The 55,387-nt window shown below is 47.4% G+C and overlaps 1 protein-coding gene across 1 annotated transcript; it reads left to right on the top strand.

Moving 5' to 3' along the window:
• Positions 1-6,361: 6,361 nt before the first annotated feature.
• NDRG4 (NDRG family member 4) lies at positions 6,362-54,994 on the top strand. Its single transcript, XM_033157350.1, is given in 17 exon segments — positions 6,362-6,587; positions 16,749-16,840; positions 18,193-18,237; positions 34,538-34,643; positions 40,616-40,736; positions 41,599-41,672; positions 42,193-42,254; positions 42,905-42,991; positions 44,742-44,798; positions 46,026-46,129; positions 47,525-47,581; positions 47,676-47,727; positions 48,864-48,911; positions 49,788-49,823; positions 50,306-50,357; positions 51,914-51,952; positions 54,052-54,994. Coding segments are annotated over 17 exon segments (1,230 nt in total). The 5' UTR covers positions 6,362-6,550; the 3' UTR covers positions 54,213-54,994.
• The last annotated feature ends 393 nt before the right edge of the window (positions 54,995-55,387 follow it).

The following is a 55,387-nucleotide window of genomic DNA, read 5'->3' as shown; positions in this document are numbered from 1 at the left end:
CTTGAAGGTATTTCCTTGGGCACTTGGTATAGTCGTGTTGGGAACATGGCTCTGGCTGAGAAGCTCACAAGTCAGATTTTAAAATCATAAGGAAGCCCCAAAATGGACAGTTTCTCCTATTCTTTGGTTTCATTTTATTCAATGGATACGGAGAACCAGACAAGAGAACCATCTACCATGTATGCATGGACAGCTGTGGACATTTCAATGACAGGCTCATTGGTGATCTCATCTCTCCCTTGTCTTCATTGTATGGGAAGCAAACTTGAGTTCTTTAATTTCAGGGGCCCCTTTCATTATTGTTCTCGGGTGTTATATTGTTTGCATTGCTGCACACAATAGAAAAATATATATATATATTTGTTTTTTTTAACAAAGTGATTTTTTTTTTTAATAAAAAGTGACACACCAAAAATAATGGTTTTTAACTGTGAACCACTTGGAGGGTCTATTTGGCTCACCAAAAGTGGCAAATGGGTGACAGCACAGTAATTCTCATCTTTATCAATTGCATCTTCTTTTGACAGCTTCTGAGGTGTTGTAAAGTTAGTGAGCTGTTCATTGATGGAACATTGCTATTCAGAAGTTTTTAGCCAATTGTGGTCACAAGAGGGAATGCCAGTGCTGACAATCAGCCAACAGGACAACCCAAGTTTGAAGCCAAAAGCATTTCAGTAGCCTTTGCTTGGCAATCCTTCAATCATGGGCAGTTGTGGCGGGGGGCATTACTTCTTTTCCAACCAAGTGGTACATCTCCTCTATGTGGCACTTGGGCCGTACATTTCAATTATGAACCAACCTTAAGTCTGACATTCCTCAGCTGGACAGTCCAGCTCCCTGCTGCTACTCAATCCGTGTAACCACATGGATCTCTCCATGTGGTGAAAGAAACAAAATAAAACTGCTTATGTAATTATAGCCCTAATTAGTTTATCTTAGCTTGGCTGAGCTAAAAGCAATGTGGGGGGAAACATCCACTTATTGGGATTTTAAAAAGCATGCTGAAAAGTGGATAAATCCATAGCAGAGCACAATGGCCAGGTCACGATGTCCTTTTACAGGTGCTTCCTTATTTGCCTGAGCTCTCCTTATAACTTTCAGTCAAGTCATTGTTACATACTTCCACATAACCTGAAGAAAGCACAAGTCTTTATGACATTTAACCAGCACTGCACTAACTTCTATTTTGATTTCCAACAGAGATTCATAGAGGAGAGAGCCGATATCTTGCAGAAGCCCAGCACCTGAGTAACAATCTAGGAAGCCTCCAGTGCAAACTTTGATTCAAAGCCTCAGGTTTATGCTAGCCCAAATGTGACATGCTTGCAATGTGATGTCCTAATGCTACCCATATTTTAACTGCACGACTCTTTATTGAGTTACAGGAGTGGTGGGCAACTGCCAGCCTCAGGGGTTAATGAGGCCCGCTAGGGCTCCCCATCTGGCTAAGCCACACCCACCTGTCCTACACATGGTGTTGTATATGATGCCAGGGGTGGGGTCGGTAAGGACCTGGCTCAGCTGAAAGAGGGTTGGCAGGTTTGCTGCTGACACAAACCCTGGGCATCAGTTGACTACCAGGTCTTGCAAGATGAAACATCAGCTGATCACCTGAGCTTGCAAACCCAGGTGCATAGAGCTTTGCAAGACCTGACCACAAGGAGGCAGTGACAGCCACCAACACAAATGGCTTTAAAAGTGGATTAGATAAATTCATAGAGGATGAGGAGCATCAATGGCTACTAGTCATGATGGTTATGTAGTTGGAAGCAGCAATGCTTCTGAATGCCAGTTGCTGGAAGCTGCAGGAAGGGAGAGGGCTCTTGTGCTTGGGTCCTGCTTGCATGTTTCCTTCAGGCATCTGGTTGGCTACTATGAGAACAAGATGCTGGACTAGGTGGGCCACTGGCCTGATCCAGCAGGCTCTTCTGATGTCATTAAGTTCACAGTATTGAAATGTAAGAAGAAACTTGCTACTGGTAAAAGCTGAGTGTGGGAAAGGCTGCTTTGGGAACTGGTTGGCTTTCCTCCACTGGAAATACTGAAGCAAAGGCTTGAAGCCCAGCCTGTTTGCCAGAGATAATATAATAGCAAATCATGTATTGAAGATTTCGCATTCGGGTGACCTCCAAGGTCCCTCCCTACTCTTTGGTTCTGTGGCAGGGGAGGGCAACCCATGTCCTTTCAGATATTGCTAGACTCGGTTTCCCATCAACCTTGACCATTGGCCATGTGCGCTGGGGCTGATGGGAGTTGGACTCCAAAAATATCTGGAGGGCACTAGGTTGACAAAGGCTGCCTTAAATGTATAAAGTTGCAATCTATTGGTCTCCATCTCCCAATGCAATAGCTCCACACCCCTTTTCAGACTACCCCTGACCTCACCTAGATTTGATGAAAGGGGAAATGAACTGCTGTAAGCTTACTACCAGCACCTCTCTTTCAATTCCTAGACAATTTCCTCTAGTAGTTTCATACATGAAAGATATGAAAGGAACATTTCGTACAAAGATTACCACAATTAAGGACAAAAGTGGAAAGGACCTAACAGAAGCAGAAGACATCAAGAAGAGGTGGCAAGAATACACAGAGGAACTATACCAGAAAGATATAGAGGTCTCATACACCCCAGGTAGTGTGGTTGCTGACCTTGAGCCAGACATCCTGGAGAGTGAAGTCAAATGGGCCTTAGAAAGCCTTGCTAACAACAAGGCCAGTGGAAGTGATGATATTCCAGCTGAACTATTTAAAATCCTAAAAGATGATGCTGTTAAGGTGCTACACTCAATATGCCAACAAGTTTGGAAAACTCAGCAGTGGCCAGAGGATTGGAGAAGATCAGTTTACATCCCAATCCCAAAGAAGGGCAGTGCCAAAGAATGCTCTAACTACCGCACAATTGCACTCATTTCACACGCTAGCAAGGTTATGCTTAAAATTCTACAAGGCAGGCTTAAGCAGTACGTGGACCGAGAACTCCCAGAAGTGCAAGCTGGATTTCGAAGGGGCAGAGGAACCAGAGACCAAATTGCAAACATGCGCTGGATTATGGAGAAAGCTAGAGAGTTCCAGAAAAACATCTACTTCTGCTTCATTGACTACGCAAAAGCATTTGACTGTGTCGACCACAGCAAACTATGGCAAGTTCTTAAAGAAATGGGAGTGCCTGATCACCTCATCCGTCTCCTGAGAAATCTGTATGTGGGACAAGAAGCTACAGTTAGAACTGGATATGGAATAACTGATTGGTTCAAAATTGGGAAAGGAGTACGACAAGGCTGTATATTGTCCCCCTGCTTATTTAACTTATATGCAGAATTCATCATGCGAAAGGCTGGGCTGGATGAATCCCAAACCGGAATTAAGATTGCCGGAAAAAATATCAACAACCTCAGATATGCTGATGATACTACCTTGATGGCAGAAAGTGAGGAGGAACTAAAGAACCTTTTAATGAGGGTGAAAGAGGAAAGCGCAAAATATGGTCTGAAGCTCAACATCAAAAAAACTAAGATCATGGCCACTGGTCCCATCACCTCCTGGCAAATAGAAGGGGAAGAAATGGAGGCAGTGAGAGATTTCACTTTCTTGGGTTCCATGATCACTGCAGATGGTGACAGCAGTCACGAAATTAGAAGACGCCTGCTTCTTGGGAGAAAAGCAATGACAAACCTAGACAGCATCTTAAAAAGCAAAGACATCACCTTGCCGACAAAGGTCCGTATAGTTAAAGCTATGGTTTTCCCAGTAGTAATGTACGGAAGTGAGAGCTGGACCATCAAGAAGGCTGATCGCCGAAGAATTGATGCTTTTGAATTATGGTGCTGGAGGAGACTCTTGAGAGTCCCATGGACTGCAAGAAGATCAAACCTATCCATTCTCAAGGAAATCGGCCCTGAGTGCTCACTAGAAGGACAGATCCTGAAGTTGAGGCTCCAGTACTTTGGCCACCTCATGAGAAGAGAAGACTCCCTGGAAAAGACCCTGATGTTGGGAAAGATTGAGGGCACAAGGAGAAGGGGACGACAGAGGATGAGATGGTTGGACAGTATTCTCGAAGCTACTAACATGAGTTTGGCCAAACTGCGGGAGGCAGTGAAGGATAGGCGTGCCTGGCGTGCTCTGGTCCATGGGGTCACGAAGAGTCGGACACGACTGAACGACTGAACAACAACAACAACAACAACAACAAGTTTCATACAGCACAGGAAACACTCTGTATAACCCTTAGTAGCAGCAACACCAGCCTGGGGTGAAGCACCAGCCTCCTTGCATCTCCCTCTGCAACCAGCATGTCAGGTTTGACTGGAACCACTGGACTCCAGTGCCCCCAGTTCCCTCCCAGCCAGCTGGTCCATTAGGATATAATGGTCGATGGTATCGAAAGCCACACTGAGAGGTCCAGGGTAATCAATAGTCACACTCTCTATGTCCCTCTCCTTGCGAAGGTCGTCCACTAGGGAGACCAATGCTGCTTCAGTCCAAAAAAAAGTGACATGGGATTTGGGAACCAGATTAAAATGGATTCCAGATAATCTGCAGCACCCAGGGATGCCCAGAATTGAATACCACAACCCACCTGAGCATTTTTCTCTAACCTAAAAGGTGCAGAAGGTGGGGGGGGGGAGAGAGAGAAATGTGTCTCAAAGATGCCCAAACAATGGGAATGCTTCATTCTTAAATATGCCCAACATATTTTGGCACAATTGCCTTTATCAAAGGCTTATCAAGGTAAAAAATAATGCAGTTGCTAAACCACATAGTGAGTATGTTTGTTTGGGCTATAAGATATGGCTGATTCTAGTTAACATGGGTTTCTTACTGTTAGTTTCCCTTGAATATGAATTTTTGTAATTTATGAGTATTTTAAAAGTTTCCAAATACTTTTTATATGTGTGGTTTAACTGTTGTATTCTATTTATTATTATTTTTTGGAAACTATGCTGGAGTGGCTGTGAAGAGTCATGTCCCTACTGTTTTTCCATAAGTGGTGATCATGTGAGAAGATACAGGAATTCTGGGAGTGCGGGGGGGGGTGGAGAAATAGGAAATGAAACTAGATACTAGACTCAGATCCCAGTATGTCATCATTATCCATATTTGATGAGGTAGGTCAAAAGGTTGCAAATAACTATTAGACTGAGAAGATGTAGGAGGGAACTTGCTCTTTAGTAAAAGCAAACTTGGGCACTTGCATTTCTGCGCAAATGGACCCCAAAGGTGAAAGATGGGGAGGGGGGAAAAGGCAAAAAGGCCCATCACCCAATTCGGGGTCAGGGGTGAACTTCAGGGAACCAAGCCTTCTCAGCCAGAACCCCTCTTGGCGGCCTTGTCCTGGAGTGGGGCCTAGCACAGCGTCGGCAGGGCCAGACACGTCGTGGGGGGCAAGAGGATCTGGGGGCGGGCTGGGAATCATTGCTGCGGGCGTTCGGCCTGGAGCTGCCGATTCCTCCCTGGACCAATCCCGGGAACCCAGTTTCTCCGGCCGCCTTGCTATCTCTTTCCCGGGGGCGGCCCTCCGGACCGGAAATATAACTCCCCCGACGGCTGCTTCTACAGCTCGTAGAGAGGGAAGGAGTGCCTGGCCATGCTCGGACTGGCTTGCCTTCCCAATAGCCTCTGTCCGTCGAAGGTCCAAGCCCCCAGCCAGGCTCAGCGGCAGAGCGCCAGCCTTGCTCTCAGAAGGCTCAATCTCCGACGGCATCTCCGGAGAGGGCCCTTGCTACCAGCCAGGATAGGCAATGTTGATGTTGAACTAGATGAGCCACGGACTCCGGGGAAGGCAGCTCCCTCTGTCGCTGGGGGTGTGGTGGTGGGGAGCTCCGACGGCGCGTCCCTAGCAACCGCCGCCGCTGCGAGGGAGAGCGGGAAGGCGGGCTGCAGGCTGCAGGCCGAGGCCGCGAGACCCTCCCCCGCCCGCCTGCCTGCCTGGCTCTCCCCCTCCTCCTCCTGACGCAGCGGCGGCGCCTCCTCCCCCATTTAAACCGGGCGGCCTCCCGTCCGAGCGCAGCCGCGGCTCTGTCCTCCTGCCAGCCACCGACGCCCCGCTCCCAGGCGCTTGCAACGCGGGAGGCCGCGCCGGGACGGCCCCTCCGTAGCAGACGGAGGAGACCCCGGCCTGGCCCGGCACCGAGGGAGGGAACCAGCTGCTCTGGGCTGTAAGTAGACCCGCCTCCCCATCGTCTTGGAGACCGAAATGGGGCTTGGCCGACGGCGGAGTGGGGTGTCGAGGATGCCGCCGCCTCCCGCAGCACGACTTGGCAACGGGAATGCGGGGGGGGGTTTGCCCCCCCGCCCACGGTCCTCTTCATCCCCCCCCCCCCGCTGACGTTGCTCGGCCAACCGACGGGCTTGGCAGCTCCCCCCATTCATCCATCCTTCCTTCCCTCCCCCGCCCTCTTCCTCGCCTTCCCCGCTGGAGCGATGCCCGCTTGCTCGCTGCCTGCCCAGCCGCAGTGAGCAGTCTGGCTAGCTCGGGAGCCGCCTTTGTCTCTCGCCGCCTGCCTCCGCCAGCGCTCGCTCTCTCGCCGCCGCCGCCGCCGCCGCCACTATGAAGGTCTGGGGACATAAGATAGAATTGCTGACAGGTAATCCGACGCTCCTCTGTTCCCTGCAGGCTCTCGGAGGTCGTGGGGTGTGGGCGGTTGCTCCAGCTTTGGAGGCTCTCTCCCCCCCCCCGTGCCTCTTCTGGATTTGATGCAGCTGCGCTGGGTAGCCAGGCTGGCACAGCTGCGGTGGACACTCCCACCCCCCCCCCAGGGGAGATGAGGAGGCAGCAAGGGCTGCAGATCCAACACCCTCTCCCCAGCTCCAGAGTGTCAGGGTGGGGTAATTTGACAAGAGGGGTGCTCCCTAATGCCTCCCCCTGTACCTCATTTCCTAAATAGCTAATGCTGGCATTTGGGGGGGGGAGTTGTTGTGCCAAGGGACCCTGAGAGTGGCATTCCCTCCCCCCACCTTACTTGCCAAACTGTGAGGGTGTGAAAGGGTTAAAAGGGTTTGCAGGCAGCCCTGGAGGGAGCCTCTGCTCAAGGCAGCCTCCATAATTTCCCATGGGAGGGCTGTGACTCAGTGGTACAGCAGCAGATGCCCTGGCGGGGGTCCAAGTTTGGTCCATGGCATACTCTGCATTCTCCAACCTATGACTCTCCAGGTGTTTTTTTTTACTATAACTCCTAGCAGACCCTGCTGGCTGGGACTAGTTGGAATTGTGGTCATGGAAATCAAGCTGCCTTATCCTGAGTCAGGCCTTGGGTTCATCTAGCTTCACATTGCCCACCAACTGGCAGGATTTGACCGGGGTTCTCTCCTGGAGATGCTGGGAACTGAACCTGGGACCTTCTGAATGTAAAGAGGATGCTCTAACCATTGAGCTATGGCCCTTGAACGCTGTCATACCTGTTGATGAGGTGGGTGCACACTCTGCACATGCTCTGTGGTGTGGTTTTATTATTTCACATGTGATCAGGGTAAGCCCCCTGGCGCTGAGAATTGATTTTGGAGCAGAGACCTGCTTCAAAGCACAACTCAACCTGTGCACTTGACGCTCCTTATAGGCTGAAGCTGCCTACTCACCATATGTCCAAAGCACATTGTTTCTCCCCATAAAGATACTGGGAACTTCAGTTTCTTAAGGGTGCTGGGAACTATAGCTTGACAAGGGGTGAACTACCATTGCCAAGATTCTCTGGCGGGGGCGGTCAAAGCCATCTGGAGGGCATTGGTTGGTGTCAGAACATTGCTATGGTTACATACCACCAATTGCCATCAAGTCCTCTGCTTCCAAATGTGCAACCCTTTCTGTATAGGAGGTGCAAAGTCACAGGAGACGATTCCTTTGCAGCCGACACCATCAAGAGAACCTAGACCTGTGCTAAGCAAGCTTCACAACTCATATTGCATTGATCTGGGTTAGGATGGAAGATTCAGAGCAGGGATTTACCATTCCCCAAGTCATGTATTTTTTATTTTTATTTTAAAAAGGCAGGGCATGTGAAAGGGGGTTCAAAAATTACATGCCATTAGTATTTTAAAACCATGTAAATATAGGCTAGTGAAAAGATTCCTACAGAAAGCATTTTACAGTGCTTATTGCTTGGAAGCACCTTAGCAAGTTTTAAAATAGGAGCTAATGGGTGGACTCAAGATTCTTGTTTTTTAGTTTTTTAAAATAAGTTTGGTACCTCCTGGACTGTTCGAACCCATTGCTCTGTTGTCACTCTCCTACACTTTAACAGTGGTGGCCAAACTGGCCACGAGCAGTTTGCCTGCGGCTCATGAAATAGTGATGGAAGACTTGTGGTTAAGTGGTTAAGAGCGGTAGACTCGTAATCTGGGGAACCGGGTTCGCTTCTCCGCTCCTCCACATGCAGCTGCTGGGTGACCTTGGGCTAGTCACACTTCTTTGAAGTCTCTCAGCCCCACTCACCTCACAGAGTGTTTGTTGTGGGGGAGGAAGGGAAAGGAGAATGTTAGCCGCTTCGAGACTCCTTCGGGTAGTGATAAAGCAGGATATCAAATCCAAACTCTTCTTCTTCTTCTTGGACTGGATTTGGTCAAGTGTGCCCCAGAGCCCTCTTGCAAGGCCTTTGAGGTGCTGCTGCTGGTGATGGCGGCAGCAGCGAGGAAGTACTTTTTTTCTCCACCAGCATCGAATCAGCTGCATAATGTCCAGCAGATCTCTTCCTGGTGCCAAGGGGCATTTCAACCACCGAATTTATGTCCCAAGAAGGTGAAACATCATTTGCTCCACTGTGACCTTTTTTACTTGGCTTTTTTTTGCTGATAAAATAAAACCACTTGGCTCAGCTCCAGCTTTGATGCTCCAGCTCAAACGGAGCCTGCTGCTGCAGAGGGCTTAGAAATGCTGGCAGGTCCCTGTTGCTTGGGTTGCAACACTCTGGCTCCCCTCAATGACATTGACTGGTTGCTTGGTGCTGTGTAGGCTGCAACCTGTAGTGTAGATCTCTGTCCCTTGTGGTTGGTGGAAGACAGCAATAGGCAGCCTCTAGTGCTACAGGTCAAAGCAAACAAAGTGTGTGTCTGTGTCTGTGTCCTGCATTCTCATAAGGAAGGAGTGATTTGTTCTTGTCTCAAAAAACCAACTCTATCAGTTAAGGGGGCTTGGCCAGCTTTCGACCTGTGGCAGCAGAACTATTCATTTCTTCTCTCTCTCTCTTTTATTATTTCTATTATTATTTCATTATATAATGTATATAAAAAAGAGAATATGACAACAGATGAAAATTAAAAGATTAAAAACAAAACTATAAAGTAGGCTTGTACCTGTAGCACACTGGGTTAAAATAACCAAGTCCAAGTAAAGACTATCTGCGTTACCAAATTATCAAGTCTAGTTCCAGATTTGCTAGGCTGGTGGCGAGGTTTGTCTTGAAAACGATGGTTCCTCTATATATGCATTTTACATAATGCCAAGTTATATGAAAAGTGTCCGGAGGTTCTAGTCCTTGTTGAAATCTCAAAATAAGGCATTTCTTATCTTGTCCCACTTCAGTCTGGCTTGTAAGTGTGCAACAGAGACAGAAGTTGTTGTCTTTGCCCTGTTTTGCTGAGGCTTGGGGCCTGCAGGAATTACTGTATGTACTGAGCTTCTTCCAAGACAAGGTGGTTCACAACCTTGGACAGCTCCCAGTGAGACCAGGCGGCTTGCCTCAGCAGTCATCTAAAGCAGGGGTGGCCAACTCCCAAGAGACTGCGATCTACTCACAGAGTTAAAAGCTGGCAGTGATCTACCCCCTTTGGGGGTGGGTTCAGGTCAAAGTTGTTGAGCGTTTTTTTTAGGAAGGAAAGCCCTGTTTTTTGGGGTTCAGGTCAAAGTTGTTGAGCTTCTTTAGGGAGGAGGAAAGCGACATTGAACTTTTATTTTTAGGAAAGCCCTGTTTTTGGGGGGGTTCCGGTTAGGGGTACAGGGCAAAGATGTTGAGGTTTTTTAGGGGAGCCAAAGTTTTTTTAGCTTATTTGGAGGGAGCCAGTGATCTACCATAGACGTTCAGTGATCTACCGATAGATCACGATCTACCTGTTGGACATGCCTGATCTAAAGGTAGGCTGGGCCTTCTCTTCCCATTACCCGCCCTCTGCTGCTAGTGTAAGCAAAGGCCCATGATTCTTCAGGTGTATGCTCGTGCATGGCCAGAGAGCAGGAGAAACTGGAGAAAGCTGTAGAGTCATGGTGAGGATGATGGAAGAGCCATGTGCTCAAACAGGAGAGTGTAGAAGGGGTGCTGAGGGTTTCCCATCAAGAAATTCAACTGATGTGTCATCTGCATCCTCCCCAGACCCTAAAACAGGAGGCATGATAGTCCTGGTGGATCACCTTTGCCTTGCATGTGGCTGAGGCTGATGGAAGTGCAGTTCCCAACATCTGAAAGACAGAAGTTTGGCAAAGGCTGGTCTTGAGCTTGGCAGCCATAATACAAGCAATGCTGATCTTCCGAAACCTCCCAGTGGCTTTTGATAATGTGGATCATACCATTCTTTCACAGCACCTCCAGATTTTGCTTGGAGTTTGGAGGATGGACGCAGGATGGGTAATTGGGGATGCTGACTCTGCTCCTTGGGGACTGGACTGTGATGTTCCACTAGGTTTGTCCGTAGCACTCATTCTGTTGAACTTCTCAATGAAGCTGCTGAGAGAGATTATCTGTACTTTGGGATTGAGGTGCCATTAATGTGATCACATCCAGTTCTGAACATTACAGTTTCTGAAAGTGGCATTCATATAGAGAATAATATTTTTTTCTTTTTAAAGAGCGTGTTGGATTACAAGTCAAGGTACAGGCAAGGAAGCAGTATATATCATCCCTGTGGAAATGGAGTGCATGCAGAAGTTGTTTTAGCAAGTAATAGTAGGAAACAGCATCTAACAAGGCATGCACGTTCTTCCTTGGGAAGGTTGGTGGTGGGTCAAAGCCTGATTAATTAATATTGAGAAAAGGAGATCAGGGCAAAGCTGCACTTGCCTCATGTGGGTCCAGTGGGTTGGGTCAGTCATCTTCCACCAAGTGCAGCCTCAGGTCGTGGGTCCTTGGTAGCAGGAGTGCTCTTCTGAGATGAGCGTAGTAAATTTAAGTTTAATCCAGGCACAATAATGTTTGTGGGATCCCATTTTGAGGGAGTGGGACTGCCCCTGTTTGATGGGGCTGTGAATTCCCCATCAGGAGAGAGATGTGAACCAGCTCTGCTTTTGCATAGGCAGCTTGCTACATTGGCTAAATTTGCTTAAAGTACAAAATAAGAGCCTTGGTAGGTTGAATCAAAAGGGGCCTATCTGGTTCACCACCTTCTATTACACAGGAGCCAACCAGATGTCTCTGAGACGCCATCAAAGAGGGCCTGCACACAATAGTCCCCCTCCCTCTGTTCCCCAGAAGCTGGTAATTCAGAGACTAACAGCATCTGGAGGGAGCATTGACACTTTTATTGGCTCCATCTATTGCATGGGCTCCATGCCTTTCTGACAGACAGGATCATCTATCTAACACTCAACCTCCAGGCTTGACTGCCACAATGTCCTCCACTGGCCCTGAAGCTTCAGGCTCTGATGTTCCTTTTGCCTGCCTCCATTCCTGTTTGAGGCAAAGAGAGGCATATCAAATCTGTTAATGCTTCTGAATTACAGAATTAAGATTTGTGAAGTGGCAGGAAGGGTGCTTTGCTTGTATTGCTCCTATACACAAGAGAACTTTGGATCAGAGAATATGATTCTTTGCAGAAGGGAAGGATTTCTTGCTAGGGACTGAATGAAGAGAGAGATGTTGAGTAGGAGAAAAGGATAGGAAATCCTGGCAAGGCCAATGGAGAGCCTTTAGTAAGTGGCTACATTTCATCTCCATCTCCATTTTTCACTAGGAAAGGATGACCTTTATTGAGGCCCTGGTGTAAATGTTCAGAGCAAACCTTGGGACTTAATCATTTCTGATATTTAATCCTGAAAACCACCAAGCACTGTCCTTAAATGACAAAATTATACCCTTCTTGTTATAAGCTTTACCAGGACTGGCTGTGAAATGTCCAGAGCAATGACAGATCAAATGCCTTTTCAGACATTTTCTTGCATGTATTATGCATTCTCTAAAGTATAAGAAAGGCTGCAGTTCAGTGTAGAGCATCAGCTTTTTATCTAGAAGGCCCCATGTACAATCTTGACAGCATCTCCAGGTAGGGCTGGGAATGGTTCCCTGCCTGAAACCCTGGAGAGTCGCTGGTTGGCAGTACAGCTGGACCTTGGTTTTGGAACAGCTTGGGCTCCCGAATGCTGCAAACGGAATGACTGTTCCGTTTTGCAAACTATTTTTGGAAGACAAATGTTTGATGGGGCTTCCGTGGCTTCCCATGGGCTGCAGGAGCTTCTTGCAGCCAATCGGAAGCCGCACTTTGGTTTTTGAACGTTTTGGAAGTCGAACGGACTTCCGGAATGGATTCTGTTCAACTTCCAAGGTATGACTGTACTAGCTAGATGGACTTAGCACTAGCTAATCTGACCCAGTATCGGGTAGCTTCCAGGGCAGTAATTGCAGATGTGCTATCAAATGTGTTCCTTCCAACAAATCAGTTCTTGTAAAGGTGTGCCTAAAGCAATAAAGGAAGGCTCAATAAATGAATGAATGGACTGGAGTACTTCCTCATTCCTAGTCAAGCTTTTGCTTAAGTGCAGCTGTATAGTTGGACTTGAAACTTATCAGTTTAATATCAGCATTTGGGGACATTTCCTCCTGGTGCTATTCTTAGCAATGCTATCAAGGCTTCCTTTCCTCTTATGTACCTGGGCTGACTACATGTTTTAACCTTTAAAACTCTGGTTGCCTTGTCCTACCTCTTCTTCCTGTCCTTGAACTTTTGTCCTTGCTCAAAACTCTCCCTCTTCAGCCACTCTGTCCATCCTCTCTTGCCGTCCTTTGTTTATATCAACATGTACAAGCCTCCCTCCTTCAAGTCTGAGAGAAATGGGACAGCTTCATTCTTAGGCAGGAGCAGTATGGGGACTCCTCTCTCCCGCATGGAACTCAGAAACCACCCTCAGAGCAATACTAGGACCTGGATGCAGCAGGGGGTAGGGTGCAGACCCCTCTTGCCCTTAACAGAGGAGCCCAGCTCGGTTTGCAATGACACGTGAAGTGACTCCCATCAGGGTAGGACCTCTTGCTGCCCCAGGCGTGCGTCAGAATGCCTGGCAAACCTCACAGGTCTGAGGGGTCTGCCCCACACCCTATTTGACATTGTAAAGCTGCAGCACTGTCACCATGAGGCAAACATGCGTATGCGTGAGCTGCGATGCCACATCATAGGTAGAACCAGGCAGAGGGCCTTCTCGGTAGTGGCGGCTGCCCTGTGGAACACCCTCCCATCAGATGTCAAGGAAATAAGCAACTATCCTACTTTTAAAAGACACCTGAAGGCAGCCCTGTTTAGGGAAGTTTTTAATGTTTAATGCTGTGTTGTGTTTTTAATATTCGATTGGGAGCTGCCCAGAGTGGCTGGGTAAACCCAGCCAGATGGGCGGGGTATAAATAAATTATCATCATCATCATCATCTGTGAAGGGTGTTCTGCTGAAGGAAGCCAGCAGGCAGGCAAGAGTGAGAGAAGGTACCAATGCAGGACCTGGCTATGGAAAAGCAGTGGTGGCTTCCTCTCCTGGTTTCTAATCACAAGGCAAAAAAACCCCCAACAATCTTTGAGATCCCCAGTGGTCTTGCTTTGGGTGGACGGGGAAAATTCCTCTTCCCAAGAGCCCTGCTCCTTCCAGCATCTGTAGCTGGCAGAACACAGAAGGGCCTGCCAGAAACACAGCCTTGCAGAGCTTGGACCTTGGGAGCCTCCCACCTTCTCTCACTCTCTGATACCTACCCTTGGTGCTTAGACTGCTGGGTTTTCTTCTTCATCCCTCCCTCCCCAGCAAGTCTCCTTTTCCTGGCAGACCCTTCCCCCAGGCTTCTATCCCGTGACTGAGCCCCCATCACACCTCCTTGCCTAGCTAAGCCCTGAGCTAGCTGGTCATCTCTTATCCTTTGCCCTTGACTCCCACTCCCTGCAGAATCAGCTGCCCTCTGGCCTCCCTGGCAGCACCTGGCTTCCCTTCTTTTGCAGACAGCTTCATGAGTTTCTACCCAGGTGCAGAGGCCCTCTGGCTCCAGCCCAGTTCCCGCCTCTGTGCGTCACCAGGCAGGCAGATTCAGCTCCTTCTGACCCAAACTCCCCTGCCCTTGGGAGTCAGGAGAGCTAGCCCCATGACAAGGCAGCTTGGTGAGCATCAACAATGCCACTGGAAACATTTCCTAACCCCTGCCCAGTCTGTGAGAGTTTACCAACTCTTATTCCCTCAAGACTAGAAACTTGCTTTTTCAAAAAAAGGAAAAAAAGTTGAGATTCTCAGCACATTGAAATAAGAAGCCATTGTCAACTCCTGATTTAGTGCAACAGAATCATTGATGGCAAACAACTCTACCCATGATTTGGTAGCCCCCTAAGCAACACAGGGCCACTGCTGGAAAGCCAAAGGAACCAGGCAATCATGAAGCCTGCTTTGTAGGGTATGCGGAGGCCATTCCTAGTAAACTGCTGCAGAGGGATACTGTTCTGAAGGCTTCCTGCCTCCATCTGTCCTCTGCTTACCGTGCTAAACCCTCTCTGGTATGCAGTGAAATCGGCACTCTAGGGTGTGTTACATGGCTGGGGTTTCCCAATGCAGCAAGACAGAGAATGGGTGTTTGCAGCCCAGATTGTTGCCTCATTGGGGCCCCCAGAAATGTGCAGAGCTCTGGGCTCCATGAAGGAGGCATGTTGTATTGCTGCTGTTTTAGATGGTTTCTCCTTTAACCTTGGTGTGCTTTGATGAGATGTCAGCCACCTTGAGTGGGCTGTGCCCCAAACGGTGGCTTACATAAAGGTGATAAACAATAAAAATAAAATTAACACCCCCCCCCCCGCCCTGCATGACTTCCCTCTCTTCCCTGGAGACCAAGAACTGTGCATTCACCACATGGTGCCATCTTCTTCTGCCCACTTGCTTCATGTGCTAGATGTTCCCCCCAGTTTGTGCTCTGGGTTTCACTCCGTCAGGGTGGATGAAGAGGGGTTGTGTGAAGGATTATGCACAGCATGTGCAAACCAAGGGTTCTGCAGGGGGGAGTCCCAGAGTCTGTCTCCACCAGGTGCTTGCCTACTGGCTGCAAAGGTGCAAATGCGTCAAGACCCCATTGCAGTGAGTGGCTAACATCTTCCAGGCCCAGGATGGCCTGTGGGCAAACCCTTCTGCTGCCCCTGATGTGCCCCTGCCCTGTGGCATCATCCCACTTGCATGTGCCTCTTGGCTGGCACAAGAAGCCACAGGGCTGGGTTCTTAGCCTTGTCAGAATGTTCTGTGTAGTTTGTTTTCCCTGAGGGGAGCTGGGCTCCTCAGCTGGAACAGGGAGGGATAGAGTGCAGTTTACGTTTGTTTAATTTAAATCTTATTTATTTATCCTGTCATGTCTTCCCCAAAAGGCACCCAAAGTGACTCAAACCATTAAAAAAAATACATGGGCATCCATAAAACAACCCTCCCAAATAAAGAAAATGCAAGTACAACAAAATTGCAATGTGTTAATGAACAGAAGGAAGCAGAGCATGTTTCTTATTCCCCGTGTTCAGGTTACCACCCCCAGCTGCTCCTCAGAAAGCCAGAAGATTTTGCAACAGGCAAAGCTGGTGGTGGTATTGTGAATTGCAATGCAGGAGATACTGACAACGGCCCCAAATGAGACATTCTCCTTCCTCCCCGGGAAATGTGACTTCAGTTAACTGCAAACAGGCAGCAAAGGTCCCCATGTATCCTGTTTCTGGCTTAAAGAAGCAGCTCTCTTTCTCTCTTTCAATTTCTCCAAGTCGCTGCCACTGCAATCTGCAAAAAGCCAAGCCAAGGCTCACATGAGTTGGTCTCTGTTTTTGGCTTGGGCCTTTTGCATCTGGCTCTGGCAGCATGTGCAGGAGGTCATCCGGTTATCCTTTGCCTGTGGAGACACCTGCAAGGTCTCCAGGGACATCAATGGGAACAGGACACTGCGGACAGAGGCTCACAGCATCTCTGTGGATGGGGAGTTGCTGTGTGTTTGTCCAGCCACTGCCATTTGCCCTTCTGCAAAACTTGTGTAAGGCTTGGACCTCCGCTGGCCTGAATGAGAGGTTTTTTTCTGAAGTCAGATGAGGTGGTGGCTTTGAGCAGCTAATCTGTGGGAGCCAGAGGCACAAACTTGAAGAAAATGGGGAGCGCGGCAGACAAGGACAGTGATATGGGATGGATTGTGAGGGGCCTCTTTCCCAGTTGCTCCAGCTAAGAAACAGCATCCCCTTTCTAGCAAGCCTCTTCCCACCTGGGAAACTGCAGATGCAGCCATGGGTGGACCACCAACTCTCTTCACAAATGGTCTTGGGCAAGCCATGATTCTCCTGGCCTCAGTGTTCCCCCATCCACCCTCAAATCTGTCTTACAGGCATGATAACACTGGCCTGCCTTACAGGGCTGTTGGAAGCGTGACCGAGCTAATGTGGGTGAACCATCCAGGGCAAGGTGCTCTATGAATGCAAAGCACGGTGACAAATCCAACTTTACTTCCTGCTCCTGAGCAGGAAGCTCTGCCACCTGAAGTGTAAGGAGGTCCAGGGAAGTTCTGCCTGGTTCCTGCCTGGGTCAGGATTTGGGCAGCCCTGGGGCTGTGCTGACTGCTGTGCTTGCATTTCCCCCTTGTGCAGGACTTTTGCTGCAGGAAGTGACCATGGCTGGCCTGCATGAGCAGCGATTTACAGAAGAGAAGCCACTGCTTCGGGGGCAGGACACTGAGCTGGTGAGTCCTGCTGGATTTGGCATCACTTAGCAAAAATTTTTTTTAAGGGGACAAAGCAAGTGGTAGCTGACAAGTGTATGGAATTGACAAGAGGCCAAGCAACCCCTGGACTTAAATCTAAGCTCTTCCCAGGACTGGTGCAAGATTCAGCCATTGTCAAACTGCTTTGGGAATGGTGTCCTTGATGGTCTCAGATTCAAAAGATACCTGAGTGAGAAATTACTCAGAAAGTCAGCAACAGTTGGGAAGGACTGTTCCCTTAGAGCCCTAGTTTTGGGCTTCTCAGAGGCATCTGATTGACAAGTGGGGAAATGAGGCTGATGCACTAGGTAGGTCTTTGGTCTCATCTAGCAAGGTTCTTAAGATACTTGTCCTGAAACTTGTGCCAGTGTGACTTTGAGCTGGTCACACACCCAGCTGGTCACACACCCCTTCCATTGGAGCTCTGTGGTCTGTGGCCTCAGGACCAAATTCAGCCCCTTTATACTGCATAGGCTGCCAGTTGCTCACTCAGAGGCAAGAGGGATGTATGTGGGTGTAGAGATGTCCAATGGGCCACAAGCAGGAAGCAGGGCCCTGCCTACCACCCTCCATTCCTTCTTCAGTGTGGATCCCCAGTAAACAAGAGGATGAACAGAACCTGATGGAAAAGCCAAAACCCTCCTGGACATGTTGGCAGGTTGGCCTCTGATGTGATGCTGATGTGGGTGCCACCAATAAGGAACTTAAGATACAAGCCTGGTGAGCCATGTCAGTAACAAAGAAGTTTGGAAGCTGTCTTCTGCCATGATATATATGCAAATATTTATATCTTGCTTTAAATCCAGCTCCAAACAGGTGTGTGCAAGTGAAATTCCAAACTCTGGCTGACTATCATTTTCTCCTGGCTTGAGGAGAGAGAAGTAAGCCTACTTGGTACTTCACACCAGCACACAGCCAACTTCCCAATTTCCACTTGGCATCTACACCACGGCCTCTGGCCAGCATGTTGACCAACCAGTCTACCTCCCAAAATCTGTGCTCTAGAGATGGGCAGAGATTCTCCTAGGCAGTTGCACCTACTCTTAACCTCAAATTTGAGAGGGAGGCTGGCGGTTGTATGGCTGTTACATTGCCAAGGTTTGCCAGTGACAATCTGGAATGCCTCAAGTTCTCCACCCCGATTTGTAGAGAGTCAGGATAGATCCCAAACTTTCTGTGACAGGCAGCTGAATGATCCCCCTTTCAGGAAACACAGTATGGTGATGACGTCCCAGTTTTGGGGAGTGCACTCAGTAGGCTTGAAAGAAAGCTGTGAGCTATAATAGCCTGTATGAGAAATAATGGTTTGATTTGGTCTGTTTCCTTCCCAGGAGAATTCAGATACTTTCCTCTCTGCAGTGAACACAGACTGGAAGGTAAGTTGCAATGTATTCTCCTTGCCTTTCTGCGCCTGCCATGCTCAGCGTGGTTCAATACATGCAGGCTGGTGGCTTAAAAATGTCAGAAATGGCATTTGGGGCTGCAAGGAAAGGCACCTATTAAGTCTGAATAAAGGTGTGTTGTTCAAGGTGTTGTCACCTGCTAGGCCGGGCTTCCATTGGTCAGTTTCTTTTAGCTAACGTGGGAGCCAAACGTGTGGTTTAGCAAAGTCCATCTGGCAGGTGTCTCTAGTGATTTTTATGCAATTAATCACATGAGTTGTGATGTTTAAGACAGCTTTTGTTTATTTAAAGTCAGATAACAAGCAGAGTTGCAATTGGGTAAGTAGGCAATGGCCTTATCAGACAGAGCAAAACCAACATCACAGGCAAGAACTGAAGAACAAGGCCATAGGTTTATCTGTCTGTGTCAGCAAATTCCTTTGCACGTCTTCACAGACATATTGACTCTTTTACAACAGGAAGGGGGGGTTATTAGTTTGTGTGTGTTTTTTTGTTCTTGTTTTTATCATGTATTTTGTGTTTTTATATTGTATGTCTATGTTGTGAACCGCCCTGAGATCTACGGATGAAGGGCGCTCTACAAATTTAATAAATAATAAGAATAGCATCTATTCATACTTTTTCTGCCTTTACACCTCAGACTATTTATCAGTGTACTTATCAATAATTTTCTCAATGCATCGCCCAAGTTATCTTTTGGGCTACTTATCACTACATAGGGCTTCTTGTCACATTAGCTTTCTTTATGTAGCTTCGCCAACCTGGTGCCTACCTTTCCCTGGGATTTGGTAGAGGAGGCAATGCTTTGGTTCCTTCTCCCACAACTGTCTTTGCCTGTGGGAGGGGGCAGCACTGGTGTGTGAAGGAGTTTTATTGTGGAAGTTGAGACACAACCTTTGTACAGCGGAACGAGTGACTCCTGCTACACAGGGAGTAACAGGATAAAGCCTTCAGGCACCCGCTAGGGGTGTGCCCTGACAGGCCTCAGGCTGAACCTTCTGTGCCAGGTGAGATGCCACCCCAAAGGCCCTCCCCCCATAGGGTGAGCCTGCTGATTTGATTGGCCAAGTGGCTAAAGAAGGGAAGTCCATTACCTACCCAGTCCAAAAAATTTTTCCTCTCCCTTGCCTCAAAGAACCTCACCTTTTGCTGTAGAGACAGATTTTCAAATACTGTTTCCCAATCACCAAAGATAAGAGAGTTGCCTCTGTTCCCTGAATTTGCAATCAATCTGGTGGTCTAGGTTGGAAGATCACAGTGAGACATCAAAATGACATTTACCCAGAAACCCTAATCTGTGGAGGCCGCTAGGACTCTTGTTTGCAATAATTGCAGACTTGAAGAGTGTGGTTGTTATTGAATGTATTATTGTTTAATTTAACAATTTAAACTGTAATCATCATTATCAGGGCAGCTTGGCAGTCTGTCTCTTCTGGGTCAAAGCAGATGGGTGGATGTGCATATTGATTGGATGGGTGAGTGGACTGCTCGTCAGAGGAAGACCCCAGCTTTGTGGAATGGTGGTTCGGAAGATTGGGAAATGGGCTTAGACATCTGGCATGAGCCTAACTGGATAGCAGACACATCTGGCAATGCAGACCTGAGAGCTAGGAGCCAGGTGAGGGCCACATCTACCCTTTCCAGTCTAGCTCTGGAAGTTTAGATCTCCTGAAAGCAAGAACTTTCTGTGGAATGGCTTTCTCTCAACCTGGTGCCCTCCAGATGGCACGTGGATGGCATCAGGTTGGGTAGAGCTGTTGTGGAAAGGAAGGTGGCCTGTTGTCTGTTGCAGAATCTGCGTGGAGGGATGTCGAGTGCCTGAAATCCAAGCTCATTTGGCTGGGAGGAATTGCTCTTGTTTCCATGGTAGTGGTTGCTTGAGCAACAGTTCTTTGAGTGTTCTCATGTCAAAGCTTCAGCAGCTCTTTTGCCTGCCACTGACTTTTCTTTCGTTTTCATGCCCAAAGAGACAGAAGTCTGCAGCTTCTGAGCCCTCATTGCTTAGACTATGAACTGTCATGTGGGGAAGGATGGAGGCCATGCTAACGGCTGGCCTCCACAACAAGCAAAGCTCAGGCAAGAGTGGGCTGCCTGGAAAATTGCTCAACTCCTCTTCACCTGTATGCTTTACAAGCCTGGCAGGAGCTGCCTCTTGTCCTTTAGACTAAGACATTTGTTATGTTGCTGTTGTTTTGTTGTTCTGTAAGTGGCCTTGGTGTTTGCAAAGCAAAGCAAAACACAAATCATTTTAATATAGTGTTAAAAATAAATATTTGGCATATCCGCAGTTTTCCTCCAATGCATACTCTGAGCATCCTCAGCATAATGTCCTAGTTTTGACCACTAGGGAGAGTCCCCAGACAACCTGGCACTGTCTCCACTCCCTCCCTCCCTCTTTCCATGCCTTTCTGTGGTTGGATCCCTTTCCTCCAGATGCCAACGTAAGGAAGAACCTGAATCATGGAAGTTGAATAAAACATGGGAAACTAACCACACAGAGGCAAACAAACTTGTTTTGCCTCAGTCCTCGCAATGGTAGGGCCTGGGCTTCCTGCTTCTTGCGTCCCTTTGATTTGCTGATATGAGGATCTTCAAGCAGTGTTAACTGCAGGTTAGATTGCAGGTTCCTGCTCAGTATGCATTTATGATTATTCCAGCCACTCCAGAGCTGGTCTTTTTGGAATTGCACAGACCAGGTCTCACTTTGACTCTCAGTGTGGTTTGGTGCGCTGGATTCAATGTGTTTGCCTAGACCTCTTAGAGAACTGGATGGACTTTCAAAAGCAGGGCAGGAGAGCTCCTCCTTCTCCTCCTAACCACACATTCTCACTGTGTACATTCTTCCCTGCTCCACCCTCCACAGCTACCACACCACGGACCTCTACCACAACCTGGTAGGAGGAGACCTCTCCTTTCACTTACTGACATCTCAATTCAGTGTGGCCACAGCCACATTTCTTGCTGTTCAGGGGGTAACAAGCATCTCAGCCATTTTCTTCTAACATTTCGCAAAGCCTCTGTCTGCTTGCTTTCAAGTGTATACTCCTTGCTAGAAGTATTAAAATTCTGTGCCCATCATAGCTGGATCATGGTGACCAATATGAAATTGTTCAAATTTGCTGTTTTGTATTATACATTCTAGTTTTGCTAACCATGAGAAGGGACTGCTGAAAATCTGGTTCAGCAGCTGCTCTGACTTCTGAAACTTCAACCATCAGTGCCCAGACACTTTATAAGCTGTAAAGGATCTTGCTTTTTAAAAATTAAAAAACCATGAAATTCTCAGGAAGTTGAATTCTGTGTCCTCAATTTCACATAATCTGCTTTTCCTGTTCTTCCTGACTATGTAAGTCCAGGTCCTTTTTGAAGCGCTTGTGCAGCGTGACTACATTGGGCTTTAAGCTATCCTGGCTGTCAGTTTCCTTGGGGGGCTCTGGGTTCTTGCATCTTCAGAGAGTTTTCCTGCCTTGTCACCAGAAATCTGGACGGTTTTTGTAGGAGCTGGCACAGGAACACAGACCATTGAACATCTGTGTGCACTTATCCTCATAAAAGATACACAGAGAGAATGAATGAATAGATGAATGAAATAACTGCTAGAGCCAGGTTTTATTCCATTTGAATTCCGGGTAGACAATGTTCTGTGGCCTGTGAATGACGGGAATGAGCTGTTCTTCCCATTAGGAACTGCAAATGCCACCCCAACACAAGCCCGTGAAATCACTCCTGCTGTTTCCTGGCACAAGTGACAGCCTTCTTTCTTCTTTCTGCTGCTCCAGCTCTAAGAAGGTGCGCTTCTGGTCATTGCGAGCATCAATTAAAAATAATAATAATCACATCAATTTATGTCTCCAGCATGCTGAAGAGGTTAAAATCAACTATTGCTGGTCTGTGAGCTACTTTGTGCTCCTGTTGCAAGTCATTGCAGGATGAGGTTCACTGAAGCTCAAGTCCAGTGATCCATCTTTTGTTTATTTATTTATTGGATTTGTAGACCACCTTTCAGTGCAAGATGATGCCCAGGGCGGCATCTCATGAAAGCAGGAAAAGCGCCACATAGAAGCCATACAAATGGCACTAGCAGCAGTTGCCGAGGGTCAGTAAAATTAGCATATTCATAAAATCCAAGACGCCGTTAAAAAAACACGATACAGACCATTGCACACCAAAATGTTCTGTCCTCAGACACCACCCACCTAATTTTGAATACTGTGTCGGTGCATGTAGAATGAGATGCTAAAGAGGGCCTCCAATGAAGAGCAGGCTCATATGGGCCAAAGGTGAGCCTGTTCCCAAACAGTTCAGGGCTTTGTTGGCTGCTAAGCAGAAGCAAGCAATGTCTGTCAGTGGTGAGCAAGGATGTCACCATGCCCCACCGTCAAGGATCTCACCCCTGCAGGAGTCTGGTCACCTTCTCCCCACGGCAATTCCTCCTCTGGGCTACACCACAGAGGCAATGCTGCACTCTCATATTATGACTGGGGGAGGAGACCTTTCCCTCTTCATGTTGCTCATAATTTTCTAAATATCTCTCTGACCTCCACAAAGTGGGGCTTTCCAGCTGAGAAAAACATGGCTACAGTGCTTCAAACTTAACATGTGTGGAGGGCATTTTAGCCCCCAGGATCATTTCCCATTTTTGTTTTCTCTGCAACAATATTATTTTTGAGACGGGTTGACTTGAACTGTGAGTCCTATTCAAGGTGTGGCCACACCATTGGTTTACGAAATATTATTAAATGTTTGGCTTTCTTAATAACCTCTTGGAGCTGATTTTGCTTCTCGTTCATTGCAACAGTCCACCGTGTGGACCCTACCTAAGATCTCTCTCTTGGATAATCACAACCAATTTAGACCCTTTCTTACCTCGTTCCAGTTCTCTGGTCACATGCTGGCTACCCCCAAATAATTCTGAATCCTTTCAATATCAGCAGTTTTGATTGGTTTAGGATTTCTCCTGTGGAACTACCAGTGAGAGTTACATGCTTTATTTACACGCTCCTCCTTTATTGGTTGGTTCTTCAGATGCACAAATTTGGAAATAGTGCCGTAAATTTCTAAATAAATCAAGATTGTTTTGGGTAAGGGCCGTAGCTCAGTGTTGCAGCATAGGTTTTGCATGCAGAAGGTCCCAGGTTCAAACCATGCCATCTGCAGGTAGGCCCGGGAAAGACTTCTGATTTCTGGGGAAGTGCTACCAGTCAGAACACACAATACTGAGCTGGTTGAACCAATGATCTGACTCGGTGTATGGCAACTTCCTACATTCCAAATTTGCTAACTTCTCCCAGGGGTGGCCCTTTAAAGTGACCCCTATGCAAAACAGTGGCAACATTGAGAAGAAGATGATGATGATTTTGGATTTGATATCCCACTTTATCACTACCCGAAGGAGTCTCAAAGCGGCTAACATTCTCCTTTCCCTTCCTCCCCCACAACAAACACTCTGTGAGGTGAGTGGGGCTGAGAGACTTCAGTGAAGTGTGACTAGCCCAAGGTCACCCAGCAGCTGCATGTGGAGGAGCGGGGACACGAACCCGGTTCCCCAGATTACGGGTCTACCACTCTTAACCACTACACCACACTGGCCTCCCAGGGTCTTTGGCCTTATATAAACCAGAACATCCACCAGGAACTCCTTTCTGGCTTCTGTTCTCGCCTTTCTTTGAGACAAGCTTCATGGAGTCCCTGAAACTCCTTTCTGGGTTTGAATCTGGCAAACTTTGCTGTCATCTATGCAGCAACACCCAAGTCTCAGCCTTCTCTTATCACATTTCCCTATAGTCCACTCATGGAGCAGCTGCCTTAGCGTTATGTTCCTCCTTCTCTTCTTTCACTTGTTGGAGGCTAATTAGTGCTGCTTCTCCACACTCAGTCTGCTTCCGCAAACACTCATTTTCATGCACGCACACACACAGCCTAAAAACACCAGAACTTTATGAGACAGACAGACAGACAAGTGTCCTTTTCACTTGTTTTTTTATGAATGATCTTTTTGGTGCTGTATTTTCACACCTTGTTTCGATTAGAAATTATGTGACAGACAGACATGCTACTTTGGGAGCACAAGAGTGAAATGTACCCATAGAGTGATTCCGGGCTAAGAAGCAAAGGAATTTTATCTCAAAAGGCAGTGGAGCTGTGTAAAAGCAGCAGCTCACAGGGCATCCAATGCATCTCATGTGTGCATGTTTTATGTGCCATTCACATGACATTGTTCTCATCCAAGTTGGTAGCCCACACTCACCCCCTCCCAATTTAATTTGTCTTTCCTGATCTACAGATCAAGTGGTAAAGGGGGAAATCCAGCATAATATCCCATAATACCCAATTGTGGACATATTGAAATGTATTGTGTGGGCCATTTTTGTGTGTGTAGTGACGTTTTTCTGGATGCCATATTTCACAAGACCCCCAACTTCCACTGGTGGGCTGCTGTTGGGAATGGCATGACATGCACTTTAAAAAATGTGTTTGTTTTCTGGTATATCAGAAACATAATTTTAAAAAATGGCAGCACACCCAGGTAAACCAAAAGCTGCAGGCATGCCCACAATGGACCTCAGGTTTCCAGAACTCATGGAGGATGAGGAAGTACTAATTGAAGGGAGGGGACAACAAGACATCCCATCAAGCACCTCCCACTAGTGTGGATTGGAAACATTGAGACAGAGTTCAACTGAAAGTGCTTGTGTGTGGATGAATGTGTACAAAAGCACATATGGGAAAATCTGATCTGTGACACTCATATGCATATGGACACTCTGGAGTCTACATATGTGTACACCTTAAGGTGTGATTGCAGCATACACATTTGCCAGCTTGTACATCATACAGAGACATCTGGCATCCTCACATGTCCTGCCCCCAAGGGCTTGCTGCTGTTGGCTGCATAGACAATGGGTTCATCCACACTTCACCTAGAAAGCATGGATCCAAACGGTTTTGCCTTTCCCACCACGTCTTTCCTCCTGAAAACCTGCTCTTTAGTGCTAAATAGCAGCAAATGACAATCTCTGGAAAACCCAAATGTTGTTTGTTCTGATTCAGCACTAAACCATGTGTTTTTGTAGGGGAAAGCAGCGGGGCAAGTGGAAGTGTGGGTGAACCACACACAGCCAAGTAAGCCAGGATCCTATTTCTAGCCTTGATAAACCAGTACAGTACAGTACTGTACTGGGAACCAGCTGAAGTATGCCAGGGGGCAGCTCTATCTATTTCAGCACCATGGACAGCAGGTTTATTTGCATACTTTGTTGAGCCCTGAGCAGAGCTTGGCAACAGATTGGATTCTGTCTCAAATCAGCAAGCTCAGCCTGAATTACCGGTACCTCTGCTGTCCCAGGCTGTGATCTGGGCCCTGGGGCTTTCTGCAGACTGCAGTTGTGCTGCAAACCAAAAGATCTGGTTTCTGGACCAGATTCTGATGAATCTGTCAGGCCTGCAAGATTTGATTTTAGATAGAGCAGAATTAAGTTGCCATCTAAGAAACTACAATGTTGAAAACCTGACAATATTTATAACCAATTGCGGAGTCCAACTCACACTATGCCAGATTTCAGATTGTTAAGAATGGTATTAAAGTTAATAAAGAATCCCATTGAGGAGACAATATGAAACACTCCAGCTTCTTGGTCTCATTTCATGTGTACAGCAACTAATGGGGGTGTGGGCGGTGTGTGTCTCTCTCTGTCTGTCTTCATAACAAAACTGAGGATTTCATTGTGGGTAAAGTGTCAGACTTAGAACAGTGAGGGCTGGATTCAAATCTCCAATCAGGCACAAACTTCATGGGGTGACCTAAATCTCCACCAATCACACCTCACAGTGATGTTGCAAGGATAAGGGTAGGGGATTGGCTCCTCAGAGGAAGGGCAAAATTAAAATGGGGCGAGTAATGCTACTTTCATTTCCCCCAAGTTTTGTCTGGAGCTGAAATGGCTTGAGTTAATGAACCAAATTAGACTACTGAAATAGTACCTAACTAGTTACTGCCGTTGAATTGTATGTCCCAAAAAGACAGGGGGGAAAAAATCCTGCATTTCAAAACTGTCTGGAGAGCATCAGATTGGGGAAATCTGATGTCAGCCTGTCTTTGCTCCCTCTTTCTGTGGGAGCCAAGCCATGCAGCAGTCACTTTTAATCTGTGGAGTGGAGAGGGAGAGAGCTGTTTTTCAGAGCTTTCCTCCCATTCCAGGCTTTGAGCCCAGGAGAGTCTACCTCCTTGCAGCTTGTCATGCCTTGTTTTACTTTCTTTCCTTGGTTTCTTGCCCTCTGTTTCTTTCTCTTTCTTCTGATGACCATTGGAATGTTTCCACCCTCCTCCTGCAACTGTTTCTTTGGGGTTCTGAGGACTCCTGCTTTTAAATCTACTTCTGGGCCTTTCTGCGCTTCTTTTCCTCTTGACAATTGCATGGGATACTGCTGCCCTTGTTTGGCCTTCCACACAGACACTCTGCAGTTTCAGGTAATGAGGCTGAAGGAAGGGAGGTCAGTGGTGAAATGCAAGAGAAGCACCTTCATGGTAGGCGATTAGCTGGTAGCTAAGGCAGCAAATGCAATACAACCCACCTCTGAGGCTCTCACTCTTCTGTCAAACAGACATGGACTGACCCAGGGCAAATTCTGCACCCTGTGAAACTCCCGGCCACCTAGGTGAGGTCAGGCAGCTCTTTACCTTGACCTCAACCTGTGCACTTGACAGCTATATGCACTTTGGTGCAATGGGCAGGGCTACATTTGTTTGGGTGGGTCAGTCTTAGCCAGCTTTTGCAAACCTGGTACTTTCCAGCATAGCAATGAAAGTTGTAGTCCAGAACATCATCTGGAGAACATCTTGCCAGATTGGCAAAGGCTGTATGAAAATACTAACACCCTCCCCCTTTTCATGACATCATTGCTGCACATTTTAGCACATTTGCAGCCTATTTACATACAGATCTCGTGATCCACTTTTTACATTCCTTTGTGATAGGAGTGTGGGAACGGAACTCAGACACTGTACTTCCGTCCCGTGTGCTTTTGTGTTTTTTCTCTTTGTTCGTTGCTTTCGGACAGAGCCGACGTGTGTGAAGCTGCTGCTCACACTAGCCACGTTTGTTGTTTTGATCTGTAAATAAAGGAAGCTTTCGCGATGCCAATGCCTCCGCAGCCTCACTTCTTGCTGTTACTCTGCTGATGCATAGTGTGCCCACGGCTCCACAGGAGGTGAGTCGCTGATATTGGATGCTGGCTCCACTGATGCCATTCTGGGGCCCTCCCGACACAATCTTGGTGGCTTGCTTGGAGGGTAAAATGAGCCTGGCATTGCTGCAAGTTGCCTTTTCACAAAACTGGGAGTGTCACATTTTTAAAAAATGTTATGCAACTCTCTGGTTCTCTCTGAACCAGTGGGCATGACATAGCTGCTGTGGTTGGGTGTCCCATTTCCAGCTCAGCACACACTAAGTAAGGCCCTTATTGTGGGTGCCATTATATGACCCCTCTTTAGTTTTTTTAAAATTATTATTTATCTATTGCTAAATGCTCTTCTGGATATTTTTTTTAAGTGAAACTGAGGCATGGTGTTGTAACACTATGTTAGAATTATGGTACATCATGATGGTGTTGTACATCTCTTTCATTGTTGCTTTTGAAATGTAGCTAGAGAAGCATTTTAGTGACAATTTAAAAAGTTGATTAAAAGAATAAAAACAGGGTCACAAAACAGCACCCACCACAAATGTCACGATCAATGTGTTGCTGAGCTGTGATAAGTTAACTTTCCAGACGTGTCGCTACCCATGTTCTCTTTTAAAACCATATTTACACATGCAGAGATTGTGGTACTCTTCCATCCTTCTAGAAGATTCCACTCAGATGGTGGAAGAACCACAAGGAAAATACAGGGTGGCAGTGACCGTATGGTGTCATCATGTGGAACATGTCCCACAAGAAGTGAGTGGATGAAACTTGGGAATGCCAACTTCAATGTCTAGCATGGACAGGGCCCTGAGATAGGGCTATACAGTATATTCTCATTGGTTCTGAGCCCCGCACACAGAGAACACAAATATATTTATTTGGAGGATTGAAGTATACGTACTGGGGGAAAGGCCTAGATGTGCGCTTGACAAACCCCACCTATGGGGAAGAGCCTAGGCAAAGAGGTTGTTGATGTGTGTTACTCCCCTCTTGTGGAGCAAATGTCCTCAGGAGGGCTGGTGTTTGCAGCAGAAGGTGGGAAATGTCAAAGGTCCTGCAGATACAGATCTGTCTCCTCTCAGACTTGAAACAACCTGTCCTTGGGCATACCCCCCAAATCTGATGCACTCCCTGAAGTGATAAGGTACTGGAGCAAGGAAGGGGGGCCGTGGACTGGTTGCTGCCTACCCACCCCAGGTCTCCTCCTTCCACTGCTCTCTCAGTGCATGAACACACAACCCTTAAGCTCGTGTGCATGTACAGCTTTTAGTGAGAGGTCAGGAGTTTGCTTGATACTCTCCCTGCTTGTCTTTTCCCCACTAACCCTTGAGTGTCTCTGTCCTTGGAATAGACTAGAAGTGCCCACTTTCCATTTCTGCAACCTGAAGACTGTGTGTGTGTTTGCATCTGCATTTGGAGAGTGGGTTTAGAGGAAGAGAAACTTGGGAATGCAGCAGGAAGGTTCTGTCCTTTCTCTGACGTGCTTTGATGTTCTCTAATCCTTCCTACGGAGAAGGCAGGTGGGAAGGCTGAGCATGACTGCAGTGCAGTGCACGAGAGAGAGAGAGAGAGAGAGAGAGAGAGATTCCTCCTCCTCTAGCTGGGGCACCTCTGGGCTGTCTTGCTTTCTCCTTCCCACCTTTCAGAGAACATGCTAGTGGGGTGCGGCATGCAGGCATGCAATTCTGGGCCCTTTGTGAGTCTGCAGATCTGCTTCCTCTTCCTGGGGGTGCATCCGTAGAAAGTGAATGTCAGCACTCTGCCCTTCTGCCTGCAAGCTCCCATCTTTATTCATGAGGGTAAAATGGAGACTGGCTGGCTGTGTAGTGATGTTGTTGGGAAATAAATAAACAAATAAATAAAACAGGTGCATTTCCATCCAGCAGGAGCATGACTCATCCCCCCCCTCCCTGCCCATGCCTATCACTGGGCTCCATTTGAGCAGTAGAATGCTTCAAACCAATCTTTCCCTGGTGAGCTGGGGAGGAGGAGGAGTTAAGCCAGGGGGGTGGGTCTCCTTTATCAAGGCCGGTGGAAAGAGGCCAGCCCACTGCAGAGCTGTGCATCTTCCCAGCTGAAAGAGAGAGAGGAGAGCCTGTCTACTGTAGAGCTGGAAGTGGCCAGAGAGGCAGAGGAGGCCGTTGTTGTTGTTGTTGTTGCTGCTGCTGCTGCTCTTGCTCCTGCTCCTCCAGAAGAAGAAAGGCAGCTCACCATGCCAGAGTGCTGGGATGGGGTAGGTACAGCTCAGCCAGGCAAGATGGGTGTGTGTGCGCGCGCACAGTTGGTGGGGCTGCTGCATGCCACTGCTGGGTAAGGGGAGGGGGCACCGCCCCCCAACATTGCTGGAGACCCCAGCCTGCTCCTTAACCTCGATGTTTTCTGCCCCAGCTTAACACAGTCCAATATGAGGGGGATGGATCCGCACTGGTCCTTGAGCACGTGTGGCAGGTAGGAGCCTTGAAGGACAGCCTGGGCCATCGTGTCTTAGAAGGCGGGTGGTACTTTCCCCTTTGCAGCCACGGAAATTGTCAAGTGCCGAAGACCAGCTTGGCTTGGAGGTCCTGCCCTCTCATTTAAATGCCAGGAGATGTGTGTAGGCATTCCGTGGCAAAGCAGAGAGGCATCCTGCCCTGGCTCCAGCACACTCTGCGATTGCTTCAACCTGGCATTGAGGGGAAAGGGGTCCACAGGATGGACCAAGCCTCTTGTTCCTGCTTCCCTTCAGGACAATCACAGACTTGGATGGCGCACTATCGAGACATGGCATGGGAAACCTTTGTGGATTCCCTGGGTGCAACCAGTGGGGTGGGTGGACAGGGGAAGCATCTCCTTATTTTGCAGTGACAAGGGCTGAGGCTGCAGGCATTTTGGGGGAGGGGAGGGGGAGGAGGGGGATAATCCATGGCTGGTTTCTGCAGTTTCCCTCCTTGCTGTTGTGTCTGAAGCACCCAGCAAGCAGATGGGCGAGAGGTTCTGCCGAGGCACATGCTGCTGCCTGGTGTCACCTCTCTGCTGTGCAAAGGGCATGTGTGGCATCTGGGGAGAGAAAAGTGCACCATTTTCTCTGCACACCCAGCATCCCTTTTGGCACGTACACAGCTCCTTCCCTCCTTCCCTCGCTGTTCCCATTCCTACTGGCTGTCCTCTTAGAGCCTCTCTGCCTGGCTTGCAGAGGTGGGTGGAGGAAGAGAACCTCATTTGTGGCTTTGCGCTGGGTGCCGGGACTCATTTGCAAAGCAGGAGGAGAACATCTTTGGCGCCATGAAGCTGAGGCAAGATGTCTCTCTGTCCTTGCTGAGACCACCCCTGGCAGACTCTTCTTCCCCAGCGCCCCACAGAGCTTTCCCCATCAAGGACAGAGCAGGTGGAGCCTGGAGGCAGAGCTGAGCCAGGGCTCTCCGTCCAGAGGGCTGCCTTGCCTTTCAGCTCTGCCCTGGTGTTTGACCTTGAGCAAAACTTGCCCTTGACAGCAGGGATCTCTCTCTCTCTCTCTCTCTCTCTCTCTCTCTCTCTCTCTCTCTCTCTCTCTCTCTCCCAGCATTGCTGATGCTTTTGATAGGCATCTCACTCCAGTTCCAAGATGTGGGGATAATCTTGGCTAAACCTGCCAAGATGAAGGGAAGAAAGGAGGAGCTTCCCATAAGTGCAGCCTGATCCTCCTCAAGGATGGTGGTGGGACTGGAAGGGGAGAAGTGGGTGGCCAAGCAGAACCTCTTTCAGTCGACTGGACCTGGAGAGTGACAGTTTGCTCTTTTCAGCAGCTTTTCAGCTGCTCCCCTGCTACAGGGTGGAGTGGGGGGTATAGACTGTGTGGGTGTTGTTGCCTCTAATCTACAAGGTTCCCCAAAGAAGGCGTTTGCTTCTAAAATATGCAGCTTCCTCTGTGGGGCTCAGTGGAGAGATTTTGCTGGGGTGGAATGGGAGCCCTGGGTTCTGTTGGATCATGAGGGCCAACCTCCCCCTCCCCCTCTTGCCCTCCTTTCTGGCATGGCTGCCTCTGCTGCCGCCGCCGCCACCACCACTTTGGTCTCTCTTTGCCCTTCCTTGCTTCCATCTCTCCTCGTCTGCTGTTGCCAGTTGAAATGGCTGCTGTAGAGGTCAGCTGAGGGAGGAGCCTGATGAAGCTGGCCTTTCAGAAGAGCTGTGAGTCGCCTAGTACTGAGTCAGACCGCTGGGCCATGTAGCCCAATCTGACAGGCCGTGAGGATGTCTTGAGTAGGGTACTACGCGAGAGTAAGTATAGAAGCCTGGGGCACTCCGGGCACTTGCTGTAGGGGCCCTCTTCCCTTCCCCTCCCCATTCTGGAGTGGGAAGGGCAAACTGGGCATTTGTTATTCAGAGGGGGATTCTGTGTGTTGCAGAGCTGCTGGCTTCTCCCATCCCAAATACCCTATCTATGGCCTCATTTTTAATGTTCCATCTATCTACGGTAATTTATATTCTGCATTTTTCTGCAAGAACATTCAAGGCAGCTTGCAATAATGAGCAATAAAATGCTATAACGACTATATCAAAACAGTGATGCAATAGATGTACAATATAAAAAAATGAGAGGTGGTGGAGCTTCTGGAATTGACACCTTCCACCCTGGTGACCCCCCCCCCCCCGCCCCTGATCCCAGGTTATGTACAAGCTATTTGGAGCTACTCACTCATGCTGCAATGGCAGCCTGCACGTGTTCTGAAGCCCAACGGATATATCCCCACCACAGCATGAGAACCGCTGCCAACACTGTCTGGTTGCAAGTGATGCTGGTCATGCTTGTGAGATGCTGACATGAGAAGGAGCCACGTTGTCTCACTGTCCCTAGAGCTTAACTGGTGTGGTGTGAGGCCGAACCATACCAAAGCTTATCCCATGTAACAGGAAGATGTTCCAGAACAGAGACCTGACCCTGAGAAGGGGCTCCACTGCCAAAACCTGGCTCCAAATACCGGTAATAGGAAGAACATAGAAAGAGCCTGCTGGATCAGTCAAGGACCCATCTAGTCCTGAATTCTGTTCTCACAGTGGCCAACCAGATAGATGCCCATGAGAAAGCAGTTTCTGAGCACAAGAGCCCTCTCCCCTCCTGTTACTTTCAGCATTGTTATTCAGGAGCATTGCTGCCTTCAACTGTGGAAGTAGAGCAGAACCACCGTGGCTAGGAGCTAGTAGAATAATAAAGAATAACAATACTAAGCTATTCTGCAGCACTTCCAAGTTTTTAAAGGTTTTCAAAAACATTACCTCAATAATAATCCAATTGTCTCATTTTAATTTCGTTTGACAACATTTGCATATCCCTTAGCTGTTATCAAATCCTCTAAGCAGTTTGCAGAAATACTGTAGATTTATGTATGTCTTAAAAGTATTTTTATCCATTTTATCAATGAAAATGTTGACCAGGATAGTGGCAGCTGTGAAAAAGTTGAATAGTATATTAGGGATTATCAGGAAAGGCAGAATGATAATGCCTTCATGCCAGCCTTCCTGCCCCAGACCTAGCACCCGTCAGATGTTTTGGGCTACAACTCCCATCAGCATCAGCCAGCATGGCCAAATGATGCTAGGGCTGATGGGAGTTGTAGTTCAAAACATCTGGAGGACACCAGCTTGGGGCAGATTTTCTCTTACAACAGGGAAAACTATACCAATTTTATTTTGCAACTGCATTTGGAATGTGTGTGTGTGTGTGTGTGTGTGTGTGTGTGTAATTTGGGATATTGTAGAACTGAACAGAACAGGGGAGCTGCCATGAGCAGGAGCCTGGAACAGCTTCCCAGGTTATTGGCTTTGCTGTTTCTTTTTCTGTTTAAAATTGTTTTAATGGTTATGTTTTCCCATAGCTTGGCTTTATTGTGTATTTTAATTAAATATGTTGTAATATTATTGCGCATTTTAATTATGGATTGATCCTACAGTTGTAAATAATTTAGAAGCCATTTTGGAATGTAAGCAGGATATACATTATTATTATTAATAATAACTAATAATTGGGTTGCCTTCTCCCAAGTGAGCAGCAGGGCCCTAATCCCTTCCTTGAGTCCTTTGGGCCACTGGAATATTTCTGAATATTGTTGGCAACTGTGGCCCTTTTATACTCATGCGTTGGCATCAGGGGCATTGATGTCCAGCCTCTCAGGACAGGGACAGATCACAACCTTCCGTTTTGAATAACTTCACTAGGCCATGGTCACTAGGGACCCATAGTCAGATGCCCCATCATCAGCTGATCTATCCTGGCCTCCTCCTTGCTGCTGTTTGACCCCCATTTCCTGCCTCTCTCTTTCTTGTGGGTCCATGGTGTGTGAGAGCTGGTCCCTGATCCACTCGCTCCCACATCGTTATTGGAATTGACTACCCTAGGCCATCCTCCTATAAATGTATCACTTCAGCTTAACAAATTGCAAATCTATTTGCATCATTTTAATAATCATTTAGAGAGTCCTTTTAAAAGGTGGGTGTTTTAGGTTGTTCTCACAGCAGCTCCATGAGGTAGACTGCTACTGTGTGTGTTTTACGAGAGGGGAATCCCACTTATCCCAGGCAGGATATGGATGTTCATCCCTCTGCCCACTTATTATATATATATTTATAATTTCATTGCATTTATATCCCACCTTTTTCTCCAAGGTGCTCAAGGTGCTGTACACAGTCCTCCTTCTCATTTAATCCACACAACAACCCTGTGAGGTAGGATAGGTTGAGAGGCAGTGACTGGCCAAGGATTACCTGGTGAGCTTTATGGCAGAGGGTGGCAGGGTTTGAGCCCAGGTCTTAGTTTGACACTCTTAACTACTCCACCACACTTGCTGATGACTTTTGTGGTGGCCCTGGAAACACACAAAGAGGATGGGCAGGGGAGCCAGGCTACCACACTTCTGAGGTCTTATGGGAAAATGGGGACTGGCTTCTTCTGGCCGTACTAACAGGCTGACCATGGAAGCAGCACTGCCTTCCACAGGGAAAATTGGAAAGTCGGAATCGGAGAGAGAAGATGGAGGTGCCTCTTCCTCCATTCTGAAGTGGATCAAGCAATGTGCACCTGGACCCTTCTTCCTGCCAGGGGAAGACTGATACAGCTCTTTCTCTTCCATCTTTCCTACAGGAGCACGATATCGAGACTCCATATGGACTGCTGCATGTCGTCATTCGGGGGTCCCCGAAGGGAAATCGCCCGGCTCTCCTGACGTACCATGATGTGGGACTCAATCGTAAGTGTAGCACTTTCCTTCTAACCAAGGCAGGAGCGGACTAACTCCACCAAAGGGTGGGAGGTTCTCAGTTGCTGTTGATTGGACCAACTGTGCTTCATGGTTTGGGCACCAGAAAGGTGCAGGATGGTGCAGCAGGCCGCAACTTCAGTGCTGAGGCCTCCTTGATTGATTTGCACTTTTGGGGCTGCCAGTGGGGTTGCGAGTCCCAAGATCTTTTGAGGCAGAAGAGAGGGCCCCGATTTTAGTTGGTCACCAAGAAACAGAGACACAGAGTTGGGTAGAGAAGTATGATTAGGCCAGCCAAAAGTCTGAAGACAACATAAGCTTCCGAGCTACATCAAACGTTTCCTCAGATAAAACAAGTACCGGTATTTTGAAAAAAGGGTATAAATTCTTGCATTTCTTCTTAGACTAGGCTGGTCTAGCAGATCAAGAGGCAGATGTAAATCGAGACCAAGAGGATTTATTTGAGGTTCCTCATGAATAAATAAAAAAATTTGAAACTCCCTGCCTATTGACATCAAGCAGGCCCTTCGCTGTAATCTTTTCAGGGCCTGGGTATAACTTTTATTTAAGGCAGGCCTATCCAGGCATGTAGATGTTGACATCTTAATATTTTTTGGCTGTTTTTTTTTTTTTTTTTTTTAAGTTTTATTGATCTTATACAGTATTATACAAAAATGTACAGTAAATATCCAAATCAAATGTAATAAGATAAAAAAAAATTTAAACAGAGTCTGTAGTCTCATTTTGTCGTACTTGGTTATTGCTCCATAACTCTTTTACGCTTTCTCTTTATCTCTAACCCACATCATTGTTTTCCATACTATTCAATTATCGTTTGCCATACAGTCATTAGTCTTAAACCACACTAAAAATCACATCATCCACTAAGCTAGAGATAATTACATATAAATAAATAGATATTGGAAACCAAAAAGAAAGAAAGAAAAAAAAAAAAAAAAAAGGCACCCCTCCACCCACCATTAACCAAACAAAACCATATTCCCATATACCCAAACAACAAAATCAATGCTAATATATAATCCAAACCCAGTTGACTTCCTGTCTAACCCAAACATATTACCGTTTCTTACTTGTAAGTGTAGGTCGACAAGTCCACATATCTTTATTACATCATCATTCCACTACAATATCAATCGGTACCCTGTTATTATAATCTTCCTCTTTCTATCTCCAAGACTATTGAAAGGCTAACATAGATATTGTCCCTTAGTATATTTTTGTACATAGTTTATGTATGTACCACCCATTTTTCTTGAAACTTTTCCCTTGATCCCCCCTCTCAGATTGTTAGTTAGGTGAGCCATTTCCGCGAGTTCTTGTAGCTCGCTTTGCCATTCAGCCACTAAAGGTGGTTCTTGCTCTTTCCATCTTTTTGCAATTAGAATTCTTGCAGCCGCCGTGGCATAGAGGAAAACCTCTCTCAATTTCACTGGGATTCCTTTATCCACGATATTTAGTAAGAGGGACTCAGGTTTTTTAGTAAAAGTGATTCCAAGCATTTTCTTAATCTCTTCATAAATCGTACCCCGACTTCTTTATCTTTGACAAGCCCACCACATATGAAATAGATCACCATGGTTTCCCCCACATCTCCAACATACACTGCTAGTTCCTTATAGATTTTTGCCAATCTGAAGGGGTGAGGTACCATCTGTTTTGGATTTTCCACATATTTTCTTTTATTCCTGGTAGAGTTTGTAAAATTCATAGTTACCCTCCAACAGATCCTCCCACTCCTGCATCATTATTGGTCGCCCAATGTCTTGAGCCCATCTTATCATGGTGACTTCACTGTCTCCTCCATGACCTCCCATTCCAATAGTAATTGGTAGGCTTTTGAAATAACTTATGGTTATTAGTTATTATATCAGCCTCCAATCTTGTTGTTTCTTTGGCAAACCCCGTTTTTTGTCTTGTTGGAATACTCCATACAGTTGGTGGTAATCCAACCACCCTCCCAATTGGTTTTTTAGCTCTTCATATTTTCTTAACTTGAGTTCTCCATTTCCTCTACCAGCAGAGTATTATAGGTAGGCCAATTAGATCTCATATTCTCTTTTTTATTGCTTTAGCCTCTACGGGGGATAACCATTTGGAATTTTTGGCTCCAATAGCCTTTATATTTTTCCCACACTCTAAATAGCGCGTTCCGATTATGTGATTGGTAAAATCTTTGTGTACTGTGTATTTACTGTACTGTAGATAGGCGTGCCATCCGTATCTTAGGTCAAACCCTTCTAGATCTAATAATATATTGTCACGGAGTAAGAGCCACTCCTTCAGCCAAGCCAAGCAAACGGCCTCGTAATATATTTTAAGGTCGGGGAGACCCAGTCCACCCCTTTCTTTTTTATCTATAAGTACCTTGTATTTTGTTCTTGGCCTCTTACCCGCCCAGATAAATTTCATTATCTCCTTCCTCCATCCCTCTATACACGAGGTTTTCCCTATTATTGGGATCGTTTGATACAAGAAAAGCAGCTTTGGTAGCACATTTAATTTAATTGTTGCTATTCGTCCCAGGAATGAAAGTTTTAACTTAGTCCAGAATAAAAGATCTTTTTTAATCCCTTCCCAGCATCTCTTATAGTTATCCTCGAATAGGTTTATGTTTTTATCCGAAATCCATATACCCAGATATTTGATTTTTGCGTAAATTTTTAATCGTGTCGCCTCCTCGATCTTCTCTTTATCTTTTGTTGGTATGTTTTTAGTCAATAGTTTGGTTTTATTATAGTTCAATTTAAAACCAGAGACTCTGCCGAATTCCTGCATGATTTCTAACGCCTTTACCAAACTCTCTGATGGTTCTTCTGTCATTATCACTAAATCGTCGGCGAAGGCCTTTAATTTGTAACAGTTCTCCCCTAAACGAATACCTTTAATACCGTTATCTTTTCTTAATTGATTGTTCAATATTTCCATGATCAAAATGAAGATCAGGGGCGACAGTGGGCATCCCTGTCTCGTCCCTTTATTAATTTCGCACTCCTGAGACATATCTCCATTTATAATAATTTTGGCTTTTGTTTTAATTATTTTAAACTTTCTATTTTTTTCAATAATTTTAATGCTTTTTTGTAAACTGCTTAGAGATATTACTTCAGTCAAGAAGTGTATAAATTTTGTTGAATGAAGAAACAAAGCTGGAAGCCCTATTGTTGGGTCCTGTTCCTTATGCCCACTGTCACCTGTGTGCCCAATAATGTCTTGATCAATTTGAGTGTGGTGGTTGCAAATTTATGTTGCAAAATCACGGCACCACGGAGTCTTCTGTGTCTTAGAAATATGGTTTGTTCACACATATTTACACCTGGAGCCTTCAACAGAGGGGGTGCAGAACATTACACCCAAAGAGTGTCCCTCGATGCTTCTCTCATAGCTTCAGCAAACTTGGCTTCAAAGCAACAGCCAGTTATCGCCCCTGATCTCTCAGTGCAGCCTCTTCCAGCCAGGATTCAGGAATCCATTAGTTGGAGTCTTCTCAAACTCTAACCCTTCACTGAATGTAGAGATTGCCTCCCCAACCATAACAATAAGGAACATAGGAAACTATGATCTTGAGTTAGACCACTTGATCCATCTAGCTCAGTATTGTCTGCACTGACCAGCAGCAGCTCTCCAGGACTTCAAGCAGGGATCTCTCCCAGCCCTTCCTGGAGATGCTGGTGATTGAATTCTGCAGGCAAAGCAGCTGTTTTTCCACTGAGCTGCAACCCAAGGGTTTGACAGTGCAGGTGGCAAGTATTGACATTTCAAACTAGTCACAGGGGCTACTAACTGACCAGGAAAGATCAGGCCTACTCTGCTGCCCTGTGCCTTTAGCAGAGGCTGGTTGGTGGCAGAGGCTGCTGTTGTTGCAGCTGCTGGGAGGGGGGGAGGAGAAGAAGAGATGTGGCCGGGCGAGGAGGAGGCGGTCATGTGACTGTTCGGCATGAAACTGCTGCTGCTTGTCCAAAAAGGTCACCTTGGAATGCTGCAGAGGGAGAGGGGGGCTGCAGGGAAGGTGGCTGGGAGGCTGATCTGCCACAGCCTGAAAAAGGAGAGAGGCAGGAAAAAGGCTGTCAAGAGAACAGAATGGAAAGCTGCAGGCCGATTCCTTTCAGGCATGTTCTAGGCTGCGCTGGGAGCAGAGCTCCAGAGCTGATCCAGGGACCTTGTTTCCATGCCACCCCTTTCCCTGAAATTTCTGTCCCTGAGAATCTGGACAATGCCAGTGGCAAACCATTGCAGTCCAGTATGTATTTTTGTGTTGCAGGGAGTTGCACTAGATGACCCTGTGCTGGCTGGGGCTGATGGGAGTTGTAGTCCAACATTTGGAGGGCGCCAGGTTGGCAAAGGCTGCCCTAAAGTGTGTGCGCGCACCAGCATGGCTTGCTCCCACCAACCCCAGCATCATATGCTTGTGCTGGCTGGGGCTGATGGGAGTTGTAGTCCACCAACATCTGGAGGTTGAAGTCTGTTCTGTGGGAAACTCCGAAGGTTAGCACACTCAGCAGCAAGGACTGGCGCATGGTGTTGTCCACCAGTTAGGCAAGGAGTTGGCACAAGAAAGGGGAAGATCAGTAGGCCTGGTCCCACAGAGCAGCTGGGGAAAGCAGGCCAGGCCACCAGGCCTTCTGCAAGGCCCATGGCTAGTGCTGCTGGCTATGGTTGAGGCAGGCAACACAAGTTGCCTCAGCAGAGTCTTGGATGAGCTGGCAGAGCTTCAGTGTGTGGGTATGGTAGTCAAGATGGAAGCACCACCCTCTGGGTGTGCCATCTAGCCAATTAAAAGGCCAGTGCCTTTTTCTAGGCCATGAGGCATTATCAGTGGTTCCCAAAGTGGGGAGTAGTGGGGGCGCGGGGGCAGGGGCGGGCAGTGGGATTACCTGGAGGCAAGTGCTAAGAGGCAAGGGGGTAGCAGGAGAGCTCTAGAGATGTGACTATCAGACTTTGAAAAGTGGGTATCCCTGGATCCAGTTCATAAATTTTGTTGACTCAACTAAACTAAGTAATCTTAATTGGATTTTTTAATAAATGATTCATTGTGGCTTTTTCAAATTTTATTCTGTTATTATCTTCCTTAGTGGGTCATGTAAACTGCTAATCCGAATAATGCTTTTTATAGAATAGGATAGGGTAGGGTTGGGGCATTGGGGATGAGTTTATGGAACCAAGGAAACAGTGGCCAAAAAAGTATGGGAACCACTGTTTCAGGCTCTGGCGAATGCCTTTTAGTCTCCTTGGGGTTCCCCTGACCTCTCAAAGCCACCTGCATCATCCACCCATTGAAGTCTGGTGGCAGAGGTGTCTCTTCAGAGGGCTCTGGTGTCACCCGCCAATTCAGTCTACATTTATACATAACAATGAACAAATGCAAATTTGTGTCATGCTCTGACCCCTTTAAGCACTTAGCAATTTCACAGGTTCCTTGTTACTTGGACAATTGGGCCCCTGAAGGCCAGGGATGATGGTTTCCCAGCACTAGGCAGTTACACGGGTGTGGCAATGGCTTGAAATGAATATTTCTTCCTCCCCACACCTGGCTGACATTAGGGCACAAACAGGTCACACAGGAGAGCCAGTGTGGTGTTCATGGTTAGAGTGTTAGACTGTGATCTGGGAGACTGGAGTTCAAATCCACACTCAGCCCTGAAGCCACTCGGTGACCTTGGGCCAGTCACTGCCTCTCAGCTTAGCCTACCTCACAGGGTTGTTGTGAGGATAGAATGGAAAGGTGAGAACCACACACACCACCTTGAGCTCCTTGGAGGAAACAGTGGTTTATAAATGCTATAAATACAATAATATAATAAAATAAAGGGTGGGGCAACCAGCACTCAGAATTTATTTCCAAGGACATGCTTCTTTGTTCCTCAAGCTTTGCAGCCTTTTTTTGTCCTGAGTCCTGTTGACTTTGACTCTGTCTCTCTTCCCGCCCCCGCTTTGATCCCTTACAGACAAGCTTTGCTTCAACACTTTCTTCAACTTTGAGGATATGCAAGAGATCACCAAGCACTTTGTGGTCTGCCATGTGGATGCTCCTGGGCAGCAGACGGGGGCCTCACAGTTCCCTCAGGGGTAGGTGCCTCCCATGGAGCAGCCTCTCCCAAACTGGCACCCCTCCAGGCATTTTGGATTACAACTACAACTCCCATCAGCCACTAGCATTCATACGGCCGAACTGGCTGGGGCTGATAGGAGTTGTAGTCTGAAACGTCTAGGACACACTCTGCTCTTGCTGTGTTATGGGATTGCTTGATCATAATTGTTACACCTGTCTTCCAGCACAGCTGGCCACACCTGGCTAGGTTTCCCATCAGGGATGAGGAATGCGTGGCCCTCTAGGTGTTGTCGGACCTCAGCTTCCATCATCTCCAGCCGTCAGCCAGGTGGGCTGGAGCTGATGAGAATTGCACTTGGACCCCATCTGGAAGGGCACAGGGTTCTCCATCCCTGCCTTAAACGGAGTCCCTCAAACACTCCCTTGTGGGTCATGCTGTGGTGATAGTTGTAACTTGGCAGCCTAGTGAGGATGTGAAACTTGTGATGGATGACAACCTTCTCATTGCATGCTGAAATCAACTCTTCCTGGGAGGAATAACTGTCATGGGTCTGTGTATCAGTCATGTTGGTCATGTGATCTGGCCCTGGTTCAAGGCAAACATGGCTGGACCTTCTCTAAGGTAAATAGCATGGGCAACCAATAGCTCAGATGCTGAAGCAGGCCAGCCCCACACTCCCACTGATTGGGGGAGGAAGGAGAAGTCCCAGACTGACTCAGAGGATGGGGTCTTCTCTAAAGAAGAATTGGGGCTTCCCCATAAGAGCAAAAAGAGGGGTGCTTCCCTAGTCCCTGGTTGGTCATTCCCTTAGATCTCCCCCATCATGCTAGGAGAAGACATCAACATTGTGTCCTGGCTCTCCTGCTTTGTCTTCACAGGTACCAGTATCCTTCCATGGACCAGTTAGCTGCCATGCTGCCCAGTGTCGTCCAGCACTTTGGGTGAGCCTTGGGTGACCTACTTTTCCTTGTTGTGATGTGAAATCACATGATGGGGCAGGACTCCCCCAGGAGAGATTCTAGAGGAGGAGGATGGTTTTTAATTTAGCTGGGAGCAAAAGCACCATACCTTTGCCAGCCTCCTGCCCCATAGATACTTTGGACTCTGGCTCCCATCATCCCCATCACCATGCGGTCCTTCTGGCTGGGGCTGATGTCATCCAACCCATCCGGAAGGCAGCAGGATGGAGAAAATGATGGCATGAGTGAACGGTGGATGAAGTAATTGGATAAATTGCCACCGATAAAGCTGAGGAATATTTTAGATCTGGTTAATGAGTTGCTTGGAAGGAAATAAATCAGCTGATAGTATTTGTCTTATAAAACTTCTATGATTAAGATATTTGGCAAACACGAAGCATCAAACTTTAGTTGAGTGAAGGAGGCTTGAAGGACAGCCATGAAAGTCCACCAGTGGGAGGAAGGAAAAGACGTGGCTGCCTAGGGACCACTGATCACTTTTCTGTTCCGCAGGTTCTAAGTATGTGATCGGGATTGGTTGTGGAGCAGGTGCCTACGTCCTTGCCAAGTTTGCTGTAAGTGATCAGATGGTGGTGGGTGTGTCCTGCATCCTAGCCAGACATGGGTTTTGGGTTTGTTTGTTTTTTTAAACTATCAAGGCCCAGCACCATTTTTGGTGTTTTCCAGGGCAGGGACCTGCAGTCTGATCCTTGGCATGCTTACTCAATGAAGCTGATTGCCGGGTAAGAAGAGTGATAGTACCAGCAATTCCTATTTGAAGTGACCTGGGACTTGCAACTCAGGGATTGGAGAGAAAGCACTTTCTCCACCCCACCCCCCTCTTTGATTTCTTAACTTCTCAGGGAAGTCTCAAATTGTGGCTCTGAATTGGACTGACCTGTGCCTTGTTACTGGGCAGAGCAGCCTTCCTTGACTTGGTGCCCTCCAAATGCTTTAGACTACAACTTCCCATCAGCTCCAGAAAAGCACTGCTCCGCTGGCTGGGGCTGATGGCAGTCGTAGTCTAAAAGCACTGGAGGGCACCAGGTGGGGAAGGCGAGAGAAGGTTATCCAATCAGTGTATTTGTTTTTTTTTAGATTTCTAAAGATATAGCGTTTGCTTTATTATGCTCGCTTTGATGCTTACTAATTGCCTCTCTGTCCCAGTGGATACATCTGTGAGCCAGAATAAACTCCATCTGCTTGTCTGTCTGTCTTGATTTAGCTGATCTTCCCAGATCTGGTTGAAGGCCTTGTTCTGGTCAATGTGGACCCCAATGGCAAAGGTTGGATTGACTGGGCAGCCACCAAGGTAGATAGCCTCCCTCCCTGCCACCACTGGGTGTGTGCCAGAGCCAAGTCTCTGCAGGCCAATTGAGGTTTCTGATGCTGCTGCTCAAGTAGACTCATTGCTGGGGACGGACAGCTGAGTGAGGTCTCTTTGGATCCATGGACATCTGTGTAAAAAGCAAAGTTCATGCATCTCCCTGACAGCCATACAGAGCAGGCCATACAGAGTGGGGCCACAGGGCATGTTTGGGGGGCAGGTGTTGGTAACTTACTGTTTTATCCATTTTTAACCGCCAATAATACATAAAACATGAAACAATTTTTCCCCTCCTTTCCTATCAATAAAAAAAAACTAATTACAATGGCCTCCCTGATTGCCTCACTTTTAGTTTGTTCACATTAGCATACAAACAAATCAGAAAGCAATATATTCTGAGGTAATTAGTACAAACGATGAGTACATTTGCCCTCATGTGGCTTGTCCTAATTCACTGGTTCTGTTTCCAGGTATGTTATTACTGCCTGCCAGTCTTTCATAAAATGATCTGTTTCTGTCTCCTTTCTTGGCTTCTAAATTGTTGTGCTAATTGATCCATAATTAAGAAATCCCAGGGTTTTCTTAACCCAATCCAGGCATGTAGGAGTTTTCATTTTTGTGCTATCACAGATTGAGCAGCTGTTTACTAATCTCCATCTAGGGCCTTGAATTCTTGCTCAAAATATCCCAGACTGCAATAACCTTTGCAAAAATATATATTAAAAAATTCAATTTTGCATCCGTTTGCTTAATCCCTGTGACCTCCCCCCTCACCATTTGCACAGCTTGAGAAGAAAAGCAATTCAACCTTCAGCAATGAAGGCAATGAGTGACTTATCACAGAAGGGTTGAGAGTGGGTTGTGTAGAGTGTGCAAATGACACACAGAACCTAGCCCCCAAAAAGCTTGCTGCTGCCACTCTTCAACACCTGCCACCTGAGGTAGCTGCCTCATTCTACCTAATGAGAGGGCCAGACCTGGAAGCTGCCCACACATTTAATGTGACAAGCTAGCTCTTTTTCAACGGGCTATTAGGGTGTGCAGCGTCTTCACATGCAACCATTCTTGGGGCAATTAAAAACCCCACACCTCCCAAAATAAAGCTGCCTGTGGCTCAGTGCAGTGCTGGATCTGTGTAGTAGTTACCATAGTCCTTTGATCCTATTTTCCAGCCTTGTGATGGAGGCTTCTCCAACCTGGAGCCCTCAAGGTCCCATCAGTCCAGCCAGCTAACAGATTCCAGTACCAGAGCACACTGCCATTCTTTTCTGTGGGTGTCACAGCTTGGGACATACTTGGCTGGGTGTGTGATGATGGGTTATCTCAGGAGACGGAGAGCAGGTGGGCAACAGTGGGCCATCCCCAGCTAACAAGACAATTCCTCCCAATAGTGCTGCTCCCCACTTGGCTTGGGTCCAAGCAACTGGGCTCTATGTCCACTCCTGACAGTCCATTGCCTGGAATGAGCTAACTGAAATTCTTGACCCGCCTGTAGGATATTTCAAGCACATAAAGTCTCAGTCATCCTTAGGGCAGTCCACTGTGATGGGCTATCTTAATATCCCTGAACTGCAGAGCGAGAGGCCTGCCTTTAGTCTGCAGCTATTAGGTGTGGAACGTCAATTGGGCTTAGAAGAAAGTCACACTTATTTCAGGTTCAGAGGGCATCGGAGTAGACTGTTAGTCCGATATTGCAAGGCAATTAATTCTTTTATGCTCTGCTTTCAACTTTCAGCTCTCTGGCCTGACCAGCACATTGCCTGACACAGTTCTGACTCACCTGTTCAGCCAGGTAAGAAACATGCAACAGCTGTGGAAGGAGCTGGGAGTGGTGGTGGTGGGGGGTGCTTCTCTGTTAATAAGCAGAGACACTTCTTGAAAGCCTCCAGCTGGCCCTGTCCAAGAATGACTGGGGGGAACCTCTTTAAAAGGACATTGCAGCCTGAGTCACCCATGCAAGGAGCTTGAGAGGCAGCCAGGTGGAGGTTGTCACATCCTGACAAGGTGCTGGTTCCTGTGATGCAGCTTCCCACCTGGTTCTGGCAATATTTTGGTGCAAGCCACCAAAAGAGGGCTTGGGTTTCCCACAGTAAAAAATCTCAAATGTGACCCTGTGATGCACAGAGATCTCCAGGTGGCTGCATTTTAAGCAGATGCTTACAGGTGTGGAGGGCCTGGGGTAGAGAGGAAGTCCCTGTTTGGTTTCAGCAGTCAATAACAACAAAATGCCAGAAACTCTGTTAAAGAGATCCAGAGTTCTGCCCCACGAAAATGACATGTTTTCAAGGCTGGGACAAAAGCCCTGACCCAAGCCTGAACGCTGGCAGGGCTCCTTTAAGACTTGACACAGGTTTCTTGCCAAGGATGAATCCAGAGGGACCATGCTGGGAGGTGTGTGTGAGAGAGAATACGAAACTGTGTGAAAAGCCACCTGTCTGCAGCACCCCTTCTGGCAGGGTATCAAATACCTTTCCTTACCCAGGATCAGGGTTGGCAGCCAGCCAGCCTGCTCAGCAAACTCAAAATTACAGGGGTGACCAGACTTCATTTTGTGCCGTGTTTCTAGGCACAGGTCTGCTCTTTAAAACACCATATCAGAGTGCTTTGTTTTGCCCCCTACACTTTCCCTGCAAAAACTCTTTGCTGCTGAATCAGAGCAAATAGCAATCTGTGGAAAACCCAAACTGCTGTTTGTTCTGATTCAGCATCAAAGGGTGGTTTTCTGCAGGGAAAGTGTCAGGGGCAAAGAAAAGTGCTCAGACAAGGTGCTTTAAAGTACAGACCTGTCTCTGGAAAATGTGGGGCAAAAGTTAAGTACGGCTGAGTCCTAGGTTTGCAATTTTAGCCTGGCTCTTAAGTGGTGAGCTGTGCCCTACAAAGAGGTGGATCCAGCAGAGTCCTTGGGCTCACAGAGGTGCTTTTCCAGTCGATGCCTCCTCCAGCCCAGAATGGTTGCTCTGGTCCTCAATGGTGCTCTGACTTGGCCTCCTTTCTGTCTGCCCTCTTTCCACACCCACAGGAAGAGCTGGTGGGGAACACAGAGCTGGTGCAAAGCTATCGGCAGCAGATCAGCAGCATGGTGAACCAGTACAACCTCCACCTGTTCTGGAACATGTACAACAGGTAGGGGCAGGGGCTGAAGGAACTGCATGCATCTTGGATCACGCTTTCCTCCGAATAGATGGCTACCACCATACTCACCCCAATTCCCCCTTTTTAAAATTTGCTTGCAAGCACTATAGCATCTGAAGGTTTAGGGAAGTTTTTTTTAAATGACTGATGTTTTAATGTATTTTTTATCTTCTGTTAGAAGCCACTCAGAGTGGCTGGGGAAACCCAGCCAGATGGGTGGGGTATAAGCAATAAATTATTATTATTATTATTATTATTATTATTATTATTATTACTCACATCCAGTTATGATGAAGCTTGTTTTGATAATACCTTAAAAAAACTATTTATTATTGTTTTATTTATCAAAATGTATATACTACTTGATTGCAAAAAAAAACCAACTCTCAAAAAGCCTCAAAGCGGTTTACAAAAATAATAAAACAATGGCACTATCAATAAAAAGAAGAAGTTAAAAACAACTATTTAAAGCATTCAAAAAGGAATTCAGTTCAACGATAAACTAACCACCAGATGAAACCACATGTCAACATTTTACATATCTGGATAGCCTTGCCTAAACAAAAATGTTTTTCACAGGCACCAAAAAGAGTACACTGGAGACACCTGCCTGATGTCAATAGGCAGGGAGTTCCAAAGTGTGTACCTTAGGTTGTGCTTCTATTTTTAATGATATTGTCTATTTTGTTTTGTTTTGTTACATTTTTATACACTCCATAGAGATTTTTTTTTCTAAGTAAGTGGTTTACAAAAGCTCTTAAATGAACCCATTTCAGAAAGAAAGTGAAGCACCGGGGTGATTTTCTAGCAGCCCCCACCTTCTCCCTTATAATTTTCATGTAGTGAAAATTTCTTCCCTCTCATTTATTCCTGAAATAATCCCCTTGATAGCTTGGCAAAAGTGGTGCCTGGGAATTAGGTGCTAGGTCTGAAGGTCCTAATTCAGGCTTTGCCAACCTGGTGCCCTCCAGATTTTTTGGGCTACAATTCCCATCAGCCTCAACCAGCATGCTCTAGCTGGGGCTGATGAGAGTTGTAGTCCAAAACTTCTGGAGGGCACCAGGTTGGCAAAGCCTGCACCAAGTTGCCGACCACCTTTGTAGAAAGCGAGACTGGAGGACCATGAAGCTGCACTGAGTCCTGGATCCACCCCATGGCAATTTAGAGCCCAGCAGAGCTAGTCATAAAAAATCCCCTAAAACCAAGCAAATTTCCTATGCTTGATTGAGACTTCCTTGCAGAATTTTACAAATACGTTGTAAATAATAGGTGAAACGCCACAGTGTGATGCAAATATTGTAGTCCCGCTGAACTCAGACATAGCACAGTGGCAGAGCCCCTGCATGTTTGTCTGCTTCAATTAAAAATCCTCATTTTTTTTCTCAGTCGCAGAGACCTGGACATTAACCGACCTGGGAGCATCCCGAACGCCAAGACACTCCGGTAAGCCACTGATTTGCTCCAGGGAGGATGAGGAGGGGCCCTGAGCACAGCAGGTCTCCCCTGCTAATCACGTTTCTCCCCTTGGGGTTTGCAGCTGCCCAGTGATGCTGGTGGTGGGTGATAACGCACCGGCCGAAGATGGCGTGGTGAGTAAGGAGCTAAGCCCCAAAGAGTTAATCTTGCCTGCTTGAATGATGTCTGGGACCAAGCTCATGGCATGGGTTTGTCCTTCCCCTAGACTGCAAGCTTGTCTCTTCTTTGAAGGCTGGGGGGAGGCGGGTGGCAGGTACGGTATTTAAGAACAACTAGAGGCCTCCTGAGGAAGCCTCTGCAGACTTCAGGCTAGCCTTTCCCATCCCGCCGAGCCTGGCATTCTGTTTTGTTTGGTGTGACTGATTTAGCCACTTTGTTCAAATTGGTTTGTGAAATGCAGTGGTGGATAAGCACCCCAAAAGAGAGCCATCAGCATGAAGCACTTCCTGGTACCCCATTGCCTGCTGTCTCCCCCCCCCCCTCCCCAGGAAGCTTTGGGAAAGAGAGAGAGAGAGAGAGAGCACTGCAACCCCCTTGGCTCCTGAGGGGATTTATTTATTTATTATCCCACTTATTTTTTATTATTTTTATTTCATTGCATTTATATCCCACCTTTGTCTCCAAGGAGCTCAAGGTGGCGCATATGGTCCTACCCACTCCTGAACTAATCAACACAACAACCCTGTGAGGTAGGTTAGGCTGAGAGATGCAGTGATTGGCTCAAGGTCACCCTGTGAGCTTCATGGCCAAATGGGGATTTGAATCCCTGGTCTCTCAGGCCGTAGTCCAGCACTGTAACCCCTACACCACAGCCCCTATCTTTATTGTTTGAGTCATGAGTGTTAGAAGCGTTATGGTTAAAAACTGGAATGTCACATTCCTTTTATTTATTTTAATTGTTGTTGCCAAAGCTGTACACCACCCCCATTTTTTCTGCTGTTTCCCTGTTTTTGAGGGTTTACTGCAGCGCCGAAGCTACGGGGAGGCTAGCCAGGTTTTTTGCCCTGGGTGAAGCTTCTAGAGGGGTGCCATTGAGGCTCCCAGCCAGTGTGTGTGCGTGCACAAATGTGCAAGGGGGTTCCAAACTGGGTCTTTGACCTGGGTGAAATAAAGCCTAGTTTCATCCATGGTGTACTGAACCTTTGAGGCTGATTGTGTTGGCTGCTGGGTCACACCATATGCAGAGCAGGTGATGCTTGTGCTTCTGGACTTGATGCTATTTTGAAACTCTGACTTTGCTGTTTGTTAGGTTGAATGCAACTCCAAACTGGATCCAACCACCACCACTTTCCTGAAGGTGAGATAGAGGACTAGTAGTAGTTTGCAGGCACAATGAAGGGCAAGTCTTCAGGATGAGCCCTTGATCCCTAGTCCACTCTCCCCCACCCCTAGATCTCATTCTGTGTAAGTGTAAGCCTGGATAGCTCAGTTGGTTAGAGCATGGTGCTGATAATTCCAAGGTTGCAGGTTCAATCCCCGTATGGGACAGCCGCATATTCCTGTATTCCAGGGGGTTGGACTAGATGATCCTCAGGGTCCCTTACAACTCTATGATTCTATGATTTTGATTCCATCAATATTTGCTCTCCCCTTCTTCTTCCCAGTGGACTCTTAAGGTCCAAGGACAAGGGTGCAATGTCTTACGTATCTACCCTCAAACCCAACTGCAAATAGGAGCCATTGAGACACCCAGTGGGGATGATGGTGCTTACCCCCATTTACTTATGAGCCACAGTTCAGGAGATGATGTATAACAGGAACTACACTGCACAGAGGTCTTATAGCACGGGGTGGAAGGCCACCAGCAGGGGGCACTCTAGTTCTGGATATTGGCACATGAGCCTCCTAATGTCTAGCTTTCCCTTCACTAGCTGAGGACGTCAGCCATCTTGAAAAGTTGGTGGGCATCTCTGGTTGGTTGTCTGGTACAGAGTGGCATTGACTGAAGCCAATGGAAGCTGGGATTTGCAGGCGCCAGGCCCAGCAGTGACTCAGGGGCCCCTTAAGACTCTACTCAAAGCCTAACCTAATCTGCTGCCTTGCTGATGTTTTGTACTGCAACTCCCATCAGCCCCCAGCTTATGACTGGGTGATGGATGCAATGGGGGGGGGGGCTAGTCACCTGGAAGGGAAGGGGAAGCTTCTCTGACTCAAAACTCTGTTTTCCACCCAGATGGCTGATTCTGGTGGGCTCCCTCAAGTCACACAGGTGAGTTCTTCCTCTTCCTCCCTGCTCTTGTTTATTAGAAGACCTGTGGAACTCAGAAACCTCCGTCTGGGTGTGCCTGTGCACTTAGGCTGGGTTGCGTCCTGCTCTAGGATTAGTTGTTGCAAGGATGTTGTTTTGAAGAAAATCCACATTTTGGTTCCAAGCAGTTTAAAGCAAAGCAAAACCCAAATATCTCCCCCACCCTTTGCTTGGTGATGGGGAGTTTGTGCAACTGGGCAGGGCAGGGGGAGGAGGGGGGAAATAAATATAAGATCAGAATTTAGATTCACAAACTGTGGACTTAAAATACAGAATCTGAATTTAAAAAGCTCAGATTCAGAAGATACTGGGCCCATCCGCATGTGTCTAATATCCATGACCTGAGCTTGATGCACACTCCCACACTCGCTATTTTTGCAATGTCTGGTTGTAGGTGCTTTTCTTTCTGTTTTTCATCCGCATCCCTCTGATTTCTTTAACAGCCTGGAAAACTGACGGAAGCATTCAAGTACTTCCTTCAAGGGATGGGCTACAGTAAGTATTTGTCTAGTTTGACAGATCAGTGTGCTCAAAAACTGTGTTTGTGTAACTGAGGTAAGAGATGTTCATGTGTTTGTAATTGGAGAGCAGGTGACTCAGCAGAAGATAATTTCGTTTGGTGTATATTTGTAATGAACTGGCCTAATTTGTACCTCCCAGAATAATATTTGGATGAGAGTATAATTATTCTTTGGATTTCACACTTGGTCAGTATCTGAATTTTATGATGCGGTTGTCAGCTCAAAGAGTGTACCAAAAACATGTATTTTAGGATAAAGCATGTTTTAAAATGCATACATAAGACTCATATGGTCTTACATTTTTATTTTGTGATAAATTCAGAGTCAAATATGTATTTAAATATGGGTTTTTGTATGGACAGAATGGACTTATGAACAAACACTGGCAAAACTGGCACATACTAGATATAGATTGATCCACCCAGCCCTTCTCAGCTTAGACTGTGACCACATTTAAGGCTGTATTGTTCTATTATAAACAGTCATAGGTTCTTAAGGGTGGTGAGAGCTATTAGAAGACTCCTATCCCCCCGCCCCCCTCCAAGCTACAATTCCCAGAGTAGTTTAACAATCATTCTTTCTTCCTTGGGAACTCTGGGAATTGCAGCTCTATGAGGGGAATAGGGGTTTCCTAATAACTCCCAGCAGCACCCTTAACAAAATACAGCTCCCAGAATTCTTTGGGGGGAGCCATGACTGTTCAGTTGGAATGCTACTGCTTTAAATATATAGTGTAGGTGTGGTCTCTACACATCCAATGTGCTCCCATGTGTCCCCACTTCTGCCCCAAACAGATTACTAGCCCTGTTGTTGAGAGCCTGCTCCTGGACAAGGTTCCTTCATCAAGGGCTGTGGCCTACTGGATGTGCCTTACAGAGTCAATGAGCTGTTAGTGTGTTTATGATCAAGGAAATGGGTGTGTTTGGGTGTTCTTTGCCTGATACTTCCCAGTTCTGTGCATGTCTCTGACACCATGAGAACAACTTACAGTCAGCTCCAGGATAAATGGTTTGGGAATTAGCACCTGGAGCGTGGCCAGGGCTTTGCATCAGAGAGATGGATGAAGATGTCAGAACCCAAAGGGCATTTGCACTTCTTTCAGTGTGGATTTAAAGACCCGTTACCTGCCAAACATTTCAGATCTGTTCTTCCCTTCTCCCAGTCCCGATCACCCCAGTCAGAGAGAGCTTGGCCTGAGCGACATTAGGTATCTCAGAAATAAATGATAAACAAAAATCATAGAAGCATGGAGTTGGAAGGGTCCCAAAGGGTCATCTAGTTCAATCTCTCCAATGCAGGAATAATTTGTATGTGTGAAATTCTTCCTGCCTTCTCTGTCTCTTTCTCTTTTTCTCTTTCTCTCTCTGGTTATCGGTTGCAATGTTTTTGTCTTGTTTTTCTGCTGTTGATCAGACAAGCCCTGAATGTGTGATGTTCCCCCCCCCAAAAAAGCCTCTCTTGCCCTCCCAACCCTCAACCAGACTCTTTGCTTCCACCTCCTACTCAACCTCCCCTCCATATCTCTCTTAGTTGCCTACCTGAAGGACCGAAGGCTGAGTGGAGGATCAGGTATCCCCTCCCCCAATGTCTGCTCACTGTCACATCCACATGCTGCATGTACCCCCCCCCACCTCCGTCCTTGCCTTATTGTGCATTGCTGCTGTACAGAGTGTGCTTTTCTGCTGCAGCTTCCATAGTTGGTCCTGCAGTAAAGAGACAGGCAAGTAAACAGGCGACTGAGGCTGACAGAAAAAGAAGCATCTGCCCTCCCCCTGCTGCATCTGTAGCATGACTCACACTATGGGAAGCGCACAGCTATGTCATTCCAATGGTGTCTGTTGAAACAGATGAGTTTTCCCAAAAAAAGATTTGCCGCTGTGCTTTCTAAGGCAGCCTTCCTCATTCTGGTGCTCTGCAGGTGTTTCAGACTGCAGCTTCCATCAACCCCAGCTTCCTATGGCCACACTGACTGGGGCTAATGGGAGCTGTGGTCTGAAACATCTGGGAGGTACCAGCTTGCAGAAGGCTGGCCAAAAGCATCATCCTGAGTGTGTTGTTGGTGTGGTACCTTCCTGCTGATAGTCACATCTTCCCACAGAGAGATGCAACAGCCAGGTTGTTTGGCAGCAGCGTCACACCTGACTGAATCCCAAAACACGCTGTTCCTGGGGGTTTGCAATTTCTCCTCAACAGCCACGCGTGTGCACTTACAAATCCTAGGGTGTCCCTCTTGGAAGATTTTTTTTTTTTTTTTAAAGGTTAATGACCAGGTGTGGCATTTTCACATGTCTTGCAATTACGAGTGCACCCATGACTTCTTGGATTTTGTGCATATTGGCGCAGAAAGGGAATTGTGCTCAGCTGAACTGCAGAGATAGGGGCCCTGTTCATGGGCAGATGCACAAGAGCAGAGTCTGCATGGGCCTTGACCAGCAAGGAATATAAGACCATGCAAAAAGGAGAAAAGGCTGTCAATAGGAGGAGAGAGGGCTATAAATAACTAGATCGGCTGTTCTGCCTCCACAACCAGAGGCAGCAATACTTCTGAAGACCTCTTGGTGAAAACCAGAGGAGGAGAGAGTGCTGTTGTGCTTGGTTCCTGATTGCTGGTTTCCTGCAAGCATCTGCTTGGCTGCTGAGATGTTGGGGATTGTGTGTCAGTGGCAGAGCAGGGCACGCAGGAGGCGCATCCAGGCGCAGAGAGTCACTTTGCTTCCCACCCTGTCCCACCACAGCCCTATCTGCTACCTAGTTCTGCTGGTCACCTGTGCCTCTTGCAGGGGTGAGAGGAGCAAAAAAAAGGGGGGGGGTGATGGAGCCTCAGAAGAGTGGTGGAAGAATTTATTTTGCAGCTTGACATGCCCCATGTGTGTTTTGGCACTCTGCAGTCTTCGGGAGCAACTGGGTCACATTCTGCTTGTTGTAGCTGTTTGCTTAGGCCAGGGGTGGCTTCCCCTGCAGCCCTCCAGATGTTGCTGGAGCCTGACCTCCATCATCCCTAGCCTTTGGCCAGGTTGGCTGAGAGGGCAGATGGCAATCACAGGACCTGAGAGGGCTCCTGTACTTAGAGCACATCATTCTGAAATTCTTCACACAAGCCATCGTCTGGCAAGCCACCCACTGTCTCCCACACAGTCAGCTTGGTCATGTCTTTGGGGTGTGATTGCTCAGCTGGTTTGTCTGCCTTCCGCAACCTGGTGCCTTCCAAATGTTTTGGACTGAATTTATGGAGGAGAGGGTGATCAATGGCTACTAGCCATGATGGCTCTGCTCTGTTTCCACAGTCGGAAGCAGTAATGCTGGAATACCAGTTGCTGGAAATCACAGGAGGGGAGAGTGTTCTGGTGTTTAGTTTCCAGTTTCCCACAGGCATCTATGAGAACAGAATGCTGGACTAGATGGGCCATTGACGTGATCCAGCAAGCTCTTTTTATGCCCTTGTGTTCTTACACCTCAAGAGTTGGTGCATGGCTAGGGCGTGAGTGGCTGAAGGCTGCTAGGCTTTAGGCACCCTCCGAGGCCAGGGGCTTGATGTTGCTTCTTCCCTCTCCTGTGGCAGCTTTGCTCGTCTTTGTGGCGCTCGCTCCGCCTGGACCCTACCTGGTCCGCTTTTTGTCCCTGGCAGAGGCATTGATGCTCTCTCTCTCTCTCTTTCTCTCTCCCCGTAGTGCCCTCTGCCAGTATGACGCGCCTGGCCCGCTCCCGCACGGCTTCCCTCACCAGCGCCAGCTCTGTGGAGGGCGGGGGCAACCGCCCAAGAGCCTGCACCCTCTCGGAGAGCAGCGAGGCCATGGGTCAGATCAACCACACCATGGAGGTGTCCTGCTGAGGGCCTCCACCTTACTCCTCCTCGCCGTCTTCTTCACGGGTGACCTCGAGGGCCCACTCATCCAGTCACTCTCCAGCTGGCTCCATCCCCTGCGGCTTCCTGTGGCTTTAATTTCTTTTGCCGTCTTTCTTTTCCTTTCACGTTATGGAATACAAAGTTGGGAGGGGGGGCATAGGGAGAGTGGGAAGCAGCAGCAGCAGCAGCTTGATGTCAACGGCCACCTCCACCCATAGGTGCCACTTTGAACCAGGGAGATTCCCTTGGGTTGGTTTCTAGCTGGCTTGGAAGCGGCAGGCATGTCCCTCTGCACAGCTTGAGGCAAGGCGAGCAGGAGGGGTGTTTTACACCTGTCTAGCCAGGGTGCCTCTCCTCCAGAAAAGCCACTCGCCCAGTGTGTCAGAAGGGGGAGAGTGTTCTCGTGGGCCCTTCAGCTTAGATGCCCAACAATTAATCCACAATGTACTCACGCGGTGGTTTACTTACTTTATTTATTTTCAGACACTTATATCCCTCCTTTTTCTCCAAGGAGCTCAAGGTGGCATACATGGTTCACCCCTCCTCATTTAATCCCCACAACAACCCTGTGAAAGTAGGCTAGTTGAGAGAGGCAGTGACTGGCCCAAGGTCCTCGTCTGACACTCCAACCACTTTACAGCACTGGTTCAGGAAGGAGGGAAATTGCAACCTTGAAGGCAAACGCCTCTTAGTTTCTACCCTTCTCTTTGGCCTTGGAGCACAAGCTTTTTAGTACCACAGCTTTGGAAAGCCTTTTTGCTGGTTGACTCTGTGCCAGCAGGTTTTGTTGGGAAGACAACGGAAATTGGGGCTTGACTGGGTAGGAACATGCACATAGATTTGAGCCGTTTCTGCAGCTGCTGTAGAAAACCATCCAGGGGGTCCTATTGCATCATTTCCTTCCCCTACATGTAAATTCAGTCAAAAGCAGAAAGTGGGAAGTTGTGTGCCCTGCCCCCCCCCCCCAATACTAGGAACGAGCAGCAGGACTTTCCAAGCATAAGGGGTAGGGAAAGGTCGTAGTTGGTTTTAGGATATGTTTGGGGTTTCCTCAAGTCTTTTAACCAGTGCTATAAATGGCCTTTGGGTAAAATTCGTTGCAATATAAGCTGCCCCCACTACCATCGCTTATTAATTTTTTTAAAAGGACAATCAGTGAC

The sequence above is a fragment of the Lacerta agilis genome, chromosome 8, assembly GCF_009819535.1.
Source record: "Lacerta agilis isolate rLacAgi1 chromosome 8, rLacAgi1.pri, whole genome shotgun sequence".
In the NCBI taxonomy this organism is placed as follows: Eukaryota; Metazoa; Chordata; class Lepidosauria; order Squamata; family Lacertidae; genus Lacerta; species Lacerta agilis.
Note: the sequence above shows the minus strand (reverse complement) of the source record. Positions and strands in the feature narration are given on the sequence as shown.